Raw genomic sequence first — 72,089 nt, 5'->3', positions numbered from 1 at the left:
TTAAACTACAAAATATTTATAAAAAAAATATTATTTTGATACTCATGATGTTCAGAATACTTAATTTATAATACCTACGACCAATACATATGCGTTCTTAATTTTTTTTTTTTGCAGTTACGTTAGGTACGTTAGTAAAAATAAAATAACCAACACATTTTAATAAATGTTGATTTATGATCAACCACGAACATAATATCAATTAAATTTTATTTACAAGCATATAGATAACATTTTAAAATCAGTTTAAAATAAAATCAACTATTCCGTTTCATTTTATTTTCGATGGATTAAATTACGTCATAATGAGCGACATTTATTAAATTTAGTCCGAGTTAAAATAGTGCATACCCTATTGGTTTCGAAAATAAAAATACAATTTAAGAAATATAAATTTATCCATAATAATTTAACCATATCAAAAATCTTAATATATTTTTAATACAAAAAATAACATAATTTAATATTAAAACCAATTTTTTCTAGTCTTAATAATAATTCATTAATTAAGACAATTATTATAGAATACCGTTTTGGAATTTAAATGGTTTATTAACTCAATATTTTAAATAAACAGCTATAACTTTACGATGGAAATGTATCTCTAATCACTCCTTAGAAACCTGCACGAATCTAAATAATAACATACAAATTAATACTGCACTGTTAGCGTGCGCGAGGGCAAATAAAATAAAATGTCAGATTTGTCACAGAATAAATTATATATGCAAGGTATTAGTGTGCACTACATTATTTAAACAGTTCGTGACCTTAATGTGTAAGACTCTTTTTTAAACATAAAATTGTGTACGAGCTGTTAATTTATAATCTTGATGATATTTCGACTGTTTGATTTTATTTAACAATGACATAGTTTTAGTACAAATAAAATCAATTTTTAATTCATTAAATTATACTTTATTTCAACCAATAATTTTAAATATTAAAATCGTTTTTATAAATATATAATTGGGTTTAAATTAATTTTAATAACTTTTAATAAGTCTTTTAGTCTATCTGGTCGGTTTTCTGTAATTTATAAGTATATTATTAATATAATATATTTGTTTAACCAATAATTTTTGCTCACAGAACTGATTACGCAATACAATATCGATATATTATAATAATTCTATACGGACAAAATGTGTCCATTTAAATGTTTCAACGCAGATTTATTGAGTAACACAATTGGGCAACGCGTTTTCGTTAATCACTGAAAGTAGTAAAAATTTTATAATTTTATATATGTATCTTTTTGCTGATGTACCATTAATTATTAGATATTTTATGTTTTAATATGTTTATTTCGCATCTGAATAGCTTATATGATGTCTATTTTTTTTATACGTTCTAGAAATAGAACTTAAAAATGCACAATTTCTCGCTCGCATAATTTTTTTGGTATTAAAAAAAAATCCGGTACATTTATGGTTTTTCATTCTATCGAAAGACATTGTTACCGACACGAATTTTTTTTGGAATTAAGAAAGAAAGTGACAATGTTATGGTACAAAACATCTATGCATAAATGCATATTGATTGCTCGCGAGGTCATGTTTGTACATAATTATGTTCGTCCCAACGGCTAGCCCATGTAATATTTAAGTGCTGGGTTCGAGTGACAAAATTATTTTCCCCGTTCGACCGATATCGATTGGATTTTATTATCAAAACAATCTTGTCTTCGAGAACAAATATGTATATACATATATATACGACTTAAACCGACCAAACTGTTCGGTTGTTGTATCCGTCGTCTCGAAGGATTAAGCGCGCGTTAATATTATTGTTATGCGTGGAACGTTTCCTTCGTTACTTACTCGGATGTGCACGTTCTACCAACGCGGGAGAGATGTGTTTAACGGTTTCCAACGCGAGGAATTGAAAAATTAAAAAAGTAAAATTAAAATTGATAAAACAACTATATTGTGGCTTTCGATCGCCGGCGTGCGTTTAACGGCGTACGCGATAATTACACGCGTTCCAAGTACACGGCTGTTGGCATTGGGCCTAGCATAATGCGTTCGAAACGAAGAGCAAGAACGTGCACGGTACAGCTTAAAACATAGTGTTGCGCCGAGAGACCATTAGCGTAACGCGGTCGTAAGACTTATTTAATAATGTACGTCCTGTCATTCGATCCTGGTGCAGGTAAAATACACACGCGCGCGCTTGCACGACGTGGCGTTGCACTTGCGTTCACGTCAGGGACGATACGTCTCTGTCACGTTGTTTCCTTGAAACGTCCATATACACTTAAACAATTATCGCTTATTAGTGTTGTCACTTTTCACCCGGCATCGGCCGACCGAAGACCGTTTTAATCACAGGAAAGTTGTCGAGTCCGCCGCCGACGTGAACAACATCCGATGTGTTCAGTTTAGCAATGAATTCTTTTATATTTTTTATCGTTCCTGTTGTTCTTGAACACGCTCCGTTTTAAAATTTCGATTTAAAGTCTTAGAAGGATTCCGTTCAAACTTATTGTTCTTCTGCGGAAGTATTAAGTTTTAATTGGATGTTTTATATTTTACTCTCGGCAAAATGAGCATTGTCAATGCAGTTATTTGATTGTAATGGTTACATAATAAATTGACAGTATATTTTCGTTGATGGTATTACATGTCGAATATAATTTAACATCTTTCCCGACTATTGTTCGCGTCATGTTGTTGTTCTTATGATTGTTCGTGACCAGTGTTACGATCCATAATGACAACCATATTCATACATTTAAGTGGTTGTATGCAATTAATAACACCCCTGAGGGAGAATTGCTTATCAAACAGATTGAGTTTAGTAGAAACATCTTTTAAAACGATGGATAAATCAAATTGAATTCGTTTTATCCACATTGAACTGGTTCAATTAATAGGTACTGGAAATATATTTTGGTTTTACAGAAGAAACACACTGAATACACTTCTTGTTCTATTTAAATGTACTTTTCGAAACATCTTGCATACAATGATTACTTTCTGTCTATTTACTGTAATAGTTATATTGTTGGGTAATAACTACAGAATATACATTCATTTATTGCTGTATACGAAGGACATTTTTTAAAAAACAGTTGGTACATGTAATGGGCCGTACACAAAGAATCTATTATAATTAGGTCATCTGACATTTCGTTAAGTTGTTTGTATTCTGAAATAATAGTCTTTAAAATATATGCTTGTTTTTGATATGTTTATGAAGTTATGCCATCTCTAATTGCATTAATAACCAATTTAAACAGCATGTTTGAACTATTTGTATAAAGCCATTCAGTATAAATGTCATTATCTATATATAAACCACACATTATTTTAACTATGCTATCAAATTTGCATGTATTTGTGATGTTATACAATCTATTATCGACTTTGATAATTCTTAGATCTGATATACTCCCTATTTTAGAAGTCCAATCGCTCTACTTTTGATATTGCTGGTATCGTTTGAGTATAATGTAGTTGGATCCTTGTTCAAGCACGTTTCATTTCTTTTTTTCTAACCGACTTGAAACCCTAATGCTTTCTTATTTTCAAGTAGAGCAGGATGATCAAACGATGTATCTAAAAAGTAGCTTGTGTGCATTTCATTCTTCAATTTTTAAAGTTGGATTCCTCGGTGTTGTGCATAAACAATGTGATTGAAAGCACAAACGAATGAGATAGTTTTGGTTTCGAATTTCCAAGGTGGGATGGGAAGGGCAAGGATACTGAGCCAGTGTAATTTCAATTTATACGACAAGACATGTATGCCATTTAACAGTCTACTGAATATTTTCAGTAAAATTAACTATCTTAATTACTGACCACCCGAACACGACGATTGGGACTCGCGGTTTACAACAATAATCAACGCGGTGGTTATCGTATTATAATTATTTTTTCTATAACCTCGGCGCGGTTTTCGTTATAACTGCGAAACGTGAGCTTCAAGAGCGTTAACCCTGGTACCAATATTCGGTTGCCGGGTAACGGATTATAAGATTACGGAAAGCCTATTGACCGCGCGTGAAAAGGTGACGGTCGATTGATGAACAGCGCAAACGGTGTATAGCGCACAAAACGGGTAGCCGTAAGATTATGTTTGTACGGGTCGTTGTGATCGTCGGACCGTCGGACGCGTGCACCGCAACGCCGCAGGTCGACGCGCGGACGATCGCGTACGTTTCGAGAACATAAAAAAAAAAGTTTAACCCCGATCGGCGGCAAAATCGGTGGGTACGCGAGCGCGGACTTCGGAACGCGCGTTTACGGTACGGTCCGAGATTACGCGACGCGTTCTCGACTCCACGACTTTCCGGTGCGCGCGCGCGTTTTCCCTTGTCTCGCGCACGTCGCGCGACGACCGCCGCGCCCGGGGGTTCGCCCCGGCCTAAGCCCCGGAGGAATGCGTTCGCGCGTCCGCAGCCCCGTTCCCCTCTCCACCGCGTCGTTTCACAAACGGTTTCCATGGGCGTTCTCGCGCGCGCGGCGCCGCTCCGTCCGCGTATCACCCCGTTCAATTATGGCGCATCACGTCCCGGACCGGCCGACACGTGGTCGCGGTGCGCGCCGCTCTTTATCGGCCGAAGATCGTGGCTAAGTAGGTTCGGGACGGATCTGTGCGCGCGGGCGCGAACGAGCCACCGGGGATTAGCGAGGCGGCTTCCCGAGATATTCAGTGACACGAACCCGACAAACGGACACGGAGAAGTGCATTTATTACTATATTATCAAACGTCAACGTCGTCTTCGTCGTCGCCGCCGGAATGCGATGGAAAGAAAAACTCGTAACCTGCATGTCCTGCACTCATAATCCTTCTCCCCTTACCGCGACCAGAGAGACATTGCCTACATTGTACAGCGCACAATACTAGAGAATCACCGTGAGACGTTCGTCGTTTCGTTGTCCGTCCGCATTGTAACGCTTTCGGTAATCGTTCGGGTTTTGTCTTTCGAACGCGGTCAAACGCGCACGATGACAACTCTGCAGCATAGCACACACACACGCACGCGGTACACGGCTGTATTATGTAGGAACTCCTCAGTCACAGCAGAGGTTGTCACCACCATGCCTGTTGATAAGAAGCTATCTCGTCGGATCGAGCAAAATCTAAACGTACATCTGAAAACAACACGTTATTATTACCGTTGACTGGCCGTCGCACCTGGCTTCAACCCTCGTTCCTCTAAACGGTTTCTACCTCTTGCAGTCGAGACGTTTTTTGAATCGAATTCAGAACCCCCGCCGAGGAACACCCGGACACCGTTCTCATTACTATCTCGTTCGGTACGATCTTTTTTCTTTTTTTGTCAGAGAGTTCACTGAACCTGTGGAGATAATATTGCGTACAAGCACATGCCAACACTCGTATACATCAGTGTACGTGTAGGGTTATTGTAACGGTGTGTGAAGTAATACGTACAACACATGCAAAACAATCGGTACACTTATTAGACGGTTATCAGAGCTATATGCATAAATTGCAAATACAATATCCACACATTGATTAAATTGTACTTTTCGTCTCAATTATTTCACCCTTTCACGTTCCCGTTTAGCGGGGCCTATTATTTTTTCGAAGAAATAAATAAGATATAACGAATCATAGCCGAACTGTAGACGAAAAAAAAAAAACCTTGAATTCAATTCCATCGGAGGTAGAACTCTGAGTAACCCACAATCACTATTTGTACAGCAGTAATAAAACAAGAAAAAATGTGTTTTTAAAAAAAATTTCTACGGCTCCAACTTAATTTATTATGAATTCAATAAGTGTACGCTGATTATTTTTTACTATACGGACGTCAATGTAAATCTCCATTCGGGGATTAATGTATTGTATTACAATGCTATTATAGCGTACAATTTAAATCCGATAATAGCATGAAAGCGTAGTTTCTTTTTAAGAAATGTAATTATTTTTACACTTTAGCATTTTATTAAGCATATTATTGTAACCACTTACATACTAACCGTCACTCACTGTTTACATAAAAATCGATCTTGTTTTAATAATAAAGACTTGGCGTTTTGAAACAACAGTTTTTACATTGGGAAATAAGTTACTACTCTATATTTATTAGAAAGTTTAATTAATCTTTAATTATCATTCCTGCTTGTCAAAAATAATGACTACAATACTGCAATTAGTAACTACTATCGAGAATATCAAACATATTGGTCATTATATCATTCGCATTCCAGCAAAAACTTCAAAAATATTATAATTACCGATAATTATGATATAATCATAACCATAATGTCTATAATTTTTTAGCTTTCATTTTAAACGTGATACGCAAATTAACAAGAATTATTTTCCATTCCTCTCGGAAATACTGTTGTTATTACATAATGATTTTTTTACGGAAAATATATTTTTTTTTATGTGAGAAAAGAGTTTCAAATGTTATACGTACATATTCATTACTCTACGGATTTGAAAAATTCACATAATTTTAGTGTTTTTAAAATCTTGTTTTCGTTAAAGAACGAAGAACTAAACGAATGTTCAACGTTAAGCCTGTCTGTGTTATTATTAAATCGTATTTTTGTTATTGTTAATCTTTTTGTATGAAAATAAATTTAAATATTTTTTAAATAGGTAATCTATTAAACGTAAATCAATATTATATACATATCAAAAATCGAAAAGGTTCCTTTGTGATCATATTTTGAAAAATATCTAATCCACACTAATTCCTACATGTAGAGGTGGCAAATACGAATGGATTTTTTTTTTTCCCATGGAGTGACATTTGATAAAATATATAAATAATTTATATAATACGATAATTATTCATCATCACCAAACTATTGTTGTTCAAATGTATTATTTAATTAAAAAAAAAAATTCTATCATTTTAATATATGTAAATTTGGAACTAAAATATTCTTGTACTTTTATCTAATTTAATTATGTGATAAAATATGATAAATGGATAAAGAAATAATTATAACCCTATAAGGCTGATATAATTGTGAATTACACTCTTTGTTAGGCAATATTTACCCAACTTTATATCTTATCAATACAATCAATCCAAAATAGCATATAAGGACTTCTCATTATAAAGCTATAAACGTTTTTAACAGTATTTAAAATAATAATGTCCAACCGATAGTTAATAAAAGTACTTAGTGACTAAAATCAAATTTACGCAATACAAATACACAATATAGTATCATTTAGTAATTGTTTTAATAAATTGTCGGTTTATTTGATATTTTTTAGAGTTGTTAGAAAATACAATTTGTTTGATTATTATACTAGATATTGAAAATAGGTTGTTATTTTAATCGTTTAATTATAAAGTGTGATTCTATGTGTATAAAATAAATGTCATATTTGATATTTTGTGTTTCTGTTTCGCTGAAATACGATAAGAATAAAAACTTCAAATAAATGTTTCCTATACGGTACTGATTTGTGATCGGAATCGCAATTTTTTTTTTTAACGACAGATATTCAATACCACCACGGTACTGAGTAAATTATTTTATTTTTTTGTACCTATCTGACAGATGATTACAATTTGTAAGCAAATACTAATAAAATTTTAACAGTCCGATTCCTAATTAATACTTTAAATTAAATTGAATTAAAAGAAATATGTATATTATAAATAATTAATAATAAACAAAAATAAAAAATAAAATACATTCATACAGCTGTATGTAATTTGTTCTTTGTATGTGTTTAAATATAATAACGTATTGACATCTCGCCTGTTATTTCCGTTCGCTGTATTTTGATACAATCGAATCATTGAATGTTTGTCATTCAGTCGTCTGTTTATATTTTGTTCAATTTATACGCAACGTGTCGATGCGGACAAATTTCCAAGTCACGTAAGCAATAATAAAGGTCTATCAATTCGAAACAGTTACCTTTTTTTATCTGTTTAACCCGTTCAAACCGTATAATATAGGAACACGTTGTATGCGTTCATGGAATGATGCGGAATGCCGCAGCGCAGAAACATATTTAAGGGCGACAGTGAGAACAATAAATTCCAGATGAAATATATTTAAGAACAATACATTTACACGGAATCCATTATTATCATACCAAATGAATTTTTTATATTTTGTAATTTAGTTAGTGGTGTGGTAGGTTTGGTTTACCTCGAGCCATAAAATCCACAGTTAAAAAAGAGCACGTGGAAAAAGGTCTCTCTTTAGACAGTTTTTAAAAGATTGAAACGTCAACTTTGAAACAATGTTGAATGTACACTTTATATATCATATGGTCCAGTGAAAAACTTGATATACAGAAAATATGGTTTTTTTTTTTGCGTTCTAAAATATAAGTATATTTTATTTGTATAAATAATAAACACCTTTCGTTATTTTCCAATCCACGGTGCAAAACTGTTATTTAATTAAATTTTTTATTTATCTTTTATCATTCTTTTATTAGATTTTTTAATTTGTTTTAAAAAATTAGATAGTATTGAATATTATATAAATTCCATGCACTAATAGTGACATAATCAGTAAATACGACGGTTTTTCTTTACACTTTATGAATTCAATTATCGTTAATTATCAGTAGTAACTAAACTACTGTTGGTGATCGGTGACAGATGATAATGGATACCACTTGCTTTAAAAATACAATAAGGAAAAAGTGGAACAATATTAAACTTAGTCCCAAGGCAAAAAATATAATCACCAATATGTTTATTAAATAATTATAATGATTGTAAAATACAGGATTTTGCAAAAGTGTTAATCAATAGTGAGTTAATATGAAATATTATTAGTTTAAAAACGTATGAAAAGACGAAGAAAAACGAGTGATTTGCGCTTTAAATAAATTACACAACCAATGTTTATAAAGACATTTGTATATCAAGATTGCTGACAAATATTAATTTAACAACTATATTGTTTAATTATCGTTGTATATTTCCGGCCATTAATAATGGTCATTTATCGACGATGGGTCATTCGGTTTTTTATGAATCGAAAGTATACATGGATATAATATTTAATACGGTAGGTAAATAATATCGAGATAATAATTCGTCTTAATAATCATTTATTGACTGTATATAATATATACAGTGTCCCGTGAAGATTTACTGTTTTCGTTATCTTCTTTACGTTGATAAAATAAATATTATTTTTAAATAGTTTATACAAATCGTTTAGGATAAAAGTTAATAGAAATAAAAAAAATACGTTTAATGCATTTTTTTAAATGCCATTTGCAATATTATACAAGCTTCATTGTTTGGATTCAAATAGCAGTCAAATTTCATACCCATGAAAATAATTTCAGGTATATTATAAAAATAATGAAAAAAACCCCATAGGAATACATTTTCAATGGAAAAATATTTTAATGGGATGTATAAAACGTATTGCACGCACAGATTACATTTTTCTGTTGTATTTGATCGAAAACCACATTATAGAAATACACACACATTAAAAAAATAATAATTTGATATTTTAATAAAAATGAAATAAATTGAAAAATTAAATTTAAAATTGAAATAAAAAATATACGTATTTGTTTCGCAATGAAATAATTTTATTTATTTTTTTGTGACTAAAGTTTATAATTGTAAATGGGTTGTTTCCACCAAAAGTATTTTGTGGCATGCGTTTGCTATGTGCAATTTATACATGTTAAATAATGTCAAATCTCGTCCTGTAAATGTTTATAATATTTTTAACAAAATAAGGAATTTTTGAGTTTTAAGAGGCTTTGCCATATTTTATTCTTGACTATTAATATTGCTTAAAAGAAGTCAGGAGATTTCACTGAGTCGACTTTTTATTTTGTCTAAGTATTAAACTCGAAACATGGTGAAACCGATTGTTTTCGAGAACATTGACGATTGTTTATTTTTCTCGGTAACGTATCAATGCACAGTAATTTAATTTTAAATAAGAACAAAGAAAACAAATTAATAACAAAAACAATAAATAATACATAGCAGTAATTATGAATAATAATTCATTTTAAAAAATTAAAAAAGATGAAACATGGGATTTTTGTAATTGATTCTCACCATCTTATTCGTTTATAAAAATTTTAAAATTTGTGGAACAAAATGTAACATACAAGTTATCTTTCAAGTAATTTCCTAGTATTGGCTTCGTCTTTGATAAAATAAAATAATTATTTCCAGACATCTGTATAAATGTATTATTGTGGAGTTAACTACTAAATAACATTTTTTTGTCGTAAATTAATGAAATTTGGATGTAAAAAAAATTGCTATAAATTCGAGATATAAAATACTTATTGGATTTTTTATAGCTATTTATTGTTACGTATATAATATTATTTATTATTTTCGTAAAAAATGTATAAAAATATTAAACTACTGCAGCAGATCTGCTCATTGTGATCCATCAAACATTGTAATTAAATTATAATTTTAAAATATGTATTTTATAACGAATTTCAAATTTAATGACTTTTGATGAGCCTTAGTACATAAAGTGTCGTGACCCGTGGGTTAACCGAATTTTGATCTTAAGAAACATTCACACGAAACCGCATTAATTAAAAGATTATCTGGGCTCGTTGTAATGTTCACTTGTCATAGATTTTATACGTATGATTTATTTTAAATTAAAAAAAATTCTTCTAGTAACATTCTGGACTTTTAATGTAAGTTTCAATGATATTTATAATATATATTTATTAAAAACAAGATGTTATGAATTAGAATTTTTAAAAAATTCTCGAGAAAAATATGAATAAAAAACTAAAAAAACTACTTTAATTAAAATTATTTATTTAAAAGTGAAATAATTAAATCGAGTATAATAATAAATCATACAACCGTATGGTATCAACATTAAATATAGATTTATGGTTTTTCTGGAACCTATGTCAGATAAATAATAAATAACATGTAAATATATATTATATAATGTATAATATTATATACCTATGTATAATAAAATCATACTACCAATAAAGCAATGGCGGATTAGGTTGCAGGCTAAAAGGCTTATAGCCTAGGGCGACTTTTTTTTTTTATAGAATTCAATGTTATTATTAGGTATATTTATTTTAATATATTTTTTTTATATTTGTCATGTAAACACGAATAAAAATAATTTTAAAAAGTTATAATAATATATTAATTTGTACATTGTATGATGCGTACCTATAGACTATAGTAAGAATATTACAACTATTATTACAATTTGAAAATATTTCATTTGTAATAAAATAATTACAGTTAGTTACTAGTTATTATTAATAACTTATTAGTACCAATGTACTAACTGGGAACATTCCACTATCCAAGTATAGGTATTTTCATATCTGGTTATTTATACTTCTGTTTTGTGACTGTGTAAGCATTGTTTATTTGTACTGGTAATAATGGTATCAGAAGTCAAATAATAGACATGAAATATTTTCATTTTAGAAGTTTTCTATTTTAAAGATTTTATATTTTATACTTTTTTTTTTTAAAAAAAAAGTTGAATAAAATTTGAAGAAAAAGATTTAGACCAAACATTTTGATTCCTTAGTAGAGTGATAGGAGGGGGCAGGGTGATTAAGCCTAGGAGTGTCAAAATGCTAAATTCGCCATTGCAATAAAGTCGATAATTATAAAAATGTAAAAATCCACAACAATCTATTAACCTAACAGAAATGTTCCTCAATATAGAAAAAATACAATGAAATTGTGGTGGAATGGTTGGTCACGTAAAGTATGAAAAATAAATATCAAGGATCAAAGGTTAGCAATTTTCTAAAATAAAATGTTTGCTTTATTAATTTTTTAATTGTTTTTAAAAATATTATTTGTAATATAACAATACATAAAAATCTAAAGATATGATTGCATATCTGTGAATGTGTTGGACGTGGCCCTTGATACGTTTCAAGTTTAATATACTTTTAAATTAAATACTTTCTATAAAAATCGCATACCCGTTTTTTCTTTTTTCGTTCTAATGAGAATTGTCAACGAGTGTTGCAATGTTACAGTTATTGGATAAAAAAAAATCAGTTATTTTCAACAATTGATCACTCACGATTACATTATCGCAGTACTTATTGTTTTTTAGAATATACGAAAAATAGACATCGTTTCGCTTGTTTGCCGGATCCCCACTGTTTACATACCGTCCTGCGTCGTAGAATATAATTTTTCATTTGTACATGTTGATTGTGTTACGAAGACAGTTTTCAAGGAGTTCAGTATAGGCAATAATATTGGTGCTTGTGTGTAGTAAGTGATCATCGGTACGTGTTCATGTGCGCGACTCTCCGCCGACACCGCTCTACAACGAAAAATCGTCGAACGACAGAGGTTCGTCGCGATTGCATGAAAACGAGCAGACGCTTTTGAAACGTTAAACGACTTTTTGGCTGCTCGAAGATTTCAGTCCTGCTCAAAGATTGCACAGACGATTTTAGACGTTTTGACCGCGAGATCGTCGGTCGTGACCGATTTCCGTTGAAAAATATTCGACGCACATTGGGTTTGAAAACGATTGCTAGTCAAAACATTATAGATTTATTTTTGGAACTTTTAACGTACTCTAAAGCCGTAATGGATAACAACGAATGGCAAATGAAAAATTCAATTTGAAAAATAACGGAATTATAAATTAATCATTACAATACGCGTTACACAATAGGAGATCGGATGGCGAATTATTAGAGTTTTAAGAACGACACACGACGATTGTCGAAATCGCGTGCACTACTCCACGTAGGTACCTGCCAACCTGTGGTTCATGACTTCTCCAGTCGCCTTTATCTAAACCACGACCAACAAAAACCAACGTACTGGTCGTCACGCCACTGACGCACAGCGATCGAAACGTGACGTTACGGCATTGCCGCTTTCCTTAAAGATGCATAACCGTACAGTAATGTGTAACATTGCATATCTTGTGCAATCGGAGCCGGCGAGAACTTTTGAGGGCCCCGCGTCTGATCTGTTCCAGGCCCCCTTTACTTTTAAACTTGTTTGGCCAAGATATACACATTTCTATTACAGTCAAAATATTCAAATTTGCATCTCATGCCGCGGCAAATAAGATTATATGAACGGTTTTGTACATAATGCTGAGGCCCTCTCGGAGGTAGGGGCCCTAGGGCTCGATTGTATACGATCCATGGGGCGAAAACCAAATCAAAGCGGAAACGGTGACACGGGAACGTAACCGGCTACCATTTCCTAAGCGAGAGGGGGCGAGATAAAAGTCCGTGCCCCGGCCGTCTCGTAAGCAGTGTCCGTACATGGGCGTGGCACGTACAACACGACGTGAACGCGAACGGACGATAACGATAAGCAGCCGCCGTCACGCTGAGGTAGGGATACGTGGGCACCTATCTCCCACCTCCCGCCAGCCCGCGATCGCTTGTCGCTCGCGAAGTACCGCGGTGTAAAATTATCTCAGTAACCAACGTAAAGCCCCAGCACCGGGTTACAGCAGGTGCCATGATCGGGACGCAGTGCACGATGTTCGTCGCGTGGTCGTCACTACTCGCGGCGATGGCGACGACACTCGGTACCGGCGAGTTCCGGTTCACCGTGTTGCACACCAACGACTTGCACTCCCATTATGACGAGACTTGCGGCGGCGGCGGCGGTCCGTGCGTCGGTGGTTTTGCCCGGCTGCGCGGCGCCCTGGACGCCGAACGGGCCGAGGCGGCCGCGGACGGACGGCCGGCCATCTACTTGCACGCCGGCGACACGTTCCAGGGCACGCGGTTCTACAGCGAGCTCCGCTGGGAACCGGCCGCCGATTTCATGGGCGATCTCGGCGCGGACGCCATGGTACGTACACGCCTGCGCGCGCGGGTCGGCTCGCGTTTTCGAATTTATTTTTTTCGCCAGAACGAGTCGTAGAACTTTTCTTCCTCAACACCCCGGTCGGACGAACACCTCGAACGTATATTTACCGAACTGCCAATCAACATCATTTAACCCTATAATAGGGTATAGTTGAGCCCAACGGTAATATTTGAAAAACGTGTAGGAATCAAGAATATATCGATGGTGGAGCGCATAAGTGTGATAAATAACATTTTTTTTTGAAAAATGAGTCTAGTGTATATTCAATTTAATCATAAAATTCTGCACATTATGCACAAACGAAATTATAACATTGTTCGAGTAATTGTTGTGCTTTATTAAAATCAGAAGAAAAATGTAATGTGTTTGAGTATTACTTTTTACGTGTACAAAATGTGTTAAGTACAATATTTTTTTTTAAATTTTTTTAAGAATACAAATGTTGTAATTGCAGGTTTTTTTAATGCTCATTACTCATTATATGTTAGGGAAAATATAACAAAAATTTCATTACAGTTTGTTATATTTTTGAATTGTTATAACAGCTCAAACTAAAAAAATCATTCTCCCGAACGATTACGAAAATGTCATTTGTCACACTTGTGCACTACGCCATCGATATAACCATTTCGTAATAATAATTATCAATGAAGGTTGAACAGCAATTGATCGATTTTGTTTTGTACACATAATCGTACGTCAACGTTTCTTTCGCGATCTTTATTATCGAAATTCAAAAAACAGTTCGGTTAAGATCGATTAACAGGTACGGTTTCCACGTAAAGTACGGGCACGGGGAGGGGGGGCATTCATTTTATTTGCACACGGCTTCAAGTCGGTGTAGTTGCGGCACTGATTAAACCGTTACGGTTAAGGAAATGGATACGTGTACAATTATATAATTAATGTAATTGTTGTAATTGTTCATGTACACTTGAAGAGCGAAAAATGATCGGGAGGGTTCGAGCCCCCGGAAATGAGTGTCATCTCAATCAGCTCAAGTTCGTGTAAACAGATTCGTCGAGCGTTAAAATGTTTGCCACGCAGTAAGTTTTGTTCGAGCGCTACTCAACGTCATCGACGATTTTTCTCTGAAACAGTCGATGAGTGTTATTGTTTTGTTTTGAACATTTCATTTGTACGAGTCTCGGGTCAAAAAATGCGTAAACTCTGATGCGGATCGTTCGCGCTGGATAAATGCCAAACGTTTTCTGCATACTTTACGTGTATAAATATACTATTTACCATCTGAGTTGGATTGTCGTATGAAGAATCGGGAGACCGAAAATAAACTAGTGGTTGTCCGAAATATTATTGAACGCGATTTCTCGCACGCGGACATGTATTCATGATTATAATATTTCTGCGCCGGCTCGTTAGCTCGAAACCAGGTCGTTAAGAAACAAAAGTGTTATGCGATTTTAAATCGTTCGTAACTTTAAAAATATATAACGGCTCACCCCGTTCGAAGCGGCTTCTAGGATATGGAAACAGAGCGTTTACAATTAAATTCAACTGAAAGGATTCAAAACGCTGTGTATTTTATCAAAAAAAAAAACTTACCGGAAAAACGGTTCAATATTAGATTGTTGTCCTATCCAAAGTGAAGGATTCGAATCAAACCTGAGCGTGTCCATTCGCCTCTTTATCGTTTACACACTTTACCGTTGTATAGTACCCACACACACATAAGATATGTCTATACTGTTGACTACTAAACGCCCATTTTACAGAAAATAAATAATAGCCTTTGTCATTAATATGCACCATATCGATTTACTGTCCGTTTGGAACAACTCGACTTAGTCAACACGCTCTTCTATAATATAGTATATATTATATACTTCGTAGCCTGTTAAAAATCCTACCTCTTATTTGTCTCAAACTGTGTGTTAAATTCGTTACCTGTAGATTATGTTAGTAGTATATTTTTATACATATAGATAGATATAATTATATAAATAATAATATATATAATATATTATAATTATTATTAATATTGAAACGAATAACAACCATCTATAAACAAAAATTTTCTAATTTGCCTATCACATTTTAACTTAGCTGATTTTCAGCCCAAAAGTTTAATATATCTTTGTGCCAAAATGATTATGCAATCGGTCCGGCCGTTTAGGAATGCATAAAGGCCAAACAAACAGACGGAAATCCATTTTTATATATAAACAGAAAGATCTGTGTATATTTTAAGTACAAGTTGATTGTGCCGTATCGAACGTACGCAATCCTTATTCGTACGGTATAACAGTCCGACGGATGTATCTGCAGCGTACGAGGAAAATGATTTTCACCATCAGATCGACAATGAAATCGACCGAAACTATTATCTACTTCGCGAAGACTGAGGAAGACGTTTTTTTTTTTTTGTGGAGGAGGTGAAGTCGGATTACTCCTTCGTGTGCCGGAGGGCACGATAAATTTGAGCCTGGAACGTTTGGAAACCTTACTTAGCCGCGACACTCGACTTGGCTTGAAACCGACGGAATTACAATGGTTCGACAGACTAATAGGCCCTTCGATTCGCGTTAAAACAAATATTTCCATAATGCCTTGTACGCGAACGCCCGGAGAAACATTGAACGTCGTCGGCGCAAAAAACGCGACGGAAGTACAATCGCGTTTTGATGACATTTACGTGCACGTGTGCGTTTCACAAGGAATATTTCGATATGGAGACATGAGTCATACGTAAACTCACGCATACTTGTACGTCATGTTATTCCGTACGTTTTCCGCGTAGTTTTTTTTTTTTTTCGACGATACGTTTTATACGCGTACACCGCACGTATTGTATTTTAATGCTCGCTGAACCTATTTAGGCGAATGTCTGGTAAATATTTAAATAATGTGAATTGGACATTTTTATTTTTCCGATAATGCCGTGTAGGTATACACGATACTAATGTCATTTAGTTCCGTTCTCGTAAAATATATTATACAAAAATTAATATTAGTACCTATACCTTCTCGGCGGCTAATCGTTTTGCCGTAGGCCACAATGAAGTCCAAAGATCTTACCCGATTAAACAAAAAATAGAACATTGAACAGCAGCGAACCGGATACACGCAGACCGGATGTCGAGCACTCGTCGCGTTTAGCTCTTGTAGTCAAAACGTATTATAAGGCTGTCGTCCGTATTGTATTATTTTGTTCTCGGAAACCAGTGACCATAGCACTTGCGAAATTCATCTGAACAGAGCTTTAGTTTATTATAAATGTTTTATATAAAAAATGAATTTTAAAAAAAAAATGCATGAAAAGAAATAATAAATTTTAGATGAGTATCTGAAATAATTAGATACAATTGAAATTCCAACTTTAAATGTTTAACAGTGTACCTAATACACGAATCGAACTGTACATGCTCTTAGCGGTTTCTAAACGATTTCCAAAACCCAAAGTAATAATGCGGTTGCGTTAAAATGTCAAATTTCGTGACAAGTATTAAAATATTGAAAACAACGGTCCGCAACGATATGGTTGTTATTGATCGGTGCCAAACGAAACGTGACGGTTATAAATGTTCCAGTGCTTGGGAAATCACGAGTTTGAGGACGGCCCAGAAGGGTTGGCACCGTTTTTGAAGTCGAAAAACATCAGTTCCATACCAATGGTGTGTGCAAACATTCGCACCGAAGGCGAACCGAGTCTGGCCAACATCCGTCCATCCACGGTATTAACAGTCGGCGGCCGTACCGTAGGCGTGATTGGTTATCTGACACCCGACACCGAGGTACAACTAATATTTAATACATGATAATATAATTGTACTCGCATGTTCTACCGTGATCAAAATCTGGTTATTACCGAGAACACGGTCTTTGATCATTTTTAGGTTTTTTTTTTTGTGTACGTGTTATTATCGAAATCACAGGTTGAAAATATATTGGGTAAAATCAAATTGACCGACGAACTGCAGAGTATAAGAGCCGAGGTGACCAAGTTGAAAGGTTCCGGGGTAGAGTTCATCATAGCACTTGGTCATTCGGGTCTCGAGATGGACCGGAGAGTGGCCAGAGAAGTGGACGGCGTGGACGCAGTGGTTGGAGGACATTCGCACTCGTATCTGTTCAGCGGTGAGTTGGTACAAAATGTCGATTGCATTATTACATTTTATAATGACACTAACCGCTTTCGTGTGTTTTCTTGTAAACGAACAACGAAACACGTGTTAAGCACCTAAAACCGTGCGCGTCGATTAATTAAAATATTTTTTTTCGTCGAATCGAAAGTTTCATTTTGATTTTTAGTTGAATACAATAAACTATTATCGAACACATTTATTACTGTTATCTAAGCAAACCTGATCGGTTTAACAACGAACTACAGAGTAAAATCGCTAGTAACTTTATTAATTTAATATGTATTTAATATGTATTTTATAAAAGTTTTTTTTTTTTTTTTTATTGTAGGTAATAAATTATTCCTCTGTTTACAATTAGGGTTTGTACGACGTTAATATCGAAAGCATTTGATACCATAACGTATACCGATCCATTTACGATTTACAAACAATGACGCATTTAATATGAGCTTACGGTTCAACCAATACAACCGAACTTGGCTGCGGTACATTCTATTTTTTTCATTTAATTTCATCAGACTAGGGGCGAAAAATGTCGTTCTCGGTTACTTATTGAACACACGTTTCTGATGTACACTGTTGAGATTTAGAAAGCACGTTCGTAAATAGCTGTAATAGTCTTATCGCAACCACACACGCACGCACTACACAACTATATTGTACTCGTATACGTATTATTCGTATAATGTGTGACAAATAAGTATAGTACTTCCTATGGTACTCATTATACATTTTTTATACTATTATTATACGATAACAAGTCGATAATCATGGATCATTATACTATTAATTCCTTTTTTTTTCTTTTTTTTTTTTAAACAAAGCTTTTTGCCGTAGACACTATATTCAACTAATCGACTGTATTAATGAAACGGAATAGTAGGTTGGTATTATTAGCCTGTAAAGGATGTGTATATGCAGTTGTCTCGAGGGGACAACGAAATTATCCGAACACCAGGCGCACAGTATAATATATTATGTCTAAGAAAAGGTTATCAACCCTTATTGTACGACGACGTGCAGCTTAGGAATGAATCGCATTCCGGTAGATCACCTGTTGCGTGTGTACCTACCAGAACACATCTGGTCTTTGAATATTACCTATAAAAATTTTCCCGACCTTGTGAAAATCAAATCAAATAATCTACACTTACATATATAAATAATATTTAGAGGAAATTTAAAATATTCTACGTACCATGAAATATTATTATTAGTTATGCGCATCACCGAAAATCCGTTTATCGATAAAACTAACAAGAATTATGTAATTTTATTCATAATTAGTAGATGTTTTTATATATTAACACACATGTAGTTTTGAAAAGTAGTTGCACTAAAACGAGTACTTATTTTGATTGATTCATACGAAACTTATAGAAACAAAATTAACAATTCAATTAATTTAATAAGTTTTTTATTTTCTTGATGTTCTTCGAATAACGTTAATTTTAGTATAATTTGAAATAACTTATTACCATAACATTTTGCAATTGCATCGCTTGTTTATTTTTAAAGAATTATGATGATTTGTCCTTATCGTTTCAAGTTCAAATTATGGCACTGGAGCAGGTTTTAGAAAGTCATATTTTAGAATATTAAGATTTAAAATACCAATTTTTAGAAAATCAATGTTTTAGAATATGAAACTTTTAGAATGCAACATTTTTTGCATTTGAGTTATCAATAGTCTCGGTTCCCTTTCTTTTTAAAACATTTTTAACTTTTTACATTCAATTAATAAACTAATTTTTCATTGATTATACGATTATAAATGCTGTAAAAAATATATAAAAACCCATCTACACTTAAAATATGATGCTTTTGATGGGTTGATTTCATCAACGTTAATATAAGATTTGAAATGCTTATATTTTGCATACTGCATTAACTGTTAGTTCCGTTAATTGTATTAACGGTTTAAAAATAAAAAAAAATATATATATAAAAACATTATTTATTAACGTTAAATGAAAAATATATTATAACATGTAAGACGTACTAATGTATATAATTATTAAAAAATTATATATTGTAATCTAAAAGTTATTTTTTCTAGAACGTGGCTTTTCTGAGATTCGGTTTTCTAAAACTTGATATTCTAAAATGTGTACTCGAACCTCAAATGATATGCGTATAGTTTCAATGAATGGAATTACAAAATCAATTTCGACTTGAATAAATCGATGAACTAAAAAAAAGTCATCCTGTTCTTTTAAGGGATTCTAAATTGAACGCGCCGTCGAGTCATATGTAATAAACTTTTGACTTAAACCCTGTTATTATTCGTAGGTAAGCCGCAGGATACCGAGATCCCGGTTGGACCGTATCCAATTATGGAGAACAGAAGCGAATGCATCGTGCCTGTGGTGCAAGCGTACGCGTACGCTAAATATTTGGGAAAATTAGTTTTGACTTTTAACAGTGATAAGCGTTTGATAAGTGCTGCCGGTGGACCGATTTTATTGGACCAATCTATTCCTCCGGGTAATTTGTAATACATACCATCAACAGTCGAAAGTAGCACCGGAAATTAAATTTAAATGAAACATTTTTGTTTCAGATGCGAATACTTTGAAAAAAGTGGAATATTATAAGAGTTTGTTGGCCAAAAAACAAGTACACGAAATCGTAGGGAAAACAAAGGTATTTTTAGATGGTAACTGTAGGTGTTCGGAGACAAATCTGTGCGACATGATTCCTGATTCTTTTATACGTTTTGTAAGTTTATTAGATATTTCATAAATCCCAGACAAGTTTGATAAGTGTTCAAATAATCTGCAGTAACTCAATTTATATATTTGAATCACTGCCATATTCGTTAGGAATTTCATAATACCTCAATTATTTGTTTAAAAAACAAAATAACTATTAATAATAACTAATAACTCATTACTCGTAAAAGAAAATTGTTATTGTTCGTATTTATTTTATGTTCATCACTGTACAACGTACGTGTAAAAATGTAAAAGAAGTACAAATTAAAACATACGCTAGAAAAGGAAAAAAATTAACGTTAAGCCGTTTTGAAAAAACTTTTCAGTGAAAACTTTACTATTACTCGTATTATAATAATTTTTTATTAGTACATCACTAGAGTAGAAATATTATTATTTTTATTAATACCAAAGCTTTTGTGACTAACGGTTATTAATTAATTTATTATTATTATTTATTAATTAAACTAGTATAAACCCTTGGGAAACATCCAGTATCCACGAAGTAATCATATAAATGTAAATACAATGGTTATGTTAAGTTAAATTATTGAAATACCTACTAGTATTTGCGTTTGGACATTTTCACTTCAATTTTGCATATATTAACTAACTCATTTTACTTTGAAATATACTAAAATGAGCCAAATTGTTTTGATGATTCTTTATTTCACTTGGACAAGGGATCGCTTCGTAATATATCGATATATATCGATTATACCGTAATTTTATTGAGTATTCTTGACTTATAAAAACATTAAAAGTTTTTGTTTATACTGATTGTAAAATATTTATATAAAAAAAAGGAAATTCGTGTATCATCGTGTAGTTATTTCAACGATGGCATTAAAAAAAAAAAAAAAATTATTGAATATTTTAAAATAATTTTAACCATAATGCATACTAATTATCGATATTGTTAAACAAATATAAAAATTAAAACCAATAATTATTATGTTATTCATGATAAGTATTAATCTACTCCAAAATTTTATTGTTTTTTTTCTGATTCACAAAAAGAAAAATATGTTTTTTATTTAGAATGTCAACCATTTATTGAAAAACAACGTGACCTTAATCGGTTGGACCGACGCTGCGATAGCAATAACTACTAGTAGCAGTATTCAAAGTTCAATAAATGCTTCTGAAACTCAAGGTAAAAATAAATATGTTTCAAATAAAAACCATTATAATTTTTTTTTTTTTTTGTAATTAAGTATATAGTTGTAATGTGTATACCTGCCACACACTAGATATTATATAATTACCAATAATAATAAAAAATATATATGTAAACCACTACAGAGCTTATAATAAATTAAATATCATTATCTAAAAAAAAATAATAATGATATTTAATTTGAAATCTAGACTATTTTTTTCTTTTTTTTACGGAGTAACTATATAAAATAATGTTCACGAAACGCTTTAAATCTGTTTAATAACAGTTAAGTAAAATATGAATAATATTTCAAGTGTTCGAAATATGATCCCGACGAACATACAAAAATTCCAGTATAAGAGATATTTAATTGAAAAACATTAGTTGAATTATTCTGTATGTAAACGGATGCTTATAGAAATAGTTCTGCGAATGCATAATGCATAATGCATAACATAAGTGTAGAGAAATACTAAATAAATTCAATTTCTAGTTAAAAATTACTCTTGGTTTATTGGCATTTAACATTAGTGGCGATAAATATTTGTCTTTCAGTATCTTGAAATTGTAGAAACTGTGCACTTTGATTTACGAGTTCACGGTTGTTTTCTATTTATTTACCGATAGGAATAGGTCCATTTTCGGCCAACTTTGTAGCAAAATATTAAAGTATCATTCCTAAAATACTTAAAAAAGAACTTGGTTCAACAGTCTAAATTTATCCAGAACATCAATAACTCAGTATAACCGTCACTAAGGTGGTCATTATTTACTCCCGTCTCATTCCTACGAACTTTCCTTAATGATTCTTCTGTACAAAACATTCAGAAGAAATAATGTGTGACCTTTTTCATATTATTTTCACCTTTCCTGCCTTGTCCTCCAATCATTCACTCCTCTTAAATTTTTTGTTAAAATCTCATAATATTAAATTATCTCTTCCCTCTATTCTTAATACCAAATCCGAAACCGTCGAATGCCAAATACTATATTTTATCCTTGAGACTGGTCTGCCCATATAACAACATTTTATTTTTGTAATTCTATAATTCTTATATGTTATAAATCTTTTCAGCTGTTAAACTTAATGATATTTAGTTGTACTATCATTTTTAGAATTGTTGAAATAAATTGTATAACTACAACGTTCCAATAAAAAAATATAAAAAGTCCATTTTCATAAGATTTTCATGCGATTTCTTAAATAAAAAATGTTTATTGTTCTTCATAATCCCGTATACTGACTTAATAACCGAGAATTCATAAATAATACGAATGTATCAAACCGATAGCGATACAGTAGGTATATGCACACTTCTCATTCGTATCGGATGTTATATACTTCAGATGTACATATATTTCTTAATGTTGTAATTGATTGCGGTTGTTTATTGATTGGTTACAGGAGATTTTTACAGGTTCGATGTTGAACGGACATTACCTTACAAAACCCCTTTGTTCAAAGTGATCATAACTGGAAGAACGATAATAAAAGCACTGGAGCACAGTGCTAGCAGTCACGATTATAAAAATTGTGCCCGTCCAGAACACAACATATACGGAAATTTCATTCATATGTCAGGTAAGGAATATAAATCGTAATACGTATGTGTTTATTACATCGAAATTAATGCGGCTATTTTCAAAAGCATGAAGTGTGGCTTTCAGATATTTCTCAATAAGTGAAATATAATTAAAATGTATTTTACCTGTTAAAAAATATCGGCAAACCTATCACACGCACACACGCATACTCACAAGTAAATCAATAATTCAAAGGGTAAATATTAAAGCTTTTGGATCTAATTAAGAAAATAATGCAATAATTAGAATAATTGTGTTACTCATTGACTGAATTTTTGTTTGTTCGGTTGTACACTCAATAAATTTACGATTTCTATGCGATTTCGATGAATGAAGTATAAAACATATTTGTAAAGAGGTTTGAGTTGATAAACAAGTTTACTTTGCATCGGTCGGAGCACTTTTTCAATTTTAACAAATGCTTGACGAGAATAAATATTTTACATTTTAAAAAATTTGTACATTTTTAATATTGAATATATTAAAAAATATCTAAAATATAAAAAATATGCTCCGACCGATGCAAAGTAGACTTGTTGACCAATTCAAACATCTTTACATTTTTTAAATCGAACCACTAAAAGTACTTTAATTTTTGTCAATCGCTAAGGTCGTTTTGATGAAAAATTAATAGGGTTTGCAGGGGCCTTAAGCGTTAATAAATAAAATATTTGACAAACTTCGAAATTATTTTGTAGTGATTCTTATCTACATTATTCTCGCGGCGTTTTCCGTAGCTTTAATGAAACAGTGCAAATACATTTGTGATTCGCTGTAAGTGTTGTTGACAACAATCGGTAAATCCAATTATCTAATTTCAAAGTCTAGCCATATTTACTAGAAACGATGCAAACAAAACCACGGAATAAGTCACCGGTTATATTTAAATATGATACTGGAAATTTGTATTAACTCGTTATGGGAAAACATATATCAAGAAAAAATATTTAAATGATAAATGCATTATAAAATCTATAGAAAAGATCATCGACTGTCATAAAACGTAAAAAACCTTGAAATATGCGAGAGTGAAACGATCTTTTTGTCACGCAAGACGTTTCGAATGTCACCTGAGCGAGAAATACGATACGGGACCAGTGCCGAATTTATTTCACGGTAGTCTAGAGTATAACCGATGATCGGAAACTTTCTCAGAAAAAAAATTAACACGTTTTAAAACGAAATAATTACAATATGAAAGAGTTAAAGGACATCCATTGAACAATTTCTGTATTTTGTTTAACATTTCTATAAAATATGTTGAATCGTTATTCAATAGTTGTTCATCAAATGTTTTTGATATACTACACAAACATAATGTATGAACTTGTGCCTGCGTCTGAGACTTCTAAAAAAAATAAACCTTAGTCTTGAGGCCCCAGTGCATTACACCCCTCCCCCGCATACTTTACAACTACATGCAGCACTGTACGGAACTGAAAAATTATTTCAGGGATGCATGTCACTTACAACATGAAAATGGGCCCGGGCTCACGAGTGCAGTCCGTGGACGTGCGATGCGCGGAATGCAAAGTACCGATGTACGAGCCAATCGATCCGGACAAACAGTATTCAGTGTTACTGTCAAAATACATAGCTGGCGGCGGCGACCAGTTCAAAATGATCCAAGAAGGAATAATCAAATCGACCGATCTCGGTGAGTATTTGAACGACGAGACCTAGGATTCTATTGTTTGTCCTTTAAGCACCGAGGGGTCCCGATAACGCGTACGTGGTAACATATTAATAACGAGTTATGCATGAACCGATTCATTTATGGCCGGTTCGGCTGCACGAGCCAGTATGTTGTATTAAATAATATACAGTCGAAACACTCTGCACAAAAAATTTTACGTTTACGGAACCATATAATTTTCGTTAAAAAACGTCTTTGTTCAACGAATTAGTTTTATAACATTATTTTATGACTGTGAAATAATATCCGTGTTTCGGAGCTTTCAAAGTCATGGCAAAATAAAGTTTCGGGAACAACCTACTGCTTTCGACAATATTCGTGATGGATTTCAACCAATATCGGATTAATGAATATGCTGCCTTGGGGCAGATTTTGAAATTCCGCCCTTCACTCATTGTACCGATATACCCATCATGAAATATTATAAATAACAACAGCGTTAAAATTGTTTAATTTATTGATTTTTATAAACATTTCGTAACATCGGTAGTTTTATTATAATAGAACTAGTAGTATTTACTATAAAAACTCGGCACCACTTAACCTTATGGGCTTTCCATTCATACTAATTGAAGAAAACCGCTGTTAGGAAATATTAAGCTCGTTTGTTTTCAATTTTACTCGAAGAAACTATGACTTCGGTATACAAGACTTTGAAATACTAATAGACAATGGAATAATAAAACAAATTGCTTGGTAGTGTACAAATAAATCATTAAAAATTTAATATAACTTTTAAATATCAAATTTAATAATTCGATGGTTATAAATTATAATACAGCCATACGAGTATACGAAAAACACGATTATGTATCAGTATGTTTACTGCTGTAAACATATTATATACAATTTATGCTCGAAAATAATGCGATAATACTAACGAAAACAGACAATTCCGAACAATATACATGGTCATATTAATAATACCCTGAACGCTTATTTATATGATTATTTTGCGATAGGCGATGTAATAATACGAGTATATCACTATTATTATTTTTTTATACATTGTTCTTCAATTATTAATAATTCTTACTAATACATTAGAAAACTTCAAAAATTTCTTTTTTGCCGTCAAGAAATTGCCGTCCCTAAAAAACAACTAAAATTATTTAATTAACTGGTAAAATTTTTAGGTAACAAATAATAACAATATTTTTTTTTTTTGATCAATCCGAAGATTGGATAAATGATTATTGATGTTTCTCTTCACTTATCTCTGTCAATTATAATCCTTTTCATCTCCCAGTATAATTCCTATGCCGTTATCTTCCATCACTTGCTTCAGAAATGGGGTTCTGGGCCTTCCTCTTCCAGGTTTTTCTTCGATTTTTCCCTTTATTACTGTAGTTATCCAAGGACTATTCCTTATTACGTGTCCGATCCATACTTTCTTTCTTAGTCTTAGCGTATTCCATATTGATTTTTGGGTATTCATTCTCCTGAAAACTTCATCATTTTTTATCTTTTCCATACATGAAATGTTTAGCGCTTAATAATAATAATACCAGTAATAATAACGATTAATCGGTACAAATGTAGTTAAACGCGATACAAGAGATATAAGACAATTATTACTTTACAGAAAATAATAAAACGAAGGTTAATTTTCATACGTATGTATGATGTACACATCATAACTATACTAACATGATTGTATTAAATATATTACATTTTCATAAATTTTTATGTAATTCTTTTTAATAAAACTTTATTTCACAATTTTCTTTTCCAAATAACCATCAAGCTCGTTAAATAGAGATTAGACTGTATTGTGTTGTGGACTTGTTGATTGCACGCGTACGCTAGTCGAGATTCGTGGGTAAAATGTATAATTATAATATAAATAGGTTGTTTCACACATGGAAATGGAATTTAATAATCCGATTAATACAAAAAAATAAAATATAATATAATATAATAAAATATAATAAATATAATATAATTCGATTTCGATGATACATCTCAAAAAATTGCCAACAATATGCACTTAAATTCTTTTTTTGTTTCTAAAAAAAAAAAAAACGTGGTGACGAAAAAATTAATAATGAAAATACATTAAGATTTCATCTCAATATGTCTTCATGTACTTATATGCTTGATTATACTTCTTAAACCGGCATTTTCAATACTCAACTTATTTCAACAATTAAATTGGACATTCATAATAATATTAATTTTATTGTACTTCTAGTGAATTTTAAGTAAGCGCTGAGTAATAAACTTTTACGATCCCTTAAGAAACATGTACTGTTCCAAGTTTCACTGCAAAATATAATTATCATTTCAAAATTAAAATAGTGTTTTAAAAATTTGTTCCTGTTTGTCGAATACCGCCAGAACTCGAGTTACAATTAACTCGTATTCATTTGATCCGTAAATTAAATAACTAAAAAAGAACAAACATTAACATACAACTGAAATAATTATTAAAATACAAATGTTGTTTGTTTTGTTTTTAATTAATTTAGTTATGAAAAAACAAGAATAATGAAATTAATAATCATTGTTTTCTAATTTTTATTCAAATAAACAAAAATGTATTTTTGTCTCAAGTATTATTAAAATCTGTTTAAAAATGAACTCAGTTTCTAATTGTTACAAACTAAATACGTTTATAATAATTTATACTTTGAACGTTTGAAATTTCGTAAAAAAAAAAATTATGATAACTAATTAAGATGACGAGATTTGAATATATCTAATTTAATACGAGGATCGATGAGAATCACTGAGAAGTTAATAATTTACCAATGGGAGTAACCAACTTCTTTGGTAGTTGCTTTTGATTAGGTTTTCTTAATTCAAGTCAATGCCGTCGAAAAATTGCACTTTTTCAGATTCAAATAACGTAATTAATATTTACAAAACATCAATTTCGCCCCAGGTATAATTTAAGAATACAACGCATAGTGAAACGTATTGGTCGTCATAACGATTCCAGTCCAATATTTAAAAATATTAAATCAATATTATTATATTTCCGAGCTAATTCGTACTGATCGCAATATTACTATGTGTTCCGTTTTTAGGTATTACAGAATTGGAAGCCTTCTTGGACTATGTTAAAGAAATAAGACCAATTTACGCTGGAATTGAGAACAGAGTAAAAATATTGAAATAAACACTCATCAAAAGATGTTCGTTCGAACTTGACTGTAAACAATACGGTGTATGGGGGGAGGATATCTATTATTCAATTTTTTGGCCGTTTGAATTAATATATTAATAAATGCGATATGATTCGATGTACAATATTTGCATTCATACACACACACAACTTAACCATACAAATATTAAACGTACTATTGTCGTTGCATTTCGTGTTCATTTTTTTTATGAGCAATCGAACGATACAGTTGAGTGTTCTGCGCAAACCCTGTTATAATGGTGGAATAACGCGACGTGCAGATACGTTCAACGAGCTGCTAGACATGGCACCAAAGAAGGGCAAAGGGAGGGGGGCTTTATCCCCTCAGGAAAATAGTTTAGCCCCCTCACCAGCCCCCTCCCCCACTGAAAAATATGTTTGATACAATAAAGTCATAAAACATTAGTTTTAAAAGAGTGACATCAAAAAATTTATGAAATATACTTTTTAAAATTTTTTTAAGTTTTTAGTTTTTATTTTTTTTTTTTTTACTTATTTACTTATTACCATTTGTTCGTTTTCATCTGATTGCGGTTGTATGTCACGAAAATAATAATAGCTATATTATGTTATACTATACGAAAATATTTGTATTTTATTTAAACAACCTCAGTATTTGTTGAAAAAATCTTAAAAAAATATTTGCCCCACAATGCCCCACTGGAAAAAAATTCTAGTACCGTGCCCTGCAAGTTGCAACAGTGACGAAGGGTTCGACGTTATAAAATAATATCCCACGCCGTCAACGATCCCGTGTTTGTTTTAGTCCGACGGTGGCGTTACAACGCTGTCGCGGGGCGGGTGGAAACGTCTCCCGGACGCGCGTTTCCGAAATCTCAAAAATGTGCATGAATGTTTCACGCACTGGGCGTTACGACAATCGATACCCAACGGCGCCCGAACGCTAAGCCCGACTTGTGCGACAACCCGTGTCAGGAGCATATTTTAGGGGTGGTCGCCTTCTCCCTGAATCTGTATTTAAGAAATCGATTATATGTGAGATACACATTTCAATTTTTTTTAATGTGTATCATTTTATAACAAAATCTAACTACGCGTGGCTGTGAATACTGAGTTTTGTCCAAACTTAGTGAAAAATAAAATAAAACAAGCATAACTTTCAAAACACAGACAGGTGTTAATAAAGAACTACACAGAAATCGATTCTAAATAGATCCGGCATTAGAATAAAAAAAGAAAAATCACAAATATTAAGGATTCACCTGATTTAAATATTACCAAAAATGTTACTTGTACATTTTGAGCCTGAATTGTAGAAAAAAATTTGAGTTCTCCCCCCCCCCCCTCTTAGAAGTGAATCTAAATACGCCCCTGACCAGTGCACGTGCGCGGCTCAGGTGCGAACCATCGACCCGCGGTCGTACTTGAACGATGTACGCTTACCAACGTATGTATTGGCCATCGGGTCCGATTATGAACGGCCAACGTGTGCAATAAACGGTCATACGTCGAACAGTTACCGTAGAAGAGGGTAGTCCGACCATGGCCCTCGAAACCTTTTTTTTTAGCCCTCCTCCGTAGAAAATTTATACTAAAAAAAAAAATCACAATAACTTTGTTACAAAATCGTTACATGATTGTATACCTTTTATGTTTTTCACTCTATGAAACGTAGATATACGTGCAATGAGTAACTTTCAAAACTGCGATTAAATTCAGCTTACCACGTACGTACGTACGTACGTAGGCATCGTGTTTTTTTAGCGGCCACAGTGAATCCGATTTCTTGTGATGGGAGATCGTGGAAGTTATTGTTGTTGTTATAGTCATTGTTGACTTACTTACGATTACTTTTCTTTTTTTTATTTCTTTTTCCTGGTGACCCTTAATGTTTTTATGAGAGTTTAGATTGGCCCGCCAACTACAAAAGGCTAGACCACCCTACCGTAGAAAACGGAATCCGATCGAACGAATTACGTGCGTAATAAAGTTTGCGTTGCTTATCCGTTGAAAACACGTGTGCCCGCGTAAACAATTGGGGAACTGAAGATATCGACGGATACTTCATAGCGGGTAAAAAATAACGTTAACCGTGTACAATGCGTAAAGGGGGAGGGAGAGTGTACAAGGGTCGTTGCCTCTCTCTCTCGTGGCTCTTAAAAAAACTTCCTGTTTAGCGCTGTTGCCCACGTCAAAAACAAAAATAACAAATCATATATATTTACAGGAAAATGTTCGAGAAAAATTTGTTTTATCCTAGTTTGCGCAGCCGATCGTTTGATTCGAGAAAAAGTCGTCCACGAACGATAACCAACTCGTATCGAATTATTAATTAATTTCTAACATTACGAGCATTATGCACGCGTTACCGCGTGTAACCGAACAGCAATCGTAAAACGGTTAGAAACGGTACCGGGATGGTTTCGTAGTCGGCCTGGGTTTTTTTTTTTTCGTCACTCGCAGCCAACACAACAGACGCGCACAGCACTCGTGGACTCGAAGAGCCCGTTCGCGTAAACGGATACGTACGAATTGATTTCCGGGTCATCAAAAGTTATGTACAAGTTGATTCCTAGGTTATTAAACATTTTTTTTTCAATATTTATTCAAATATTTAGCCTATTGGCGTAACCCAAGAAACACCACGAAGAGAATGGCTGACAAGTTACTCAAAAATGTTATTCTTTTTAGTTTCTTTTCTTCATATTTTGAAAATCATTCTATTCTTATTTATTGTATTATATTATATTTAAGATTTATAAAAAAAAAAAAAAAAAAAAAATTATTAGTAAAACTATTTAGTAGGTAAACGATTATTATTAAAAAAATTTAGTTATTAGGTAATTTTTTCTCGTAAATTCGCGCGTGTTTTGGTGAACGTGAGCGCGCGCGTTGTGTGACGGTCGAACTCTTCACGGTCGTTTGATATGCAACAATAGGGAATCAATTAATAATGACTAATAATCGGGGGAATCGATTAATACATAAAGTAGGTATCGGGAATTAACTCACCGCACGCGCGCGCGTATACGTTTGACAACACGTTTTGTACGCGATCGGTCGGAAGTTTCTCCGCACCCGTATTTGCAGTAAATATTTAATAACCATATGAATCGTCGCCGAACAATATTTCGTACGGTTTTCGTCGCCCGCGGTTACGAACACCTGCGCACGGATACGACGCAACGTGTTTGCGTCGCGGGCACGAGCCGCACAGCCTGCCAACTCCACGTACGGTTCCGCGTCCACCGACGACGCGGTTGACGTACGGTGTTTCGTCCAGACTGTAGAGTAATAATACGGTCCAGGCACCGAAAATCCATTCACTCCAGCCGTGTCCGGACGGATTCCGGACGTGTTGTGGCCACCGGACGAGGATCGGAAAGAGAGACGAGCGCGGGCCAACGTCGGAATAATACCGGAAAACGGCCGTTCGCGTCATCAGCAACGACCAATCGTTTTCAATCGTCGAGACGGCCGGACGAACGTTTATAATGTGCGTTCGTCTTGCTTTTCCGTCTCCGGTTCAACTCGGTCGGTGATTTCGCGCGCAGCTCCGGGTTTGGACGGAAAATGTTGATCCGGTCGGAAGACTGCGTCAAAAAATTAAACTTTTTCCAAAAGTCGATATGTAAACTGCGGCGAGAAAAAAATTTAATTTAAATTTAATTTTATTATACGATCTGCCGCAATTCATTTTGTATACCTACGATAATATATATAAATACCTATGTACGTATATATTGTAATTATGTTATTTTGCGTCTTGCGTACAAAACGGTAAGGTAAGTCCAAACGTATTTCTAAGTTTTAACCGAACATATTAAACATCGGTTCCTTTACTTTTGATAATACCACTTAGTTAGGGTGACCATATTTATGAAAGAAAAAAAACGGGACAAATATGTTCTCAAAAAAAAGACAACATTTTTTTTAACTTCAATATTATATGCAATAAAAATAATTTTTAATTAGTTTGATATTTTAATTAAAAATTGATTTTCATTCTATTATTGCTGTGAGATTGAAAAAAAATTACTTAAAATATTCTTTATTTTTATTGAGTTGATTATTTAGAATTATTTGAGTCGATTGTTCATAATTTTCTTCGTTACATTCTTTGACATTATATTTTTTTGATGAACTGATTGATTGCATTTAATAGTTTTGGTTGTGTTAACAATAAATCATAAAAATCATTACAGGAATATTTTTTAAAATTATTTTTAAGAATTATTATTGCTTTGACAATTGGTACGAGAAAACTATTTTTTTCGTCCGTCCATATAATATTTGTGATTGATAATATTATTTCTATTATTGCATAAGTTAATCTGCAAAGGTACAGTAAACGTATATTTCTTTTTAGGCATTTAAAAAAAAAAATACAAGTGATAACACTAATGACTCACAATAATGTTCGATTTTTCGATTAATATACCTAATATACCTATTATACCGAATATCGTTGATTATAAATAGTACTGTACATTAGTAAACTATTCGTATTTAATATCGATTTCTTTAGGAGTCTCACACATGAGTTCGTAGTACATACATATAGGTATACTATATGACATGTCTTATTTTTTTTTTCTTTTGCTCTCGGTTTACAATTTTTATAGAAGTAACGTGATTAAAACGGGACCCTTTTCTAAAAACGGGACAAAAAGCGTCCCATTCAAAGTTTGTCGGGACAACGGGACATAATGATAAAAAAAGGGACAATCCCGTTTTAAACGGGACGTATGGTCATCCTACACTTAGTACCTGCTTACTAGTGTTAGATGTCAGTAAAAGTAGTTAAAAGTTTAACATTTAATTTAACGCGATAAAACTCACAACCAGAACGGCAAACAATTAACAGTATCGAACGGTTTTAAATTCAAATTAAAATAAGAACCGAAAACAAGCGGAGATAAACGTAGCGTAATTAAACGATACACAGGTACATGTTACGTACTGTATAGTGTATATTATATCGTAAATGTATACATCAGATCCATATCGAGCCATTTTTATCCTGAATTAAAATTGAAGCAATGTTCCCCCTAAGTTGTAGGGTTGTCACTCACAGCTTTTAATATGTATAATACGATTCGGAAAAATCTGAAAATTTTTTATTAGGTTTCTAGCAAAATAAGAAATAACATTTCTTAAAATAAGTCAATTATTACTTGATTAATATAATATAATAATAATTAATTATTATTGCGCCCCCAGCTTCAGGCGCCCTAGGCAAGTGTCTCGCTCGTCTTACCCTAATTACGGCTCTGGTATACGTTCGAGCGTCATGTCAAAACCGATATCGCTTATTACCGGGTTTTTCACGACGGATATTTCGGGGAACATCATCTCTAAACCGTTCCTTCCCACGCCCGTTAATATGTAATAATGAATACATTCGGTCGTGGCTGGTTCGAAAAGGCTGTTCGTCACAAGTCTTCGCGTCGTTTCCGCGACTTTCTTTGGGCGCCGCTTTCTTGGTGTCGTGCGGCCGTTTAATCGCACCCTTCCCCTCCACGGTTTTATCGTGTTCGCGTGCCTTGTCACTCCGCTCGTGGGAGCAACTATAGCCCAAATATTGGGAGTGCTGAAATTGCTGAAAATGAAATTGAATGGTATTTCACTATTATTACTATAGATTGTATACATTTGAATAAAAAAAAACTGAAGCACTACATTTGAACTCAGGGGTGCTCAAAACCCTCTTGCGCCGGGGCCAATCTTCGGTTTATCGCACGTGTTAGATACGGTCGCGTGGGCGCAACCGAACCGACGAAGATAACGTACCAGGTATTGGCCATTATATATTTTTTATATATTTATACTGTACCGGTGCGAGTTTTTCGTTATCAATATTATATCGTTGTGGTGTGGCGAACTCAAGCATTTTCAGAAGCAATTATATTTTGTTGATACCCACCCACCCCCCAAAAAACTGTTAGGCGGGCGCCTCTCGATTACCTACATCGCCACGCCACTGGTTGCAAGCTCGATATTGTTATATCCTTGATTGTTAAAAGGAACCGGCGAGAACTTTTGAGGGCCTCGGGGCCGATCGGTTTCAGACTCCCTTTACTTGCATACTAATTTGAACAAGATATATACATACTACTTGTACATACTTTAGTACAACAATAATATTATATTAAAAGCTAAGACGGCGGGGCCTCCCGGACGTACGGCTCCGGGGCTCTAGCCCTCCCTTACCCACCCTCTCGCTGATTGTTATTGATTTACTGTGCGGGCGCCCCGTCGTATTTGTATTTTATATACATTTTCTGTTAATTATTATTGCTATTTCTAATATAATTTATTTGTTGCGTCCTCAACGCTAAACGAGTCGCCGCGGTAGTACAAAATAGATTTCCGCAACTCGTGCGATGATACGTATCTTATCGGTTTCGTCGCGGATCGTATAACGTTAAATTTTTTTCTTGCCGCAGTTTACACATCGGGTTTTGGAAAAATATTAATTTCGCCGCGGCTCACGTACAACCGTTGTGCGTTACCGCGTAGGATTTTATCGGTACGGGTTTCGTCGCGCACGACACTTGTTTGTTCGGTCTGTTGTTACGAGTGACACACGGGTACTACTGGGTTACCTGTGTGACGATAAACGGTAGTGCACCAACCCGGTGTACGACTGATTATTTTAATTTGTTCACGACAACCGTTCGAACCAACGCCTTCGAATCGCTTTTCGTACGCGTCGAACCGGTTTTTGCCGTTCGAAACGATGATATTTTTCTGGCGATTCGTGTTATCCGATCCGCGGGGACACGTTGCGCCGTCATCGTACGTCAACGCGTGTAGATGATATCGCACGAAATCGTTTTTCATGTAGCCCCGAACGCGGTGCACGTGCGCGTGGATCTTTATCGATCACGAAACGGCGATCGCGGACGCGACTGCGGCGACGGACCGTCCGCGGTCGAGATTCACGTGCGTAGGCACAACAGGTGCGTCCCAGGGCGGTGCGCCGGACACAAAAGACGTGTTTTACGCGCGTGCACAATGGCCCGCGATCGTACGCGCGAGGGACGTTGTGCCACGCCGTTGGCCCGGCGATCGCGGGGGAGGGAAGACACGCTTATGTTACGCTCAGTGTTACGCGCGGCGGTCGCTGCACGGTTTTCGCGAGACGTTCCTAACCAAAAAAAACCAAACGTCGTTTTCGACAACGGGACGAACGCCGTGCGACAATCGTTGCGTGCCAGTGTTTTCTTTGTGCGCGCACGATTTCGACACCGCTATTATTAGTACTTTTTTTTTTTTTTGTTATATTTTTCTTTATTTTGCGTACGAATTACAGCATATAAATACGAATAAAATACAAATAAAGATAAATACTCCTATTATAAGCCTAAGCTCGTGGGGTGTAGCAGAGAGTTAACATTACGAGTGTACGTAGAAATATGTATAGAATATAGAAATCCGGATAGGCGCAATCGTGCCAGTTTTCCGACGGTTGCCTCTACTGTTTGGCGCTTCGAAACAGATGGTTTTACTTTTTATATTTAATACGTTTCTCGTACGTGCGTGTTACCGGTCGATGAAAATAAAATGGGATTTGCGTAATGAAAAAAAATTACGACCGTTTAAACGTTAAAGGTTGACAAACCGATAAAAATCACGAAAATCCACTACATTTTTCATAGTTGAAAAACTCATAAAAACTTCAAATTTCGTACTCGAAGCTTGAAAATTGGATACAAGACTTTTTATACAATTTTCTTTTGCGTCTAAAAAAGAATTACTGGAAATTTGCAAAATTGACTGTTAAGCGTTGTAAAATGGATTGTTTAGCGAAATCGGTAAACGATTTTCCATAAAACGATATTCGATATTTAACTAAAGACAATTCACAATTTCGAAATATTTGAACGAAATTTATGCTGTTAAAGGTACATGCAAATTTCGAGTTTCCACAATTTTAGACGCCTTTCTTTGTAATGAAAGCCAGAACATTAAAAATTCAACATACTTTTTTATGAAATTTGTTTTCTACCATGTTTAGTAATATAAACTGATTCACCCAACCTCTTTCACTGAGAATCGTTTTTTAAAGAGCAATGTTACATTGGTTTCAAATGTAAAACATCGATAAAGTTATACCATCCCTGTATATAGTAGTAGTCCCCCGACCTAAGAGTTTTGCCTTTTTTTATTATAATTTTGTCAAAAAAAAAAAAAATCCTTATTAGATTGTATTATTAACTTGTTCTTGCATCATTTTGTACACGTCATAAAATGCAATTAAAAATTCAGAAGAAAAAACAACTGTTTGATAGCTCATTTCAAACGTATACATATTATTACTACAAAAAAAAAACGCCGATTGATCATTAACAAAAGAACAAAGCAACCGACGCGAAAAAATAAACTGTGTACATGTTGCTCGGATATCCACTGGTTGCGTGTAATATTCGCGTCAATGTTTGTAATTAATTAAAAACTCTAATCAAATTGATTGAATTTTGGCCACGAGTAGAGCATATAATAAATTCAATAAATTGATTTCAAAATGTCATACTGATTGTGTGTTTGTAGTATTGATTGTAAAAGGTGATGTCCACGACAAACGACAAAATTCTAACTGTTGTACACATATCATTATTTATTTATTCATATATATCTATTCAAAAACCCATTTATATACTTATTATTTTATTTCTGTTGCTTTATAGTGTGTTAGTATATTATAGCTGATGTAATATGCAAAATAAAAAAAAATAAAAATTATTTATTTAAAAACAAAAAACATTAAACAAAATACCTTTTCCGGTGCTACTTTGGTTTATTTAACCGATACGGTTCACTCCATAGTCAACTGTTCTAACAAGAGTTATGTTAAAAACTATTTAAATGACCATAATTCCAAAGAAACAACTAAATCGATTTATTTTTCAGCTGCTACTCGTTTAGTGAGAATTCCCACCGATTCAACATTTTCTTGTTGCTATTATGTATAAATGTTATAATTTATGAATAGTGTATTACAAAAAACTATATCGGTCAATGTATCAAAAAACAATAAAATATACTCAGTTTATTACTAAATTGGTGCACAACTCTTATTGGTAGCATTTTTAAACAGAAAAATAAACAGTATCATCGATGAATTAAATTTACTATCGAAAACAATATAGGTACTTGTAGAACTTAACACTTTACAACAGAAAATAAGCATTATTATCATTACTTTATTGATCGTTAAAAAAAGTACGAATTTTTACTATAATGTAAACAATGAAATATTCACTGTTCACAAAAATAATTACTAATTTATATCGAAATGGAAATTAAAAAATTATCTTTGTGCTAAGTGCAAATGCAAAGTTTGTATATATTAAACGTATAATATATTCATATAGAGCCGACCAAGATAATCGAAGTACAATAATTACAATAATAATGAATTCCATCCAGACAGTAATAGTATTTTAATTGCACATTATCTTATGCATCAACGCATAAAATATGTAAATTTATTTATTGGTTATTGTTGTATGTATTTTACTGGGCTATTGTCATTAATAATTACAACAATTATAATGTAAAATCGATGAAATTATTTTAACATCAATCTCGTAAAGTTTATTGGACGTGTAATAATGATCGTAGCTTGCGATAAATTATTCCAGATGAACTCCACGAATTCTGGCGCAGCACGGAAATGAAGTATTGTTTGCAAATCATGGTCTAAAGGTGCTACATAAGCAACACGTGTGCACTCGCAAAATATATTAAAATAACGTGATGATTTTGTCACGTTGACAATTTAAATCAATCGCAATCATGTATTTTAGAGTGAGTAGACACTTTGATGAATCCATTCCAATGTCAATTTTAATCACGTTCGATTATTGTGATTATTAAACTCAACACGCGCGACCGATGTTAATATTTGTTTGCGGACGCAGTACGCCATTACATTACTTGTTGTATAAAACATTAGAGGTTGAAAATATTTTTAAACATTTTATGCTTTTATACATATATGAAACATATATGTATCATACATGGATCTAGTGTTCAACTAGGAAATTAAAAATTATTTATTCACAAACATTGCTGATTGCACTTTAATGGTATGCAAGATTATAGATCTGAAATATATTCAAAATAAAAAAAAAAATAAATTAAATGCAGTGTCCTCACAGCTTTCGAGGATTTTTTTAAAATGTAAATTTAACGACACAAGAGCCTGACGTAATATAATCATCACGCCGGAAGCGCGTACACTATACAAGATACGGACATTACAACACCTTTATAATAATCATAACTTATAAGCGGTAAATACGTACACGGAATGCATAACTTATTAATGCATATTTATGCACAACGCCATAACATGTATTATTACACAACGAGACGGAATTACGTGGGTTATCAAGAGCAGTCGTTGGACTTTACTCGTCGTTGAATTTTGATAAAAATTCCTTTTAAACAGATTATGTTATTATCCCGAACCACTGCACGTTGCAGCGGGCTGCGACGGATCGATGTAGAAAAATTAATCGTCTCCCGAGAATATACCGGTGATGAAATATTTAAATGATATTAAATTAAAATTATTTTTTTATTTTTTTCTCCTTATACCACACTATTTCATCAATTTTATTGTGTACGTTAAAAAAAATGTGTACACATCTGACACAAAATAAGTGAACTAAGTGATTGAAAAATAAGTGTGTCTTGAAATTGGAGAGCAATATGATTTACATTGTCGCATACGGTTAATGACGGTTCTCGTGCACCGGGCATATATTGTATAAAAAATAAAATTATTTGTTGGAACATTTAAATGCTGAGTCCAAAAGAAATTTATCGTACTTTTTTTTATAACCTCAAGTCCTTATACACAAAGCAACAATTTTTAGTTATTTTGCCAGAAATGTTTTACGTTGAAAGTAAACAATTGCTCGCAATATAATTTAATACTTTTAGAGATGCCACCGAAAAATTCTACTAATTACGTATTTCAATCGAAAATATATATTACACTGAACTCAATTTCTCAGCCATAGAATTGTGACGTAAAACTTTTATTGGGTAGTTTTCTACTCGAAAAAAATGTTTACAGAAAAATAAATACCACGGTAAAACCAATACTTTCGTCACTTCGTTCGTGTGACGTATAACAATGTAAAATGTAATTATTTCATATTTTTAAGTAATATCATAACATTATACGGAAGAACGATTCGTTATCGGAAAAAAAATGAAACCGTTTCCGTGAGACCAATTGACGAAATATGTAATGAGAATAATGCTTGGAAGTGGGCACCTACCAATTAAAATGTCTGCGTTACTCAGATTAATGGATTAAATAATAATAAATAGTTTATTAGTGTGTTTTGTGTATCCACGGAAACGAACCACTAAGTGTATGGACTATAGGTACGTAATAGTAGGTATATTATATTACATACGTGTGTAAACAAATCGTTATTGCCATGATCGATAGAAAAAAAAAAACAGCAAAAATAATTATATAAATATTATAAATTATTATATAAATAAGTATTCTATAGTAATTAGTTAAAAGAGTTTAGCACTTTAACAAATTAAAAAAATCGCTGTGGAACTAAAAGAGTTTTTACAACTATGCGTTAGAATTTAGCACACACGTAATAAGAAACGTATATAAGAAAATTAATTTTTGTAGAGAAATGTTATATTAATCTATTTCCTATTTCAACATGAATATACGGTTAGATTATTGATATTGCTTAACACTACAGTATATAATGCACTCGAAAGTTTTCAGCAGCGTAAAAGCGCTAGACCCTGAATGCTCTTAACACCATCACTATATGGATGTCTTAGATTCGTTTTGAACAAATGTAACTTTTTGTATAGGTCTATACTACAGTTATCTCGACAAATTAGATTTGATCAAATATTTAACTTCCGAGAATATCAAAACTTATTTTAAGAATAACGGAGAATATATACAGAATAAGATGAAATATTTGGTCATACACAATATCCTCAAATTTACCTTACTTCAAGAACAGTTTTTTTTAAATGTATTCTAACTATGACTTGTTATATTAACACTGTTATAATACAAGTTTAATATTAGCCAAACTTAATTAACCTTATTAATAATAATGATGTTTTTCCAAAAGGTGTAAGTAATAGAAACATAATTGTATCAAATACTATCAAGTTTTATACAGTTTTAAAAGCATTGCTCATGATAATTTTTATCCAAATAATACCAATATCATATTTATTTATTTACATTCCTTATTAATTAAAATCTTATCTACAATGGTACTTTTTCGGCTTCGTGGTCTATAAGAAAATAATAGACATCGGATTTTTCCTTGTCACTCAATTAAGTCGATTTTCTTATTACCTATCTGTAAAATATCGTATGCAATCGCTTTCGTCTGTAAGTCGGGAAGACCTTGTTGGACTGACTTTCTATGTTATTAACAAACTTAATAAATTATAAACGTATTTCTCAAACGGTATTTTTCGTTTTCCAAACCTAATTTACTTGTTTTCGGATTAGTTGATAAATATAATTTCTAACTTGTATGTTCGGGAAACGAGCATTTGAACGATGGACAACCGGTTTAGTGACTTACACGATCAATTAACTTAAGTAACTGATTAAAATATATCACACATGTGGCCTCTACCAATTACCAATATTTCTTCAGTTACTATACAACCGATGACATATTGCAGTAGATTCACGGTGGTCGCTGCGTGTTTGCGATTTTTATATTGCATTTAGTGCAGGGAACACGCCAAGGGTACGTGCCAAGTCTCCAACCTATTAAATCCGTAATAATTACTATTTTGCATTTATTCACCCAGTCCGTCATCCTATGAATAATCTTATGTGTGCTTGAATTGTCTTTGTTCAGTGCCAGCAAGTGACAATAGTCTGGAAGTGAGAGGTTGTATCCAGACAGTGAATTTCCGTTGAGCACATGGGGTCCGAAAGTTGGGATTTTCACCATCGACACCGTCTTCAAATGGAGCAACTTCCGCACGAACAATACACAGGTCAATTATTACTATTATTTTTACTATTATTGTTTTTACTATTGCCCATCAGAGGCGGCTTGAACATTTACATCTTACCGGGGCAGATTAATTTAAGCCACCCCCGCCTATCCCGAAAAAATTGTTCTGACTTTACTCTATTTACATTCAAACTGCTTTAACATTAAAAACGTTGATCATTTAATCGTCAATATTTTGTCGTGGATTTCCGTAGCCGCAGAGGGTTTACACTCCACTAGTTATTAAAAAAATAATGAAAACGGTCGATTAATAATTAAAAAATAAAATATTACGAAAAATATACGAGTTTATACGTCTACGTGTAATCTGTCGAAAATCGTTTGATTTTAATTTATCGTTTACCGCGATACAAATTGTGTATGAATAACATGTATAACATAAATAATACATCATACGCATTACAGTATTCAAACACTCAGCACATCTCCCTGTGAAGTAACCATCCTGAGTAGCACATACAAATGACCGTATATATAATTGGTTCCCGCGGGGCGCGCGTATACACCATATTCTCAATATTCTTATTAGCGATTCCTTCCGAGGATTACGATTGTCTACTTAGGCACCAGTGCCGACCCTAGAGGGCCACCGGGCCCCACAAATCAATTACGAATATCACTTTATCTATAAATAAAAATAATATACGAGTATTTATAAATAATATGTATCGTAGTAGTATACGCGAATCGCAACTCGTGTGGTCGTGTGGTTTTCTCAGGAAACGGGTCGGTTATTGACGAAAATTAAGACGGTACCAATTACGCGTAGCTTTGAAGTATTGTGCGCTCGTGCACTTGTAAAATCGTATGTCGTCGACGACGGTTCGAAATATAGTTATAGTAAGCCGAAAACCAAACCGCTAGGGACAACGTCTTCAACCGAAACCTCTACCCGGGCGGTGCACTCTCGGTTTGATCGTACGCGTTCCCTCCAAAACTCCGTTACCCTCAATCGATTTTCAACGTAGCACCCACCCCTTTCGTATCCCGTACGGTGGACGCGCGCGAATTACACACCACCGACTCGGATCCGTCAGCGGCGGTGGACCGCGAGAACGCGAAAGGGACCGTGCAAGTCCACCGTAAAACGTCCACGGGGACAATACGCGCATCCGTAACGTGACGCGCGTGCACACGTTATCGTTAATGCGTACGCGTCGCGCACGGTCCGCGGTTAAATGGCGCGGAACGGAATCTCGTATACCGGTAATCGTAATAATGGTAATAAAAACGGCGCGCGGCTGCGGCGGCGGTGCAGGCGCGTTCGGCACACATTACACGGGAGTCGCGCGCGCACGCGCGTTATCGCAAAAACGCGCGTTCTCCGCGTACACGTACGGTTCTTGTGCACGTACACGCGCGCCCCCGCCCGCCGGCGCTACGCTCGCGCACCCGACATCTGCACGCGCGTGTTATATTATTATTAGTAAATAACGGCGGCGGCGCGTGCTGTGTTCTGTTGCACGCACGCACGCACCGACAACGTGTACGTGCGTACACGTATTATATCTGCCACCGCACGCACGCGCACGTATCGCCGGCGGCCCGGTGGTGTGCCGCCGTCGCCGGTATTGTTCCCTGGACGGCGGCGCGTCGTCGGCGCAGCAGCAGCAGCAGCAGCAGCAGCAGCAGCAGATGTTCCGGGGTTGATGTGTGTACGTACCTATACGGCGGGACGACGCACCGGCACAGCAGCACACGACAACCGCCACCTCCCCCCCCCCCTCGTCCCTCTCACGCGCTCGGTCCCTTCTTCCGTCAGTCACCTGCGCGCGCGCGCTCGCGTTAAGGGTGCTCTCGGGCGAGCGGTGCGCGCGCGCGCAGTGATTGAATTATTCGGGTTTCGCGCACACATGCCGTGTTCGCATTCATGAAAGGGGGCACCCCTCGAGCGCAGACGTCGTCCCCCCCGCGCCCACCCCCGGCGTGTCGTCGTCGTCGTCGTCGTCGTCGCCGCGGCCGCGGTGTAAATTCCGTTCGCGTACGGTGCCCCTTCCGACCACCCCTCGCCGCCACCTCACGCCGCGGGTACCTTACCGTTTACGAGCGCGCGCGTGCGTACACAAGCACACACTAGCAAGCACAAGCACACATGCACGTAATAATAATGTACTGTATACGTGTGTACGCGACGAGTGCGTCGCGCGAGTCTGCACAATAAGCGGTACGTGTGCGAACCACCTGCCACCTCCGCCGTCGCCGCCCGTCGAACCACCCCGAAAGGTTCGCCAGCGATCCGTAATGCATCTGCAAGCCTCGCGCCGCAACGGTAGCGCACCCGTACACCCCTCATCGTTTCGTTAGCCGGCGTTGTCCGATTGCTGCTCTCTCTCTCTCTTTTCTTTCTCGCCGTTCCATTATTATTATAATATTATTGTCCGTTTGCACAACCGTCTTCTCCGGGCCCTCCTCGACCTGCCTTCTTCCCGTCGAACAATGACGAACACGTCTTGCCGTCCAGATCCTATAGCCAAATCGTACGTAAAATGAAATGACCACGTGTGCATTGTTGCGCGGTGACGACGAAAAAATAATGACAACAATAATAATTGAGTGTTTGGGGAAAACGACTTTGGTCATTCCGCGTCGACCAGCCGGCGGTTTACAAACCGTCGCGATTCCCTGAAACGGAAGATTAATTAATGCGACGGTCGGCGTTTTTTCCGCGTACGTTTCCGCGCGACCGGTATAAAACTCTACCTACGTGTTCGGTGCTATCGCTACTACAATATTTAACGGCGGAAAAACCGTTCGACGAATCGGTTAGTGCATAAACGGTCGTCGATGATTTCTGTGCGCGTAAAAACACATCGGAGATGCGTCGGCCCCATCGAGACATTTTAACGATACACGGTTTTTACTACGATTCACGCGTTCATGGATTCGATGTATGAAAACCATATCCGCAATCGTTCGCAGTCCAACGAACTGTTCCCGAAAAAAAGTACTGTATTCCGAATCGACGAATTCAATAACTTATAACTATTATTGAATAGAAAAATAAATTATTTTACAAACATATTTTCAACCGTAATAGCGTACGAGGAAAATCGTTTTCTTACGGGAGGTTTCACATCGACATTTCTACAATGTTGCGGGTGATTTGATTTAGTAAATTTAAAACTAAAAATTACAAATCTTTATTTATTTATTTTTTTAATTAAATCAAAGGTAAAATCCGACATTACAGTGACAGGCATACACAAGTATCCACAAATACCCAAATGTATTGCAACTTCTCCAGTAACGACAAATTTTTAGTTTTTTAAATAATTTTTAAGTAATTTTTCAGTTTTCAGTCGATAGGTATAGTTTGAGCACTGCACCGAGTGCATTTGTTATTTTTCGGTGTATCATTGTATAACAGTACAACGTAGAATATTAAAATGTATAGATTGCATATTCCCTTTAATCATCTTTATCACAAACCGTATCGAATTAAAAAAAATCTATTTAGGTCAACACTAACCAAAAATAAAATAAATAATAAATTCTTTATTGCTAGTTGAAATGTTTACGGGTAAATAAACACAAAAATAAAAACTAGTATTATTCTTCACCGAGATGAAACTTCTTATTGAAAAAACAAGAGCACTTAAATAAACTTATGATGACAAAAAAAGCTTACAATAAAAAATGAAAAAAAAAGAATATTATTTTAAAGGTTGGTTAAAAAACAGTATATGTAAGGTTAAAAAATATACTAAGCTACTTATGTATTAAAACATATTTTATTTGACCATAATGTAATATAAAATAAATATTTACTTTAATATTTCTTATATATTATTCGTAGCAAATATCTTTTGCGAGGCTTTAATAGTTTTAGGATTTATACGACGTCTTACTACTTAATTTGATGCAGCACTTTGTTTAGTCACATTATATTATACTCTAGCAGAATCCATCTTGGACTACGGATCTATAGTCTGAAATCCGTCTCTTCAGCTCGAGACCTTAATAATTAAAAGACTCCAATCTTGCTTCTTTAGTCTCGCTAGTTTTCTCCTAAAAATCGAACCCCTCAGCATAATTATTCACCTGTCATGCGAATATTAAAAATCTGTTTGTTAAAAATCAGACAGATCAATTATTTTTATGCCATCTACTTCACGGTAAGGTTGATTCCAACTCCTTGAGTGCATACGTCTAAGGGTACCAAATGTCCATAGCAGAGCAACAGAACGGTTTCTCCTTTCCATCTTTTTCCAAATTTTTGATAAATGATCCACTACTCTGAGGTAACAGTACTCGAGAGTTCTTTGTATATTGATAATTTTGATTTATTGCCTCAGTAATACTTTTTCTCTGTATCTGTTATTATATTATCTATTTCCATTATTTTACTGTTATTATTACTTAAAAGAATTTTGTAATGAAATTACCATTATCAAAAGCCTATTGGCGTAAATTTGTAAAATTAAAACAAAAAAATTAAATAAATGATTGTTTTATAGTTCGCTAATATTATACTTTTATTAGGCCGTATTACCAGAAATATATATGCTCATAAATACTATTCAGAAACAATTTCCTTGACTAGAATACCTGCATTTCAAACTTTCGAATAGGATAAGATATAATTTTCATTTATTGAAAATAAATACAATATAATATACTTCAATGCAATATACTTACACGGTAACGCAGGATGAACAGTAGCATGGTACTGTTATTGAGCGGATGCCATTGCAACCATACGAATATTATGTCTATAAATGTAACGAATAAAAAATAAAAAGGTTTTCCGCTCGACAAGTTCCTATACGGACGCCCTTGAGTGTAATAATAATTATTATTATTATATCCTTGATAAAAAAAAATATTTTAAAACGTAAATGCTCGATTCGTTTTTATTATTATTATTATTTTTTTTTTTTAGTTAAAAAAAAAAGGAAAACCATTTTGGGGGCGAGATCCCTTGCAGCAGCTGTATACCATATGAGCCGCGCACAGATTTTTTCGCTATCGCTGTGCGTTCGTTATCGTCCGTCTACCACCGACGAATTGTTTGCACCGAAGAAAATAATAAAAGCGTGTTCACCATTTGTTCTCAATATTATTTTGATACATTATAATAAGCTAATACGATTAATAATATTGGCAAGCGCGCCCGCAGTATAAAATCCCACCCGGGGCAAGATTAAAATTCTAAAAGTCACAACGTGTATCTAAAAATATATGAGAACAAAATCAAATACCATAGAAATCGGTCCTCGGGAGAATTTATAGTCTTAAGCGATATGCAGTCTTACCTAAACATTGTAAACAAATAAATACACTCAAGATTATACATTTTAGAATATCTAAAAATATGATAAATTTTACTAAACTTCATAAATGGATCTCAATAAAATTATATTATAATTAATATGCGTGGTATTAAATTAACAATAGTTTTGAAACAAAAATTCCCAGTTAGGCTTTAGCAATGGCTTCTTTGGCCCCCCCCTGCGGGCGCCCATGAATATTGATCGTTTCCAAAACGTTTTCGAATCCAGTGGACGCGTCTAGGTTTCGATCGATAAACAACGAACCATGTGTTTACTGGTCGCGTACTGTACGTTATAACGTATATTAATATGCAAGCGTGTTGCACACCATTTGTTGCGAAATACATCAACACTAATACTAAAACTCGCAAAACGTGTGTTCTCCTCGCCAAGCAGTGTGAGCGTTTGTCGGATAAAAACAATACGGGGTCACACAATACAGGCGTTCCTCGGTGATGCGCTATGATATCGTTTTTGCGTTTGAAATGTTTTTAGAAAACCGATCGCGATCACCGTGGAAACGCCGCTCGTTCCGGCGCACTCGAGATTCATCCGGCGTCTTGCGCGTATCGTACTCGATTTCGGTCTAAGCGCGTGCCGCCGTCGAACCAACCCCCCGCCCTCGAGGGGTCGAACCGCGAACAACGCAGCTGACCGCCGATCGGGGTGGGGGCGCGAAAGTCCCGAGATCGCAGCAGGTAGAACCCAATGACCGCCTCCGTCGTTTCCGGGTAAACTCTTTTTGACATCTTAAGACCTCATATATTAAGACATGCGTCCACTTATCGACGATTCGTACCACGTCATCCTCACCGGCCGAAAAAGTTACCCCTCTGATTTATTTCGTCGTCATTACCGACGGACCGATGCGTGCGGTCTTTATTTCTATACCGTACGCGAGGTTACGGTAACGACGCTTCATAATCGTCCGACCGTTGTCGATCGACATTAATTTAAACACAATTGTTGCGCGGTAAAACGCGACTCCGACCGTTTTATTTTTAACGGTTTCTCGTAGTTTCCAAAACGTTTTACTTGGTTTTATCGAACGCGAACTATACTTGTCTTTGATATTTTCAACTGTAAAATTTCGTGCTATTTCATCGTCCTTACGTTCTTCCAAGGCAACTTTTAAAACTATAAGCGCAATTTTCAATACATGTGTACGTGCATGCAACAATACGTATTCCGTTTAGTCGGTTCAGTGAGTTGTTTCTGAATGCAATTACTTCACCGCCCTACGGATAAACACGACAATAACGAGATTCGTTTAAACCGCACTTTTGACGGCGATCGATACGAGTCCGTGCGTACGGGATTCTCGTTGAAACCATTGTCTTGTTCTACGCAGACATTTTTCAACGAAACCGTTGTACATCACGGGATTTCGCGTATACGAATATTCCGGATGCACTATATTTCGAAGTCGTGCGGTAGGAACCGCTGGGTGGATATGGTGATACATACTGATAAACAAAAAATAAAATAATAAATTAAAACACTTCGTGTGCACCAATAACGAGCTCAAAAACCGTGCGTACGCGCAATACGTTTGAATTGTACGCACAACAGATAAGTATTGGATTAACCCGATTCAACGTGCGTTATTGTTGTTGTTCCCGCGTTCGCGCAGCATAAGTACGTTATTCGTATAAGTGGTTGTTGTACACGGCGTTATATCGAGTTCATTTTCTCGTTTCCTATGGATTACCGTCGTTCAATATTTTTAGCGTGATTCGTTCAACGCACGCATACTGTTTCGTTATTGTAGTGCATAATCGTAATAATCTATGAAACGGTTAGGTTAGGTTTATTTTTATTTTTAAAAAATATGACTCGATTTCCAACAAATTACAATACAAACGTTTACGTACAATAAATAATAACTATGGTGGAAGGATAATAATAACTGAGAGCGAATAATGGTAGAAAGTCTCATATCGGAGGCACTCGATGACCTCACGTTTACATTGACAGTTTATACAATTTTCAAGTCACGGCACCATTTCCTCGCTCGAGTCGGCTTCCCGCGGGTGACCATAACGAGGCTATATGCCCTATGAGCCGGTTGGAGTTGAATCGTAGTTTTGCGCGGAAACGTTTGTAGCGGAGAGCAGCTGTTTCGTTGGCCGAGCACATATCATGATCGGAGCTCATTGAGCAATCAGAGACAATACCGGAGCGCACTAGTAATTGTGCGACAGCAGATGCTCCGGACAGTAACTATGAGCAAAGTATCTGTTGACAGCATACAAAAAATCTACAACCAAATACTCGGTGCGATAAATTTAACAGTTCTCGTCGGTCCAAAACACCGCGGTCCATTTCACGTGTCGAGTTGCTTGCGGTTCGGAGATAATACAATAACGGACAAGGGATCCCGCACGCGTCGTCCGGACGCCGCGGCCGTTTATCCGGTAAAAATACTTGTCTATTCAAATCGGCAGCGTAGTCCCCCTCAATCTTTATTATAATATTGCTGGGAGTATATCGGGGGTAGGGGGGTTGAAAGAAGCCGAAACAGCGCGTATATCATTATAAATCCTTGCTGGTTACGTTGTTGATTTCGGTGGTGGAATTTAACTCGGGGAATTTAACCGCTAGTTTACGAAGGGGAAAGCGTATAAATATCAGCTTACCTTTTATGAATCGTTCGAACCCCTAGACGCGTTGCAGTAGGTGAATATGTGCTATGCCATGTACTCGGATAACGTGTTGTATGCCTAATGTATAAACACATATCAAAACAGCTGCTACGCCGAGCGTAAAAAGATCACCTTTTCTTTTCGTTGCACGCATACAATTCATTTTGTTTAGATTTGATTTTTTTTTTTTCAATTTGATATTCTTTCTACGTTTTTAAATAATTATCGTGAGTGTTACAGGCGTTATAGAAAATCTGTTTATTATACACGTACAATAACTTGTGTTTTACGAGTATATATTTATATATAACATTTATCTTCTGTTTATAATATATTTACAACCTAACAGACTTTTGAATAATTAACTTTGTTGACACAATGTATAATATCGATTATTTTTACTCCAGTGTTATACGTTTGAATCGCATGTTACATGTTTAGCAGCGAATACGGTAAAAGCGTTCCGAGTGTTACTACTTTAAATATAATTTTCACATTTTATATTGTTGGCACGTCCAGAAATTCTATTTTTCATTTCTAAATAGTATTCCAAATAGTTAAGAAAAACCGACGGATATTTTTCAAAAAAATAAAACATTTACGGAGTATTGGTTTTCGATAAAATTGAATTCTTTTCTTCTCCTTAATCAAACAATAATAACTGTAAAAAATTGACAATTTTACTGAATGTTAATATCATCATTATTTAGAGATGATTTTCAAAAGGTTATGTGTTTTTTTTTCTTTGTATCAAATACAGTTTTCGTTTTAAAACAAATAATATTGCTGTGGGCGTTAAAACCATAAATATGACATTGACTACGAAACGAATAAAAATTTTAAAATAACTAGCCAACGTATCGAATTATAAAATCCAGTGACAATCAATGTCTTTAGTATGAGTTCATTATAGATAACAACTAACTTATTCTAGCATTATTCGAGTTGACTAATTATCATTGCTGAATTTACTATATGAACGTTGACACACGCACATACATAAGAAATATACACACACGCATATATAAGCAAGTACTAAAATTTATCGGGTTTTATTTATTTTTTTTCGTTTATCGAACAAATATTATTATTTGATATTATACCCCGAACAAGTTAGTTAATAAGAAGTAGATCGTTCCGTTCCTAAATGGATTAACGATCGAAGTTCCACATCGAGTAGATATACTACTTATCACTGTACCAATAATTTAATAATATCGATACTAATTCGTAATAGGTACACGTAATATAAATTAACAACGTCCGTTCGGTCTTGGTAAATAATTCTAATATCGCAACGAAATTTGACGTCGATTACGGTCGCAGACCATATTCACTTTATATTCGGCGGTACTTCGAAAAGCGTGCGCGTCACAGACGTCGAAACAGAACGTTGAAAAGCTGTTTCCAACACGAATGATATTGCGTTATTGTATTCCGGTGATTACAACAGTACTCGGAATAAACGGGCTTTCCTTCTCGAGCTGTGTATATTATTTTATGAACGTGCGAACAGCGTCGTGTTTTGAACGTGCATTTATACCACAAAGCGTACGGAGAACAATCGATAACACCTGCAGAGCATACATTAAGACACATCGTAACACCGCGCCCTGCAACTGCTACCGTTGATGTGGCTGTTCAATGTAATTTGCACAGTTTTCGATTACGAAATCTCGAAAGAAAAAAAAAAACCCCCCGTTCAAAGACGTCGTGTTGCACGCGCTCACGATTAATTAATCAAAAGCGAATAAGACAATGCGTGACGAATGCGGCAACGGTTCGCGTTCGGCATACACTTTCAAAATAAAAAAAATAAAAAAAAATAAAAAAAACACGCGACTGATTATTAACACCTCTCCGGTTGATCGGTGTTTCGCTCCGCGGCAATTTCGTCTTGTGTACACGATCAAATCAAACTTTGTTCGACAGAGAAAAATATCACGTTCACGCAGGCACACTCCAAATCGTTAACTTTTCGCGTGCCGCCGATTTTCCGCACGCTACAGTCTGCTCGAAAATAACGATAAGTATTGATTTCGGAAAATACCGTTGCCCGCACACACGTATTCTATACCTGCCGTACACCATCGCTCAAAACAATAATTGTTTCCGAAAAAACCGTCCGTACATACATACTCGTACGTTATCGGATACGTGACAAGTAAACAATTATTATCAACCTACATGATGCGTACACAGCTGCAATTATCGGGCCTCGGGGCAACGCACTAATTCGATTTTAAATCGGTAATCCTTTTCCTGAAACTGAAAACATAGCAAGTTGAACGTTTTCCGCGCGCGTAATGTTACGATAAATCGATTGTAAACAGTTGTCACGTCTTTTGTGGTTTTTAAACGTCTATAATTACTCGCAAAAAAAAACATTGTACTTGTTCGTTGAAAACACACACCCGTGTACATATAAACGTATATTAGAACATTTCGTAATTGATAGATCTATCTACGAGCTGTAAAACCGACTGCGTTCAACAAATTTGTTTTATTGAAACACGTGGAGCGCGGTTAATCTAATAAAGCCCATACACGGTCAATAATATTGATATTTATATCAATAAATGTTTTAATAAATTATTCAATTTTTGTGGTACACAAACAATCAATAGTATCCATCAATATATTGTTCAGTTTCGTTCAGAATGTCTAGCAAAGAGAACGTGATTGTTACTATTACTTTTGTCATGTTACATGGCGAAAAAATATAATTTCATTTCTTCTTAATTTCGTCCAATGTAGACGTTAAAAATTGTATTGATATTTTTTCAATAAAACATCATATGCAAAATATTTCTTTGTTTTGTCCATATATTCATCACTTTATACTTCACACAATGCAAAATGATTCCAGTAAACTTCAATGCATTCTAAAATAAAATTTCGTTCCTTGTTTCTGTCAAAAAAAGTTATTACGATTTAAATGATTTATTCGAAGACACGCATTTGTCATTGTAGCACATTTAGAAACTATACTAACGTTACATTGACAATAGTATTAGTAATTGCTCCTGTGACACAATAATATTGACTATCTATCAATAAATATCAAAATAATTTTGATTGGTTCAATATATTGAATAGATCTCCGATACAACCCACAAACGATCAATATCATTGCCAATATCAAATATTATTTTTCTTTTTTTGACAGTAGGTTTTCTGTTTGCAGCGTCCAGACGCGCAACGTTCGCCTGTGTTTTCTCTGCCGCAGTCGTTTTAGTTGAGTACGAAATGGAGTGTTGCATATTTCAAAGTATAAGTGCTATTTTGTTTTTTAAGTCTTTTTCAGTTCATAAAAGGAACCTAATTAGGTTCAGTAGTATGTATTATTTATGCTTGCAATTAATTCATGTTGATTAACTAATTCTTATTCGTATGGCATAAGTTATACGAGGGCTATTCAGAAAGTAAGGAACGTCTTGGAATGTAAAAAAACCAAGTACAAGAAAAACATTGTATTACATACATGTAAAAGAGAGACTAATATACTACTTTTCTACGGTCACCATACAAATTCAGACACTTATCATAGCGGGATACAAGCTTTGAAATTCCTGTGTCATAGAATTCTGTCGCCTGTGCTATCTTCCTTGGCGACAATCATGGCAATAGTGTTCTGAGACAGGCAAAGTGTTCTTTTTATTGATTTTCTCGAGCGTGGTGGAACAATTAGCTCTGAGAGGTACTGCCAAACATTGCAAAACCTTTGGAGAGCTATCCAAAACAAGCGCCGCGGAAAGTTGTCATCCAAAATTTTGTTTTTGCATGACAACGCCCGACCGTACACTGCAAACCTTACGCAAAAACTCTTAAACTCATTCAACTGGAAAATTTTTCCTCATCCCCACTACAGTTCTGATCTTGCTTTTAATTTTAAGGATTTTGCTTTTATTTAAGGCGCTTACATGACTATTTTTAAAAGATCATATTATAGCGCTTATAACATATAATAAAAGCCTATAAGTTAAGCGCCCTGCTCATTACCGTTACGTTACGTTTGCCAATGAAAAAAAATACGCGACGCAAGTTCATAACCGTGCGATCGTTTTCACTTGATGTTATTGACAAAATAATTGATACGGCAGCTCTATCTACGACGATGTGCGTGCGTTCGGATGTATCTCGTTCTAACGTGATTTAAGCCACTAGAGCGCGGTATCCCATACAGTAAACCTACTAGCGGTTTCCATTGAGATCGTTTCGTAAAAGTTACGCGCTCTACGATTTCAGTGTAAAATGATAATGTGAATCACGCGTAAGTTATAGACGTTGTTGGCTGTATGTTGCGACAAACTACGAAAAGAAAAAAAAAAAGGGAGGAAAAATACGTAATATTACGAACCAAAAAATCCAAAAATCTCCGCTTGTACCTCGAAGATTATTTTATAAACCGTTTTATAGAAATTTGCAAGTTTGACCAGCTCCATCCGCTTTTCATGTACTCGACTTACCTAAATAAATCTAAAACTTCAACATTTGTGTCTAAAAATATTTTATAATTTGCTAAACCCAGAATACATGATAGTTGTCACTCATTAGTCGTAATCTTATAACCAATCATATAATGTATATTTAATTTTATAATTATATAAAGAAAAAATAATTTAATTTTGAAAGAAAAAAAATCATGAAGGAAAAATGTGTATTATATCAGAACGCATTATCTATAAAAAAATTATTTATTTACCAATAATCGATGAAACCACCGTCTCATCAATCTTTCGTATTAAATTATTATCTGATCATTTATAGACATCAAATAATCATGGAAACTCGTAATAGTGGATAAATCAACTTTATTTTAATTAATCGTCTGCAATAAGAATACAAATTTATAATAATAATAAATTTAAAATTTATAAACGTTTTGGTTGGCGTCCATCAAATTTTTTTTTTATTTAACATACATATACATATGGCAATATTTTAAAAATAACTATTTATTAAGATTACAATATTCAGAAAATAAATATTAAAATATAATTAATAACTCAGTCAGCTGATATGTATTTACACTAAAATAATATCACTAAAAAACTAAAAAATAAATAAATAAAATAATATACAATATAAGAACTAAATAATTATAATATTTGCATAAATTTCATGTAAAAATTACTTCGTCCGGTTCACTTTTTATTTCTGTGAAATATTCATCTTTGACAATCGTTATCTCGGCTAAAAAATCAAAAATCAATTTAAACGTCATGGATAATATTATTTCTGCGGCAGTAGTTGGATTAGACTACAAATATGAGAGTATTATGTACGTAAAAAGGGCTGCGTATTTAATGATTTTGCAAATTAATCTACTTCTACATATTCTTACTTAAAAGTTTTGGCCTTCAAGACCATCACTACAAAGAAATTTTCAAATTAATATATATTTTATTCAAACATCAAATCTAGTATGGTATAAATCTGATTTAAGTAATATCCATTTAAAGCATTAACTGTGATTCCGCACGCGTATGTATAATTTGAACAGTGGATGTTAATAATATTTGTAATACAATTTTATATTTCATTAAAGTGTTATATTTTTTTATGAGAATTTTGATGTAAATTTTTTTTTTTAAACTTTTTATTTGCGTTTCTAATAGATTATGGCTTAATCATTATAATTTATAATCAGCAAGGACTGTATAAGACACGTTTAAAAACATATACATTATGCTAAATATATAGCTGATTATCTTAGCATACAATATTATTATTATAATTAAATATTGAAATACTCTGATAATAATAAAAACCAAAATATTGCTTGATAGCTGATAACTATAGTTCGATATAACAAGAAAAATAAGAATACAATTGCAAGAATATCAAATTTAATTTAATTTAAAATAGTATTAACGTGAAAAAATTCGATAGCTACGTAACAGGACGGTGTAATATGTTACAATACAAAGGCTGTACGAAACTAAAATAAAAAATAAATCAATAATTGAAAAATAATAAAAATAACTGCCTGCAAAACTAAAAATTTGAAATTCGAAAATACACGCATATGGATTGTCTTCTCATTAATTAAAAATTTTGAACAAATGTTCGAAAGTATTCAACATTTTGTCTAAAGTTTTTTATTTTTTTTTTAAATCATTGTAAAATATATGCCATTCTTCAAATACTACATTTAAAATAAACACCGATCAAGTATTTTCAATTAACAGGGGTGTACATTCAATTACCATATGAGGGGGAATTAAATTACATATATACATATTTTTCATGTTAATATCAAACGCCTATTTCTATACCTCCTTGGAAGAAAAAGGTATGTTTTTTTGATTCCATCGTAATGGAAAAATACTAAATTTATACTCACATTAAATATTCATGACGTATATATTTTTCATTCTAACCATTTCAAAACTGGATTTTTTCCCCAGCCTTCCCCCTCCACCATTTGTACACAGCTAGAAACAAATCACGGCTTATGGTAACTAACCCTCTAATGAATTAACATACTGGACCATGTACCTATGTTGTATTTTCAATGATTGTTATATTCTCCAGCGGGCATATACAAATAATATCAAATCGAATCAACTCTCTCATTTCCATTACAATTTCCCTTATTTTTCTACTTACGATTACTGCCTACACATTAATCAGATAGTCGAAACACAAGACACAGATACACATAAAAACCGGTTTTTAGTAGAAATATTGTAATATTTACAGATATTTAAAAGTATCAATTAAAAATATAAAAACTAAAAAAAAAATTCTTAATCGATTTATATACCCCATAGATCCGCAATTCTCAATCGTATAGTATAATAAGCTAACGACATCGGATTAAAGATACACACAAATTTACGTATGATTAACAATAAATCGGCGAAGGAAAAAAAAAGCTTATTCAGACAGGCTATGAGGCATGTACAGACGTAGTGATTACAGGTACAATTTCTGTCGATGTAGAATATTTTTCTACGAACGTGCAATACCAAGACGACAACCACATGCCGTACATAATCTTTCCGTGGATTTTATAGTAAATATTTTATTGTTATGCCAAGCTTAAAAAATGAATAGATCAATGTCATCGGATATCGAAAATTAATCGAAGAGTGCAAATAAATCGTCGCAGATAAAAAAAAACTCTTTTACATTACTGGCGTCGCCCAATAGAGTACACTAATAATAAAACATAAAATATTGAATACGATTTGTGGTGTAAGTACAAGACATATTTTTATTATTATATTCTACATCTACAGAAATACTTAAGTTTAGTAACAAAATAATAATTGATTTCGGATAATTTTAGAATCACATTTAGATATTTGTGCTTGATACTTATTCCAAGATATTTCTAAGATACAAAATTAAACTCATTTTATTGAAAAGTAATGATAATTTCATTAAATTATTTTTTAATTGAACAAAAATGAATATCTGTAATTACCGATAAATCAAAAATAACTTTACTTACTTTTATGGAGGGAAATTTGTTATACGGGATGGTCTTAAAGGCCGAAAAACAAAAAAAAAAATTTTACATTTAATTAAATGTATTCGAAGTTCTCGTGTCGAAACGTTTTGTTTACAAACACCAACATTTATATCGGTGTTGTATTCGAATTTCAAAAATATTAATCAAATTTTTATAAATACTATTAAATTAGTATTATACTATTATTATTATTACTATTATACTATTTAATATTAATATTGTTTACAATAACATTTTCAGAATTTTATTCGAAGTAATAAATAATTTAACATGAGTATTATCATATTGTAATAGATGTGATATAATATATCTCATAATAAACATATTAATTTCCCATTATTCATTAGTCTTTTGTTCGAGAAGCATCAGACTAATACTATATTAATGTTTGAAACATGCATGCAAATGAGCTTAAGTTACCAAAAAGTAACTACGATATTCTTATTCGTATAAATTTCAAATTCTACTTACGAAATAAGTTCATGTCTTCAATATCACTATTAATTTCAGTTTCAATTTGCATAATTCCTAAAGACTCTTGTTGATTTGTCGAAAATGATTGACATGCTTGTATTGTATCTTTTTTGACATCTAAAATATAAATTTAATTGATTACATTAAATACATCCCAGTACTGTAAATAATGAACAAATTTAAATATATTAGTCTTCAATTTCGATCTTTTTAAATTTAATGATCGTTTGAGGTCTGATTTACATTTCACAGAAGAATCTTCATCGCTAGGATCTTTAACTTTCAATATGGGTTTCTTTTGTAGACCTAATAAAATAAATAAGAATATCATATTGTACTATACATAATAAGTATTTTTCACTTATTTGTCCTCTTATAGCACATATGATACAATTATATAATGCACCTTGGTAAAACGTATTTCTTCCCCGTATTACACGTACAATTATTTGTTTATTTCAAATTTTAAGACTTATAAACTATCATGAACAATTTTTGGTGCTCTTCTATGGCACGAATTTAATGATATCACTTATGATTTGAGTAAATAAACAGATGATTTTTTTTTTTATGTTTTGTAACCAAAGAAATTCATTTGTATAGGAGTATAACATTTATTTGAAACTATTACCATGAAAACATCAAGAGTTTCTAAATGTCTAAGACTAAGTGGAATATACCTCCAAAAACCCCATTGCTGAGGAAGAATCCTTCTAGTATTATTTTCACCCCGTGTAAATAACGATTCGTCGATTCCCACTGTTAATTTTGGTAAAAAGCATATCGCACTTTCTTCGTCATTACACACCGAACACAACATATCGTAGTTGAAACGAACCATGGTCGATCAGGGAACTGACAGTTTGTGATGAATCGTGACAACATCGAAATAATTATAATCTAGCTCGATTACGGAATTTCGGTTATTTACCGACCGCCGCCACCGACCGTTAGAGTAGGTACAATAATCAGCTGCATACTAGTTGCGTCCCAAAGATATCAACGAAAAAAGCTCTAATCCGAATTGCGGCCCGAATTCATTTTTGGTACAGACGAGTTGCGGCCCGGGTTTTCTAACTATAGATAATTTAATCTTGACTGATAAAATATTTTGTGAGGCTTTTCATTCGAAATTCAACGCTTTGTTCTACAGTGCTCATCCTAATATTTTTGTATTCATCGATGTTCTGAAAAATGCACAGAAGGATACCAATATAAAATTAAGAAGCCGTAACTTAAATTTTCACAGAACAATTATCATTGAAAAAGAAACATTTATTAGAAATGCTATGAAACGGTTAGAAGAAAACCAAATTGACAAATTTGAATTTATACATCATACAAGTCTTTACCAGTGTCATAATACCTACGAATTTTACTAAATTATACTAACATTTTTAACTTCAATAAATATCATATACGTTTTTACCAGTGCTGAAATTTTTTAATAAAAACAATACATTTTAATATCAGATTTTAATGTCAAAAAAACTTTTTAACCATAAAAAATATCATATATGTTTTTACCAGTGCCAAAATGTTTAAATAACCTAACTACAGGATCTAATAAATATGAAGGAAAATGAAGCTTTTTAAATTTAAATTTTGGGCCGCAATTCGTATGCACCCCAAAAAAACTCGGGCCGTAATTCAGAAGTAATTTTTACCGCGCGACGCAACTAGTAGCCACCCCAATAATCGAAAAGTATCCAATTTTTTAGTATAACTAATGTGATAAAAATATAATGATAAAATATTACCACACTATTATTTGTTACTTTTGTGCACCAATAATAATAATTAAAATTAAAATACAACTCTTAAATATTGTACCTCGTGTCATCCACGTTTTTTAATCAAATTTGATAATTATTTTATTATATTATCATCATTAATATAAAAAATAATAATTGTTTTGATAAATTATTAAAAGGTTTAAATCATTATAAATCAGCTCTCAACTTCCAGCTGTTACAATTATTAAAATTTAATTTAATTAATCTAAAGCCGAGTTCACACTTACAACATTCGCGCGTACCGCAACACCATATCGTAACTCCGCCGCGTAACTGTAACTTCTGTGTGAACATGAACGCGTAACAAGAAAGTTAAATATCAATTTTTGTAAATTTGTAAACAGAATATATTTTTTTCGTAAAATTTTGGTTTTTAATATTTCTCTTCTACGCGTGTTTTTTTTTTTTTTTTTTTTTAATAAATTAATTTTTAAATCAATATCGACTTGAATTTCCATTAATACTTGAATAACTAATAAAATATAAGATGAAATGTAATGTAAAATATAATACGAATGTAAGAATGGGAAGTATGCAATTGACTATTGAAGTATATGTGAAAATTTTCAGCTCCGTTCGTTATTTCTGGGTTATTGTCTAGTACACTAGCTTATAATTCTGGCCCAAAATCACTATATTTTTTTTAATATATAGTCTGAAAAATTCATTCTTATTGTTACATGGCACTATTGAAATTATTTTAGTAAATCCGTCCGGGACATTATTTGAGCTTAAATGTGATAAATCGGAAAAGTATAAGCCACCTTCTAATCTCAGAATCATTTTTCAGTTATTTTTTTAATAAACTTATATTTTTTTGTGACTCCCTGAGCCGACTTTGTCCTAACCTGATTGGAAACTACGATTGAAAATAAACGTTATGCTTTTAGAGTATACGGACATCCTGTACACCTAAAATTTTAACTAAAAGTTGGTTTTTATTGTTCACAATCTTGTGCGCAAACGAGTCTTCATCAATTTAAACAGTGGATGTTAACAATAATAATAATAATTGTACTACAATTTATACAAACAGTATATACACATAGTATATATTAACAGTTTACAGAGTATAGAAGGGAAATTGTAATTAAGAAAGACCGAGGACTTTATTTTCGAGCAAATAATCTCCAATGTTTGTCTTTTAAGTGATATGGAACGAAAGAGATTTTCTAAAAACAGGGAAGAGTTATGAGCGTGTGTCCGACTGCAAAACCAATTATATGTTTGAATATAAAAAGAGAACATATATAATAAACATAATTCAATCTTATTGTGGTGAGAAGGGCATGTACCTCAAAATGTTGACAACCTTTACTCAAGTGTTTGGGATTCATCAGACAAATATCAATCATAAAATACATTAATTCTTGAAATATGCATGCAAATAAGCTCAATCTACCAAAATATTACTATGGTAATCTCATTTTTATTAAATTATATTTTAACTTACAAAGTGATACTACGTTTTCGATCTTTAATACCTCATCTTTTTCCGGATTTGTCGAAGGGTGTTGTATTTTTTTTTCGTCGTTGTCTAAAATATTAATTAAATTAATTATATTTCAATAATACATAGATTTATACATACTAATTTCAAAATTCAATTTTTTTGAATTCACCGAGTGGTTATCCCTGGGTTCACGTTTTATAGTACAATTTTCCCCAGGATCTTCAACATTCATTTTGAATTCCATCTCTTGAGCTAGTCAAACAAATAAATTAATAAATCATACATAAACAAACTAATCTAATACCATTTATATATACTTATATAGTTATATATTTATATTTACATCGACTTTCGACTTCCAGCGATTTTAACGAATCTACTTCAGGATTGTCAAGTTTTACATGATCAATGTTACCACCGGTGTTTTCCTTGGAGTTTTCATAAATTATATTAAATACATCGAGTTTCCCGTAGTCAGTAAGAATATTTATTAAATGTCCAAAAGATGGATTATTAAGAACTTTTTTCTTCACTATTAATTGTAAACATTGAACTTTTTTCGGATGTTGTTTTTTATATTCTTCGTTTAGTGTGCGAACATCAAAATGTAAATTTTCGACCGCATTTTTAATAATTGTTTTAAAACATTTATTCTCGAGAGCTGACCATTTCAAGTGATTTTTATTACTCATTTCATTTTCATCACGGTTAATAAGAAAATTAACATTAAGGAATTTTTTTGCAAACTCTTTAACACGTATTTGATCTTTATTAACATTAACCTTAACTTTTGTTTCGTCGGGTGTAACTTTGGGTATTTTATAGCCTTTCAGCCAACTCAAATCACTATTACCTAATAAACTGCGTTTTACGTTTATTATCGATTCATCCATGCTGTTATTTAATCTATTAGCTTGAGCCCATCTGAAGTTGACTATAGCTTTTTGTGGTTTCGATCTGTCTAGTCTTGTATATTCTATTGAAGAAAAATATTTTTCATAACCGTATGGTATTGATTTTCTACTTGATTTTTTATTAAATCTATCCTTTGATTTTGCATTGTGTTCCATAGAAGTATTTTTATTTTTTGGTTCTGATGTTTTTGCTATGGATTCAAAATCAAAGTTTTCTAATATAGTATCGACTGTAATACCAACGCTGTTAATAAGTTGTTCGTGGTTTACTGATATTCTGTACGCATAACTTCTCGTGTTTGGATCAAAAATTTCTGTACTTTCGGGGCTTCCACGAAATGTCGCGGAACTTGGTGAGGAAATCGACTGTTAAAAAAATTTGAATCATGATTATAGTTATTATATATTTAATATATTAAAAATACTATTTAAATTACTTTTATCTAGCCTTAAAAAAATATAGATTATGGCCCAGTACTTAAAATATATATTTTTATTTTATTTTGGTAAAGTTAAATCATGATACATTTTAACAAGTGATATTTTTTCGAATACTCGATGAAATAATCAGTTAATAAATTTAATTTCGAATAGGGACATTTTCAAAATAAATATTTTAAATTTATAAATGAGCTCTTTATGCTTATACCAAATTATAAATTTTATTTTATTTTAACGAATTTCAACTTACCGCAAACAAACTGTAAATTGTATGTAGGTTATCCAATAATGTATAACATTCGTTTAATTTCGATCTTGTCAATCTGTAAAAAATATAGATTAATATACAATTTATTTAAAACTCAAATTTCTGTACATCGTGTTGGTTTTATTATTTACATTAACAATTTAATTATTAATCGTATGTATTTGGAAGTTTTATATAACTCATGTATTTATGTATTTAATGTGTTAATTTAATTCGAACCAAAAAAAAAAAAGTTGATACAAGGGGATAATTTTACTTTCCTGTATTTTTCGTTAAATGAGATGTTTTTTTTATATCAAGTAATAGAAAACATTAAAACAAAACATTTCAATTTGCCTGTGATTTGCTTATGCAAACCCGTTCTGCTAATATTCATATACTTAGATTTTCCACTTCCTTAGTTTTAAAAATATTTATTTTTTCTTTTAAGTTCAATTTTAATTTTTATTATTATTAATTTTAACGTAGATACAAGTTCACACTATGTTCTGCTCATAACCGAACCATTTGTCATTTTTCGAATAGGAAAACCATTAAGATAATATAAAATATGAACGAAATGTATAAAATATAAATATACTCTTTTTATTACTTAAACATTTTCAACATCATGTTTATATTAATTATTTTCGGTATTGTGTCCATTTATGAGAGGTATTTTTTAATTTTGGTACCAGTTTTTAGTATCCAAGTCAATTATTAGGAGTGTTCTTAATTAGAAGTTTATAACTCCTATTATATGCATACATTTTTATCGGGGAATTTAAAAGTGTCCACTATTGGGAAGGGTCCACTATTGATATGTGTCCATTAATAGATGTTTCATTGTAATACATTACCAATTGGATGCAACCATTCATGCCTAGATCATATATTTACTAAACTTAAATGTATTATATCTAATTGAATTCACAAATTTATTATTTATTAATAGCAATAAGCACTTAATTAGCTTGGTAATAAGCAAACTTAAATCACTGACCATTTTTCAACCTTAGTTTCTACGCTTACAAACAATAATTCCAATACATAAAATAATAATTTGTTTAACTAAATAAAATACGTTTGATCGAATATAAAATTAAAGGGATAATTATGAATAAAAATAGTCTGATATATACTTAAAACAAAATCGATGTTAACAAGTGTTGTAAAAGGTTCATAAAATGTATATAATTTAATTGATAAATGGGCGATACCTAAAGTAATAATTTCTAAAAAGAAGAAGCATTTTAAATAGTAGATGTCATCTGGTTTTTTTGATATTCTACTTCAGATGTTTCCAATCTATTTCAAATCGCGACTCCCAATTCTTTTTTTTTTTTAATGCGACCCCTACAAATAATACATAATAGAATATAAAAAATTTTTGAATACATGTATTTAAGTACGCGTCTGAAATATATACGTTTGAATTTAATATAATTCAGTAATTTTTTTTTTAATTAACTGAATTTCATATAGGATAATTAAAACTTAATTTAATTAATGATTTTAGTTTTCTTGACACTAATTTAGAATTATTTATAACCTATTATATCATGCATATGACTAAGTATAATATAAATATAATTAAATCGTTAGTTTTAGTTTTCGTGACACTAATACCTCAAATTGTACAAATTACGTATGGGGCAGACGATAATAATAAAAGTAATAACGGTGAATTATTTAATTTCGATTTAATTATCGTTTATTACGTAGCTAACAATATCTATAGTAAGAACATAGCCATCCCAAGGGGGGGGGGAATGGAGCAAGTTCCCTAGAGCATAAAACGTATTATGAATTTAGGGGGCATCATAAATATTAATGATAAGAAGAAAAATTAAGTTATTTATTTTAGATATGTAAGCATTTATTTTTCTTTTCTACTGAAATTTCTGGAACCTAAAAAATTTTACAATATAAATTATTAAATACGAAATTATATAAATAATGTGTTACATGTATAAATATTACAGTATGATAGAATATTATTGATAAATTAAAATGTTTAATAATAAGATCGTCAAGCGAGGACGATCTTCTACTGGCATGTTCTAGTTTCGTGGTCATGAAATAATTAAATATCGCTTGCTATTTCGAGCCAAAAATCGATTTTAAGTTTCGTTAATTTATACTTAGGATTTGATGGGTCTCATAGAATAAGACGCGCTATGTATAAATTAATTAGCGTGATACACTGATCGTCAGAGAAATCCATAATTTATAAATTAGTATTTAACTACCTATCAACTAGTTTACAAATAAATGTGGCACTAAAAAACAGTTGATTATTAAACCCTCAAATGCAGGTGAACACAAGCGAATCTGTTGTGACGAGCTGAATGACGTTCACACTGAATGTCATTTATTTTGATCTTGCCGCACCGAAGGCGAACGAATGATACAAATGGCCGTTCGTTTGCGTTCGGCGTACTGTTTACACCAGCCTAAGGCTGGGCGCACACCTAAAAAGCAAAACTGCTTCGAGCTGCGCGGAAAATTTTGTTCCAAATAGTTTGGAACAAATTCCATTCACACTGACAAAACAGAACAGAACAAGACAATAATTCTGGATTAATTTTTGTTTGTAAGTGGCCTATTTCTAATATTACTTTATTTTACTGTCGATTTAACATTATTATGTTTAGAGGTGAAAACTACTTGTTGTTTCCACCTTTGCCCTGAATTTCCTACATGCAGGCGTATTAATTTTTAGATTAGTTATTAAATTATTTTATTTTATCCATTTCCTGCACGTAGGCTTATTTACTAATATCCATACTAAATTATATTGATTGTTAAATATTGATTGTTAAATATTAATTATTAAATATTGATTATTAAATATGCTTAGCCTTGGACTTACTACAACATCTACGTATTTCAAAAAGTATAACGAAAAAATAATAAAACAAAAAAATTTCGATTTGATTGTAGGATAAAAATACGACTTTTGCATAATCGTACGCCCCTTTGCGATTCGCGCGTATTGGCGTAGGCACATTTCGCCATACCCTTACTTCGCCACTGACTAGTCGTAAAATAAACAAGTGACTTTGGTTTTCGTATTTTGCTCGGAGCAAAAATAGAACCCCGGACGGATCAAGACTGAACATGTTTTGTTTTGTTTTTTTATGTGTAGATGTTGACCGATTAGTGTGCACGCGTTAATTACTTAACACTGTTCTAATGATGTCCAAACTACTCCGAGATGATCCGAGCTGCTCGGAGCAGTTTTGCTCTATAAGTGTGCGCCTTAATCGTTAGTTAACCGAACTCGCGTTCGTTCGCGTGTAAACGCACCTTTATACATCGCATAGGACGTACTGCACTTAAGATAAAGTATAGTCAAAATATAAACATAATGACAGCAAAGATAAGATTAAATTACATTGGTTATCGCACGGATAAACGGTTATACGTCAACTGACCTTCGCCTAATTGTTTTAAATAACCGATGTGATGTTTCATTAATTCCATTTATTTTTAATTTTCTATTATACGGCCGGTCCGTCCCTGTAAATTTTGTTTCAATAATGCGATTGTATCAATTATCCGTGTTTCTAATAAGCGGTTTCTACAGAATTCAATTTTACATATTTTTACATACTTCTCCATAAGTACATGTTTATGTACACCTATTTCTCAATAATTCCATTTTTTCCTACATATTTCGACAATTTGTTCGTATACAATTACTTAACAGGGGCGTCATTTAAAAGGGGGCAGACTATGGCAAATACCTCACTCTAAAGAATTTTTAAAAAGTCGGCAATTTTTTGTCCAGTAATCAAATGCTAAAATCGGTAAATAGTAAACTTTTATTTTCTATTTTGTACTCAGAAATCAGATAATATTCTCTTTTACATACACGTTTACGGTTTATTAAAAGTTGGGAAATATTGACTCCTCCCCGGTTTATGATAATCGTTACTATGCAAACCTTATAAACTTTATTTTTGGTATACTATATATATTTCTAATGTGATCTTTATAAAACAGTTTTCATCATTGTATATACCATAAAAATTGAGCTCATAATCTATAAAAAAAAGTTAAGATCATACTTATTCACCCCAAACTACAGTACATAATATTTGAGATACAATTTTGTTTCTATAAATAAGTTCTATAGAGTATTAAATATACAAATAATAAAATTATAAGTATTTAATTAATTAGATTTATATTATTATTCCATTAAACCTATTGATAGGTAACAAACTCATAGCCTTTAGGATAAGTAAATAAATTAATGTTTTACTATCTTTAATGTTATTATTTAATTGGGTAAATTGAGACGTTTCATGTTTATCATCATTTGTTTATCATCATGACATCATTATTCATTACTAATCTTTACATATTTTGTTCCGAAAAAATATTTTATTGATAGTCTATAAATATGATAGTCCATAAATATTAAATACGAGTATTTAAATATATAAGTAACTATAATTTTTTTAAATATTATGAAGTCGACAAATTTAATCAGTTACCCCACCCTTTCAAAAGTTGAAATGACGTCCCTACTTGTATACGATTGTATTTTTCAATGCAGACAATTTCCCATGTTTCCAAAAGTACGTAAATAAAATAATAACAATAATTGAACTTAATTACGGTCGATATAAGTTCGAGATTTATTACATCGATAAACGATTGTTAATGATTTATTTATACGTGTATGTATTTGAAGTACTGACAGCAAGTCAATAGACCTAAATTAACGAACTTCGAAAAAATAAAATGTATTATGTCAGTACTTGATTCTACTTCAGCAGTTTCTATTCAAAAAGCGAGAAAACTATTAAACAAAGATGATATTAAAAATAAGTTAATCTATACATCTGTTAATTTTGGATTTTGGAGAATACAATAAAATAACTAGAAACAATAAAATTGACTTTAGTTCTAAGTTTAAAGAAACTGTAAAATTCACAGAATAGCTACAAGAACCATTGGTAGTGGCAGTAAAAGTAAAATATGCACAGTGTATTAAACAAAAATCTTGATTTACACTACCTAAAATTGATTAAAAACATCCACTGTGGTATAAATAGGGTAATATTGCAGACTATGGTAAGCGCGCTCATTTATATATTGCAAATATGAAATTTGCACCCATTACCCAGATTTGGACAAAAACAAATCAAAATAATTAATAAAAAATAAAATCATAAATAACTAATTATTTTGTGAATAAAGTAAAATATTTTATTTTAAATAGTTTTAGTAGTGAATGAAAAATAAAAATTACTGAAAAAATATATTAAATATATAGTAAATAATATCCAATTTTCGTGTAACAAAATTATGTAAAAAATATATTATTCATAACAAAACAAATAATTATAATAACAATAGTTTATATAATATTTATAATAATCATGAAAAAAATAGTAAATACTATACTAAATAAAATTTCCGTACTTATAATATATGGCTACAGTGCATTTTTTAACTAGTTAACTAGGCGACACAAATGTCGCCCAGTGATAATACTCTGTCGACCGTATTTTAAAAGATTGGGCGAAATAATACGAAACAAACTTGTAATACTATAATCGTACTATGATATTATACATTGATTATTTTGAGAAAAACATTTTTTTGTCGCCCAGTGAAAATTCCTTATAAAATGCACTGTTAGACTTTATTTAAAATTAATTACAAAAATGTTACGAAAGTAGAAAAACTCTATGAGCGGGTTAATAACATGTCGATATCGAGTGCTAAACCTTTGGATCATAATTATATGATCTAATGGTTTAGGACTCGATATGATCAAAGGCTAAACCCATTAGATTAGCCCCTCATGGATAAAAAAATAAATTTCAAATTAATGTTATAGGTTCTTAGTATGGAATACTAACTATATGAGCAGGGGGATATGTACAGGGGCGAATAGACATGATCTAACCGGGAAAAATATAATATAATGGTTCACATGATCATATCCAAGTTCCAACAAAACAATTACCTCAACTTTGAGGGAACCAACCTGTCAATCACTACCTCTTTTTTTTAGTAAAAATTGATGTAAATTTAATATTTCACTATAACAACCACATTTATTATTTTACTATATCACTATAATATAGTCGTATTATTATATTATTTTACCATACAACTTTATTTTATTATGTTATATTATATTACAGTAGTACCAAGGCCGTATCTAGTATTCGTGGGGGTCCAAAACATGTATTTCAACTTTTGATATTTGGTTAAAAATAAAACAGAAAAAGATTTAATCTTCTTTTGTTAAAATTAATATCGTATTTTCATATGATATTATGATATAAAATTAAAAGCAGTCAATGATTAATTGGGGTTTAAGTCATTTTTGACTGAAAATATTTATATTATTATTAAAATTAAATAAGTATTTTAAAAATTCGTGAAATATTGAAGAAATTTCGAGGGGGGGGGGTCCAGACACCCTGGACCACCCCCCAGATACGGCCTTGAGTAGTACGTATTGTACTAATTATAATTGTATAACTGTAAAAGATAACTTGACAGATTCACTTATATTCTAGTGGTTGTGCTGGTAAAATAAACAGTAACTAAAACTTTTAACTCGTATACATATATCAATAAATAAAAGTAAACATGTGGGTATATTTATAACCTTTGGATCAGGGGCGGATCCAGACTGAAATAACGAGGGGGTGATTTTTAACGGACACACATGATATAGATATTTATATAGATAAAATTAAAAATATTAATTTTTATATGGGTTATTTATTAATATAAAAAAAATCTTAAAAAAAAATTATACACAGTGAAACCACGATTTACCGTATTTCGATTATCCGTGCTCAGTCTTCCAAAATTATCGTCGCTCGAAATTGTTCGTCTGAAAATTTTAATTAAGTCGGACGAATTTTATATTATGTACAGATTATCGAAAAGCGTAAACGAACTTTTCAGCGATAAAAATATGTCACAGGTAGATATGAGTTATAATTAATAGAGTCTAATAGAAGTTCTTCAACAATCATATTTATCTAATCACGTTATAACTAATATATTTGGGAAATTTTCAAGTCTGTCGAATTTGTTTCATATTATTAGGTGTATTATTAGCATTTGCTATAACCGTTTCAAAAACAGTCATTGAGAAAATAATATCGTACACACTTAATATGGATATAAAATTATAAATTTTTTCATAATTCGTTTAATAAAACGTCTCGATTAACCGTGTTTTTCATTTTTCCGTGTGACCCTTCCCCACCATTGCCCTAGATAATCGAAGTTCTACTGTAGTAATAATAATAATAATAATAATTTTTTTTTAGTTATTCCAATGTGTCTCTTAACAATAGAGTTTATAAATTACAAATTTGTTGGTTATAGAGGTACCTAACGATTTTTACGTTGATCATCATCAGTTATCACGTTTCGGAAACACCGACCAACACAAAACTTGGTTACGAATATTTAACTATATCAGTATATCACCAAATAATAAATATAAGTGGTAACATAGTACCAGCATAAGTTGGTATAAAAAAAATTAGTTTAAGATTTCCCTATTTACCCTTGAAGTAATTACGGCAAAAACTAAAGTCTACTATGGTGAACGGGGGGGGGGGGATCGCCCCATTCGCCCCCTCTGGATCCGCCCCTGCTTTGGATCAATATCGTGTAGCGTATGATCAAAATATTATATTATAATTTACAAAAAACAATAATATAAATAGTTAATAACAATTATTATGATGTGTATAGTTTAAATTATAATACAAAAATGTACCTACTTGTTTAAACGACTAAACTCCAAAATATTCTATAGTAAAATATGCTAAATTCTAATCGATTTGTAGGTATGTAATATTACATAGGTACAATTGTACGTTGTACACAAGAAAGACAAAAGCAGAATGATGTAGTGAATAGTTGGAAATACATTATATGAAAAACGTACATCTGTATTCGATAATAATAATAATGATTTATATTGGTTGATGGCAATAATTGGATAACAGCAGAGGGTCACAAATAAGCACAAAAATAATACCCAAATTCCAAGATAAACACTAGGACGGTGGTCCTCGCAACTATTTTTCGATAGCTGATATAATTATATATCAATTATATATCTTATATAATGATGATGATATAATTAATAAGGTGGACTTCCCTACTGTTCAATCATACTATGATATTTATAGATTTAAGCTAGATTTAAATATTTATTATCAGTATTATTTTAATTTACCTTTATTTTTATGTATGTACAATAGTGTATCTATGTATAATAGTGTTAGTACTAATATTTTTCATCGATCCATTTTCGTCAATATAAGTAGCGGCCCTTCCCGGTGTTCCGGCTGCCCTATCCGCCCCTGGAGATGTACCACCCATTTTTCTTCAATATCAAATTTAAAAAAAAAAAACAAGGGCCCAAACGTGATCCTCCCCCCTCCCCGGTTATCCGACAGAAATGTTTTGTCTATGTGTCAAGGTGAAATCAATGTTGTTTATGGGAAAAAGTTCGTAATGGAAGTTGAAACGGAATCCTAAACATTTCGGTGTAATACTTTTTAAACAATTCGTACTCAAAAACGATGACTTTGTGCCAGATCAGATGTTACAGAACGTGACAGAACAGGAACAAAATATAAAAGTTTTGAAAATAAAGTATCCCAGTATACAAATCTTAACCATTGCTTATTCGTGTAATTACATAAACAATGTATTGTATCATAACAATGATGGTGAAACGGAACATTGAATTGATAAGGATGGTAACTTCGAATAAATCAAATAAAATGATAAACGCAAGGGTAAATCACGGTGCCGTTGTAGATCGTGTTTATAAATATTATAATAGTTCCTTCGGTGATGGGTGCACAAATAATGTTTATCATTATCGGAATAACGTAAAGCGGGTAAACTTACTTGTTTTTATTCATCATAACGAGCATAAACCGCAACATGTTTGCGTGGCGACAATCAATTCTCAGTCTCCGTGAATGGTTGATGATTTCTACCAATAACGGCTTCAGCTTTTGGAGTTTGAGCTTCAGTGCAGTGGCGCTTTTTCCGCTCATGATCGCGCGATTTAGAGAGGGGACAGTTGCTCCCTACGTCGAATAGAACAGGTGTGCGTGGACGTAAGACAGAGTGGGTCAAACTGTGATGGCGCTCGAAAACGATAAAAAAGGTTTCTAGTTCGAAGGGTCTGGCCGGCGTAGCCGAGATGTTAACTCGAGATTTACCTCAGACGTAAAACAGGTGGAATCGTTGAGCTCTTGACACGAAGACGAACGAATCTTGACTACCACGAAAGATATTACTCTACCGGACGATCACTGCAGCAATAATCCCTCAAGGTAGACGTACAACTGTGAAATAAACGACAACCAGTTATACACAATACAGCACAAAAATGTATACATAAATATAGCTATAAATTTCTAAATTAAAATTATCCAACCTTTAGTACTAATGCAATTTACAAAAACGTTAAGAATTAAATAAAAATAAAAATAAATAAACATTTCCGCATAAAATTGTCCCATGATAAAGTATCTAATATACCCATGGATTTATGAGTGTTTGAACGACGATTAACGCAAGGGCATATTTGAGGGGGGATGACGGAGGCATTCACCATTTTTATATTTTATTATATATTTATATATATATATTTTTTTTAATATAATACATTGATTTATTTAAAAAATGTAATGTATAAATAACTAAGAATATAAATTGCTAGTCTATTATTATAATAAGTTATCATTTTAACAGGAATATGAGCTGTAGGTAATGAACTGTAAATTATTTGTAAGTGTGTATTGAAGAAAAATTAGTTTCGCCCCCCCCCCCCCCCTCATGGTCACAACTCAAATACGTCTTTGGATTAACGATGTATACGTCCTGCGTAAACGCGATATCTGCCAGTAGATAAAGTGAATAAAAATTTACTTTGGTTTTGTAATGCAGCGCTGTTCAACGAGAGCCGAAAAAATATCGAACGAACATGAGAAAGAGAGAAAAGGTTGATGACAAGGGAGAAAGAGAGAGAAAATACATTAAATGGATATGTGAGAGAGACAGAGTAGAAGAAAAAATAAAATAAGATAAATAAAACAGGTGGAACCCCTGGGCT

The 72,089-nt window shown here is 32.9% G+C and overlaps 2 protein-coding genes and 1 long non-coding RNA gene across 3 annotated transcripts; 1 reads left to right on the top strand and 2 right to left on the bottom strand.

Moving 5' to 3' along the window:
- The first annotated feature begins 13,371 nt into the window (after window positions 1-13,371).
- Window positions 13,372-28,362, top strand: LOC112694339 (protein 5NUC-like). The gene is made up of 9 exons (XM_025569778.1): window positions 13,372-13,763; window positions 17,330-17,533; window positions 17,675-17,876; window positions 20,177-20,371; window positions 20,448-20,605; window positions 21,643-21,757; window positions 23,169-23,345; window positions 24,801-25,004; window positions 28,076-28,362. The coding sequence occupies exons 1-9, from the start codon at window positions 13,425-13,427 to the stop codon at window positions 28,165-28,167; spliced, it is 1,686 nt and encodes a 561-aa protein (XP_025425563.1). The 5' UTR covers window positions 13,372-13,424; the 3' UTR covers window positions 28,168-28,362.
- Window positions 28,363-54,256: 25,894 nt separating this feature from the next.
- On the bottom strand, window positions 54,257-60,949 carry LOC112694328. Its single transcript, XM_025569765.1, has 5 exons — window positions 60,687-60,949; window positions 60,482-60,595; window positions 60,344-60,427; window positions 57,092-57,211; window positions 54,257-54,330 (listed from the first exon to the last, which is right to left on the bottom strand). Exons 2-5 carry the CDS (start codon window positions 60,585-60,587, stop codon window positions 54,257-54,259), a joined length of 384 nt encoding a protein of 127 aa, XP_025425550.1. The 5' UTR covers window positions 60,588-60,595; window positions 60,687-60,949.
- A 587-nt stretch (window positions 60,950-61,536) lies between these two features.
- LOC112694350 lies at window positions 61,537-69,794 on the bottom strand. The gene is made up of 3 exons (XR_003149562.1): window positions 69,730-69,794; window positions 61,949-62,021; window positions 61,537-61,623 (listed from the first exon to the last, which is right to left on the bottom strand). It is a non-coding gene; the product is annotated as an uncharacterized LOC112694350 (long non-coding RNA).
- Window positions 69,795-72,089: the final 2,295 nt, after the last annotated feature.

Source organism: Sipha flava, unplaced genomic scaffold, assembly GCF_003268045.1.
Source record: "Sipha flava isolate LNK unplaced genomic scaffold, YSA_version1 127_pilon_pilon, whole genome shotgun sequence".
In the NCBI taxonomy this organism is placed as follows: Eukaryota; Metazoa; Arthropoda; class Insecta; order Hemiptera; family Aphididae; genus Sipha; species Sipha flava.
The sequence above is the reverse complement of the archived record's forward strand: the minus strand, read 5'-3'. Positions and strand labels throughout refer to the sequence as shown.

What these genes read in the sequence shown, in the direction of transcription:
- LOC112694328 (XM_025569765.1), bottom strand. Translation starts at nt 60,587, where the DNA reads ATGGAATTCAAAATGAATGTTGAAGATCCTGGGGAAAATTGTACTATA. An exon ending in CGAAAACGTAGTATCACTTT is followed by an intron (nt 57,212 to 60,343) that starts GTAAGTTAAAAT and finishes TTTATATTTTAG; the next exon opens with ATGTCAAAAAAGATACAATA. An exon ending in TGAAGACATGAACTTATTTC is followed by an intron (nt 54,331 to 57,091) that starts GTAAGTAGAATT and finishes TTGATTTTTTAG; the next exon opens with CCGAGATAACGATTGTCAAA.
- LOC112694339 (XM_025569778.1), top strand. Translation starts at nt 13,425, where the DNA reads ATGATCGGGACGCAGTGCACGATGTTCGTCGCGTGGTCGTCACTACTC. An exon ending in ATCTGACACCCGACACCGAG is followed by an intron (nt 17,534 to 17,674) that starts GTACAACTAATA and finishes TCGAAATCACAG; the next exon opens with GTTGAAAATATATTGGGTAA. An exon ending in GGACCAATCTATTCCTCCGG is followed by an intron (nt 20,372 to 20,447) that starts GTAATTTGTAAT and finishes TTTTTGTTTCAG; the next exon opens with ATGCGAATACTTTGAAAAAA.